This window comes from Salvia hispanica, chromosome 5 (assembly GCF_029641045.1).
Source record: "Salvia hispanica isolate PSC_SH4W2 chromosome 5, Shi_PSC_v1, whole genome shotgun sequence".
Taxonomy (NCBI): domain Eukaryota; kingdom Viridiplantae; phylum Streptophyta; class Magnoliopsida; order Lamiales; family Lamiaceae; genus Salvia; species Salvia hispanica.
The window spans coordinates 31,355,701-31,427,789 of record NC_142696.1 but is presented as its reverse complement, the minus strand read 5'-3'; the positions used below and the strand labels follow the sequence as shown (position 1 = coordinate 31,427,789).

General features: G+C 35.9%; 4 protein-coding genes and 2 long non-coding RNA genes across 10 annotated transcripts; 3 read left to right on the top strand and 3 right to left on the bottom strand.

Annotated features, from left to right (window-relative positions):
- Window positions 1-22,815: 22,815 nt before the first annotated feature.
- Window positions 22,816-24,896, top strand: LOC125187325 (myb family transcription factor RLI1-like). Of its 2 annotated transcripts, none has more exons than XM_048083890.2 (7): window positions 22,816-23,584; window positions 23,660-23,837; window positions 23,913-23,989; window positions 24,068-24,107; window positions 24,198-24,258; window positions 24,329-24,398; window positions 24,469-24,896. In XM_048083890.2, the coding sequence occupies exons 1-7, from the start codon at window positions 23,117-23,119 to the stop codon at window positions 24,661-24,663; spliced, it is 1,089 nt and encodes a 362-aa protein (XP_047939847.2). In that variant the 5' UTR covers window positions 22,816-23,116; the 3' UTR covers window positions 24,664-24,896. The 2 variants fall into 2 exon arrangements, with proteins under 2 accessions (XP_047939847.2, XP_047939846.2); XM_048083889.2 differs by having other exon boundaries at window positions 22,824-23,584; window positions 24,463-24,896.
- A 3,538-nt stretch (window positions 24,897-28,434) lies between these two features.
- On the top strand, window positions 28,435-32,244 carry LOC125189036 (transcription termination factor MTEF18, mitochondrial-like). Its single transcript, XM_048086203.2, has 2 exons — window positions 28,435-30,477; window positions 31,683-32,244. Exon 1 carries the CDS (start codon window positions 28,621-28,623, stop codon window positions 30,367-30,369), a length of 1,749 nt encoding a protein of 582 aa, XP_047942160.2. The 5' UTR covers window positions 28,435-28,620; the 3' UTR covers window positions 30,370-30,477; window positions 31,683-32,244.
- LOC125189038 (uncharacterized) lies at window positions 32,143-32,824 on the bottom strand. The gene is made up of 2 exons (XR_016130251.1): window positions 32,687-32,824; window positions 32,143-32,500 (listed from the first exon to the last, which is right to left on the bottom strand). It is a non-coding gene; the product is annotated as an uncharacterized LOC125189038 (long non-coding RNA).
- A 162-nt stretch (window positions 32,825-32,986) lies between these two features.
- Window positions 32,987-34,543, top strand: LOC125189037 (squamosa promoter-binding-like protein 17). Its single transcript, XM_048086204.2, has 3 exons — window positions 32,987-33,222; window positions 33,688-33,827; window positions 33,906-34,543. Exons 1-3 carry the CDS (start codon window positions 32,987-32,989, stop codon window positions 34,394-34,396), a joined length of 867 nt encoding a protein of 288 aa, XP_047942161.2. The 3' UTR covers window positions 34,397-34,543.
- Window positions 34,544-34,658: 115 nt separating this feature from the next.
- Window positions 34,659-38,846, bottom strand: LOC125186183 (Tetratricopeptide repeat (TPR)-like superfamily protein). Of its 4 annotated transcripts, none has more exons than XM_089058023.1 (5): window positions 38,678-38,846; window positions 35,714-38,561; window positions 35,457-35,614; window positions 35,176-35,216; window positions 34,659-35,043 (listed from the first exon to the last, which is right to left on the bottom strand). In XM_089058023.1, exon 2 carries the CDS (start codon window positions 38,014-38,016, stop codon window positions 35,734-35,736), a length of 2,283 nt encoding a protein of 760 aa, XP_088914149.1. In that variant the 5' UTR covers window positions 38,017-38,561; window positions 38,678-38,846; the 3' UTR covers window positions 34,659-35,043; window positions 35,176-35,216; window positions 35,457-35,614; window positions 35,714-35,733. The 4 variants fall into 4 exon arrangements, with proteins under 4 accessions (XP_088914149.1, XP_047938486.1, XP_047938487.1 ...); XM_048082529.2 differs by having other exon boundaries at window positions 35,714-38,445; XM_048082530.2 differs by having other exon boundaries at window positions 35,714-38,019; window positions 38,678-38,845.
- Window positions 38,847-45,656: 6,810 nt separating this feature from the next.
- Window positions 45,657-47,479, bottom strand: LOC125191089 (uncharacterized). The gene is made up of 2 exons (XR_016130141.1): window positions 47,026-47,479; window positions 45,657-46,946 (listed from the first exon to the last, which is right to left on the bottom strand). It is a non-coding gene; the product is annotated as an uncharacterized LOC125191089 (long non-coding RNA).
- Between the last annotated feature and the right edge of the window lie 24,610 nt (window positions 47,480-72,089).

The window sequence follows — 72,089 nt, the reverse complement described above, 5'->3', positions numbered from 1 at the left end:
TACGATAAGTAAAATGAATGATACGCTCGGATTTTGCAATGTTTTAGGGTCTTTATTTGGTCCGTTTTGAGTGTCAAACTTGCATTAAACGTCCATTAATTGCATATTTTATCTATTTTGGTATTTTGACGTATTTTGTGGGAAATGTGTATATTTGAGCCTAAAAAGATAGCAAAAAGTCGAAGTTGGATATCTGGAGCTTTCGAGACGCCCACCGGTCCGCTGCAACCCATACAGCGGCAGCTGGCGGCCAACGACCACTGAGCCAATAGCGGTCCGCTCCGAGAAAGTTGTGCTGAAACAAGGAACACGCCCAGTGACCGCTCCAAGAGATCCAGAAGCTACGGGATTATTTCCAGCAACCGCTGCAACACAGACAGCGACCGACGTCCAAGAGGCAGAGACTTCGGATCAACCCACAGCGACCGCTGGCCAAAGTGCAGCAGCCCGCTGGGAAAACGTAACGCACAAAATTGACCTACTTTCTCCCTAAGATTTACCATACTTAGCGACTTTTTGCCTTAATTGATGATGGACGATTTTAAGGCTATAAATACCCCCTCAAACCTCATCAACAAGGATCTTCTTTTTCCAGAGTATATATTTGAGAGTTTTTACTTGTTCATCAATGTAACGACCGCCCTTCTAGGGTATAATAAATACAGCGATCGCTACTAAGGCGGACTTAAATGCAACAAAGAACATAGGCTGGGGTTTCATTTAAAGGGATTTTACCAAAGTATTTAATGGACAATTAGAATGATAAAAGTAACGGCTTAGCAATGAGTTCAAGGAAAAAGGGCTATCACAATTAATATTCAAAACGACAAGATCTTAAGATAATCCAAACCGTATCATGTCTCAATAATCTAACAAAATGAAATAGCTCAAACTCAAACAAACGATAATAAGTTTCATGTTTCAGCGGAAGCATCCAAGAGAAGGGTGAAGCCATGTATGAAGACACAAATACACTCGAAGTTTCAAAATGACCATATTATTCAATTAACTTGCTCAACACCGCCAACCGCTCGTCGCCGCTCAACCTGGACATAGGAAAAACACATGCAGGGCTGAGTACTATAAACATACTCAGTGGACTTATGCCGAAAACAGTTTTATCAAAAATGATAGTTATCATGCCATTTTCAAGTGTCCATCGGGGTTTTATCTTTAGAAATGCCCGAGGCACCAAAATATGCCCTTTATCAAAATCACGCTCGCGCAACCATTTTTCACATCGACGTTTACCATATCCTCATTCTACATGACAAGGAATGCGGCCGCAATCCAGGCCACTAGACCGGCCAACCCGTACGCTGGCACACGGTCTAACATTGGTGTACACTAACCCAAGTAGATTTTGCGGCTCTACAAGGATCCGAATTCGATTAAATCAATAGTGGCATAGCCACAAGGGATAGGCACGACAAAACAAATCAAGGCATGATAAGCACAGATTTCATTCTCATCAATAAAGATTTAGGACGTTGTCCTCATTTTAAAAGAAAAGGCTTAGATCGCAAGTATTCTCTTCCCTTTGCTATCACGTGAGCGCAAGTTATCACCTTTAAATTATATGTATCACAAATCAGTTTCAATCATTGATTCAAAAATTATGCATGTTCCCAACGTTTCCCTTTTCCCATCAATTCGTTTTAATATCACCATTCAAAATCAAGACATGTTTATCATATCACTTTTTATTCGCACTACAACTCCAGATCTATCACCAAAACATGTCACGCGTGAGTGTTTTACAACACGTATCACACGCACACACACAAACACACACACGCGCACACCGAGGCACGCACACAAACGCACGATTCTCACACATACACACATGCATCACATTCATCAATTGGTTTTCCCTTTTCACTCGATCTATATGCATGAGGGTTCAAGAACACCGATTAATCGATTAGATGGGAAAAGATAAATCAAAATACCTCTTCTTGATAAAAACAATCGGTAGAAACAAAGTAGAATCTTGATTCTTCAATAATTCTTGAGGCTTCAACTTGAATTCTTCTCAAAAGATGAAGAACTCTTGGGGGAAAAATAGAAGAAAACTTGAGAGAGAGTGGAGGAGAAAGTGGCGTGAGTTTTGAGAGAGAGAGGTGTGATTTTGGGATTTAGGTTTAGGGTTTTTTTCTTTCTTATTTATAGAGTGCAAGATATAATCTTTAATTAAATAAATTAAAGATTTAATAAGATATGAGAGAGTGTAGTTGGCGTGAAATCTGGAGAGAATAAAAGGGATTTTCGAATTCTATGCTATTTAATTAGCATATGATTTAATTTGATATTTCACGGAGAAGAATAAAATATCATAGAGCAGAATAAAATAATAAATCCTCCCAATAAATATGGAGTAGGCGATTTTATGCCAAGGATTTAAATTCAAATCCTAATTTAAATAGGATACGGCAAGATCTCTTTAGATATGGTAAGATATGCTAGAATATTTATATTTATTCATGGAAGAGAATAAGTAAGGGATCAAATAATATAATAAAATAATTCCTTCTCCCATAAATAGGAGATTTTCGAAATCTCCATGGTGTAAGGCATAGGGGTCGATTTTCTCATGGAGAAAATAAGAAATAATTGGACTTTGGATTTAATTTGGATAATTATCCCAATCAAATAATTAAATCCAAGAAAAATAGGATTCCTCTCCAATAAATCATGGTGGTCGAAAATTCCAAATAAAATGTGTATGATATTTATGAAAATCCTATTTAATCTCACTCATCCCTTAGGAAAATAATTCGCCACAATATATTTCACCCCGCATCAAAATATTCACACAATCATGTCACAATTTCAACCATTTCCACTTTCACCTCATATTCTCAACACATTGACCTTTCAACGGCCACGTCATATATTCCAAATCTTTGACTATTCAACAGCCACATCATATACTCAACATATTTGACTATTCACATAAATCTCAACTCTAAGTCGCAATTAGGTCACAAGGAAATCATGCAATTAATTCACTCATCATATAATCCACATACTTCATAGCATTGAAATCATTTAATCCAAAATTTTATGACTCGAAAATTAGGGTTCGAAAAGTGGGGCGTTACATCCTACCACTCTTAAAAGAAATTTCGTCCCGAAATTTAGTACCTTCATGGAAAGAGTTCCGGGTACAGCTCCATCATCTTGTCCTCAAGCTCCCACGTGGCTTCCTCGTGCCCGTGGTTTCTCCACAACACTTTTACGCTAGCAATAGATTTATTTCTCAAATTCTGAACCTTCCGGTCCAAGATCATTTGGGGTCTCTCTTCGTAGCTCAAGTCGGAATTTAGCGCGACTTCTTCGCAGTGAATCACGTGCTTTGAATCGAACACATATTTCCGCAACTGCGATACGTGAAAGACGTTATGCACATTTCCGAGACTTGGCGGTAGCGCTAGTCGGTATGCAACGGGTATTTCATAAGGCCTGATAAATTGCGGTTTCAACTTTCCTTTAACACCAAAGCGCGCTATCCCTTTCGACGGGGACACTTTGAGAAAAACCTTATCACCGGTTTGAAAATGCAGGTCGGTTCGCCGGACATCAGCGTACGACTTTTGTATGTCTTGCGCTTCCTTGATCCTCTCACGAATTTGTCGAACAATTCTAACCATCTCTTCATCTGCATCAGGTCCAAGTACTCTTCCCTCGCCAACTTCGTCCCAATAGAGCGGAGATCTACACTTTCTCCCGTACAGGGCTTCATACGACGCCATGTCTATCGTTGCTTGGTAACTGTTGTTGTAAGCGAATTCAATCAGTGGTAGTACGGATTCCCAACTTCCGTCGCAGTCGAGCACCACGGCTCTCAACATATCCTCGAGAGTTTAGATCGTCCTCTCGGATTGCCCATCGGACTGCGGGTGATATGACGTGCTAATCCGAGCAATCGCACGATCTCCTTTATGTAGATCCGAGCTAGTCTGTCCGATCCATGGGTTATAGGAATCGGTATGAAGTGCGCACACTTGGTTAGTCGATCTATAATCACCCAAATGGCGGTGTTTTCTTTTAGGGTCCTTGGCAAGGCCGTCACGAAATCCATGGCGATGTGCTCCCATTTCCACTCGGGTATCTCTAGTGGTTGTAAATTTCCATGCGGTCGTTGATGTAAGGCCATCACCTGTTGGCAGGCTAAGCAACGCTCCACAAATGCCGCGATATCCCTCTTCATGCCATTCCACCAAAAGGACTTCTTCAAGTTTGATACATCTTCGTGCTTCCCGGGTGAGCAGTGTATGGAGTCTCATGAGCTTCACTCATGATCTCGTTCTTGAGTTCCTCTTCGTTTGGCACGCACAGTCTTCCTTCAAAGATGAGGGCGTTGATAGACTCTTCACTAAAATTTCCGGATTCACCGGTTCTCACTTCAATTCGAATTTCCTCCAGTTTCGCATCCATCCGTTGTGCTGCAACGATTCCCGTCCTTAGAATAGGCTTTACCACTAAGGTGGCGATTCGGCCTTCCACTGTTTCAGGTGCCCTTACCACTTCCAATCGCATTTTACTAAATTCTCGTATCAGGCTTTCCCTTTCCGTCAGAAAAGTAGCTAGTTGCGTATGGTCTCTACGGCTCAAAGCATCTGCCACTACATTTGCTTTGCTAGGGTGGTAGTTGATGCCACAATCATAGTCCTTTACTAATTCGAGCCATCTTCGTTGTCGCATGTTCAAATCCTTCTGCTCGAAGAAATACTTCAAGCTCTTGTGGTTCGTAAAGATTTCACATCTAACTCCGTAGAGATGATGCCTCCAAATCTTTAGGGCATGTACTACTGCTGCTAACTCCAAATCGTGGGTTAGGTAGTTCAACTCGTGTGGTTTCAATTGTCGTGACGCATAGGCGATCACTTTGTTGTTTTGCATCAAAACGCATCCTAGTCCAACCTTCGAAGCGTCGGTGTAGACTACGTAGTTCACTCCAGGCTCTGATCCAACTATCACTGGTGCGGTGTTCAATTTCTCCTTCAAGATTTGAAAGCTCGCTTCACACTCCGCGGTCCACTTTACTTTGACTCATTTCTTGAGCTGTTGGGTCATTGGTCTCGCTATCTTGGAGAATCCTTCAATGAACCTTCGGTAGTATCCTGCCACTCCCAGGAAACTCTGAATCTTGTTCGGTACCGAAGGCGACTTCCATTGTTGTACGGCTTCCGCTTTGGCGGGGTCCACTCGAATTCCTTCTGTCGATACAATGTGTCCAAGAAAGTTTACTTCGTTCAGCCAAAATTCACACTTGCTGAATTTGGCGTATAGCTTCTCGATCCTCAACATCTCCAAAGCGATTCGTAGATGCTCCCCGTGCTCCTTCTCGTTCTTAGAGTAGACTAGAACGTCATCTATGAATACTAAGATGAATTTATCCAAGTATGGGTGGAATACCCGGTTTATCAAGTCCATGAATACTGCTGGGGCATTTGTTAGACCGAACGGCATCACAACGAACTCATAGTGACCATATCTCGTACGGAATGCGGTCTTCGGTATATCCTCCATTCGAACTCTCAGCTGGTGGTATCCGGACCTCAAGTCCATCTTTGAAAACACACCGGCTCCTCGGGGTTGATCAAACATGTCATCTATCCTCGGCAGTGAATACTTGTTCTTGAGGGTCAATTTGTTCAACTCTCTATAGTCGATGCACATTCTCATCGACCCATCCTTCTTCTTGACGAAAAGCACTGGTGTGCCCCACGGTGAGACACTAGGCCTAACGAAACCTAGGTCCATAAGCTCTTGAAGTTGTATCTTGAGTTCTTCCAACTCTTTAGGCGCCATTCGATACGGTGCCTATGACACAGGTACGACTCTTGGTTCAAGGTCGATTGTGAACTCCAATTGTCGATCTGGCGGCGGTCCAGATAACACTTCGGGAAAACGTCTGGAAATTCTCGTACGAAAGTGACGTCTTCCACTTTCCTTTCCACCTTCTCCTCTTCGTGGAGATAGACGAGATATGCAGGACGCCCTTTTCGTATCATTGCAGTAGCTTGGAGCGTGGAGATTATGGCGGTTCGTCAGTTCCTCGAGATTCCATGGTATACGGTGGGTTCCTTTCCCGGAGCTTGTAGGGATATTTGTCTCTCCTTACAACGAATTGTCGAAAAATTCGCGGTCAACCAATCCATTCCTAGGATTACGTCGATATCTCCCATTGCCATAACTTGCAGATCGTATGCGACTAACTTAAGCTTTTCTAATACAATTTCTACGTTCGAGCACGTTCGAGAGATTTCTATCGTCCCACCCACTGGTGAACACACTATCATCTTATGGATCAACGATTATCACATTAAAAGTCATGCATACTTCAAAATAAGCAAGTAACAAATAATATTTCACATCTACTTTCAAAACAACCATTTTCTTCAAAATCACATTTTTTTTCCTCAAAGTTTTCATATCACCTCTTATAACGATTTTGATCTCGAGTCTGGTGCTAACAAGAAACTATTTCATCATCTTTTCTCCAAGCATCCGATTATAACAAATATCTAAATTCTCCACTTCGTTATTCATGCATTGATCATCAGCTACTCGTAAGCATATTTCCTTTCTCAAGAATTTATTGTATAAGTTCGATCTTCTAGCAGCTTGTGGCAGATAGTTCGTTGTTGCAGAATATCTAACGTCTCGTTTATTGGTTATGTCGACGCGTGATTGGCCATAAGAACTTATTCATCGTGTGTATCCGAAAAGCACAACTCTAACATTTCCTTGAGTCTAGTATAATAATTCGAAAATTGATCAAACAGTCTTACTTGGATAGAAACTGATTTCAACTCGAAGAAGCACCACAAAATGTCTTTCATCGGAAAGGCTCCAAACTTAATCAAGGAAACAAGAATAACATTTCTAGCTCGACACTTTCAAATCTCATCATTGACAATTGGTTTGAAACTAAGCAAGGACTAAGTTCCATTGAACTTAACCCGTCCATTTTGAGAATTAAATGGTTTAGAGGTATCAAGTAAAACCCATAGAGCTTGAGAACTTACTTCTGACGAGAGCTCGAAGAACATGAGATAGGTCATGAAAACAGGATGAAAATCTCAAATTCCATAGTAGACTGCCTGATGAAAATTTGAAAAAAATTCCGGACAGCAATGAATGATATCGTTCAAACATGTCGAGGCGTAAAATAAACAGTCGTGGCAGGATTTAGAAACATAGACATAATGTCATGAAGTAGCACTAAAATGGTTCAACGACACCATGTTATTGAAAAAGGGAATCACATCAATGGATTCGCGGTTTGTTAAAGGCAACTCAAAGTGAATGGAACTTTTCAGAAATTTAATACGATCGACCTGTTAAGGAAGAAGAGAACATGATAGCTTTAACTTGGTGTTTGAAGAAAGAAAAATCATTAAGTATGAAACAATATATGTAGTGAAACAAAGCTAAAACGAATTTCACTTCTGCCAGAAAGAGCTTGCCTCAAACATGGTTACAAAATAAAGGGGTGAACCAAAGTTCCAAGAAGAATATTCCATCCTTTGAAGAAAATATTTCTTGAGATGTAATCATACTGAAGGTCATAACTGCAAACAACTTTAAGATTAAAGTTCAATGACGGAAGCTCATAAAATCAAAATATCGTCCTTATGATGAATCAAAGGAGACTACTCAGTCAAGATATCCAAAGTTACAAAGGCAAACACCAATTTTCGAGACAAGTGACTCATGACTCGATATATGAAAAGAAATAATGGGTATTACTTGCAAATTGTGAGTCCAACAAGGTCTTAGATAAACAAGGGCCCACTGTTAATCGAGAGGTTTCGAAAAAATTTCTTAGGATCCAAGTAAGTACTGTTGACAAAAAGAATCGTTCATTCTAGCTACGAAGGTCGCACTCCCTCGCACGTTTTTCCCGAGCCTGAACATGGCAACATCGTTTTATGAAACCGTGGATTCCAAATTGAGATTCATCTTGTCGTCGAAATTAATAACTATGTTTGATGGTCGCATCTTCAAAGTTTTCTAGCCGTGTCACACGGTCATTTTTGAAATACATTGTCATTATACACATGGTCTTAATGTGTCACAAACGTCGTCGTATGTGTGTCGCATCGCCACTTTCGCATGGTATTCAAGACTGCATAGTTTTATTAGATCTTAGGTATGATCTCGCCAGTGTAAGGATACACCAAAGTTCGAAATATATATATTTCCGGTTCTATCACTCAGGAAAGTGATATTGCAGTTGTCAACTTGCAACTGAGTTCTAGCACGTTCAGTCTGGCCTACTTCTTAAGCACTCTATAATTTCAAGCATAGCTTGAAGTCTCGTACTTCAACGTATATTCGATCATTACCTAACTCAAGCTCCATATGGCTTCTATGTTCGCAACAGAGTTGAAAAGTTCCACATTTCACTTTCTGAGTGGTTCTAACGATACCTCGTACTTCATCGGTCATGAATTTTCACCACATCAAACGTCATCCATATATTGCACAATCAAACATGTTTATTCATATAAACCATTTGGTGTTTCATAGCATAACAAGCATCGTAAATCAATATATGTGAATAGCAATACTCAGTCAATCACATTCATGGAATCGCATTTAATAAATCATGCAGTTCATGTGCATCTATATCACAATCACAACTCGCAACTACACGCGTATCATGCTTTGCCTTTCACAGTTCCATAGTAATGAAATTTCAACCACATAGGCATAAAATTGTGTCGTTCATGGAAGCAACATGAATTTTCTTTGCAGTTTCTTAGACGTAATAACAAATCTCAACATCTACCAATACAAGTTCACAATCATACTTCAATATCCATCACATTCAACGCTATCATGTCTCACTGTTAAACAAAAGCAATTGTATATTCTCATAGTGTCTCCTGTTTCATATCTTCACAAATTTTCCAAAAGCCATAGTATTTACGTATTTCCCATAGGTGTTGTTTCATAGTATATCAAGTAATTACAATCACACTTCACGTTTCACAATTCATGTAATTTCAATCATATAGAATTCCATTCATTCAATTCATAAAGGTCTTAACACATATTCACTTGCATAACAACATTCATCATTTTTGGCATAGTCGCATTTAGCAATTTCACATTCATGTATATTCATCATTTCATGCTCCAAGCAAAATCTCAAAACGTCACATTAACTTCCATTCCATTGCAATTCCCGACATTTCATGATTCAAATCAATATGCATCAAGGTACTTGTTACCTCATTCTTCGTGGTTGAGCGAGGACGAGTCGTGGTGTTGAGCCTTCGACGATTATCACTTAGTCAATTTACACATGCTTAGACTTTTAACTCAATAAGACTCTTGGGTCTAGAGCGGAAAGAACTGAGGTTCTGATACCAAATTGTAACGACCAACCTTCTAATTGTTCATTAAATACTTTGGTAAAATCCCTTTAAATGAAACCCTAGCCTATGTTCTTTGTTGCATTTAAGTCCGCCTTAGTAGCGATCGCCGTATTTATTATACCCTAGAAGGGCGGTCGTTACAATCAAGGTGCAAGGGTTTGAAGAAGGAATCAAGAGAAGATCAAGGCTACAACGATTCAACATTTGGGTTTTATTTGCTTTAGTTCTTATGTTCACTTTGTTTTCCCTACAAACTATGTTTTTAGATTATTCTATCATGTGTAACTAAACTCATAGGATTTTAGGGATGTGTTAGTAACGACTTTGGTTATACAATTCCGTTTTCTATTTAATAATCGTTTTGTTCTTACTTCGTTTCTTTTCTAAGTGTTGGATAATTGCTTTGATGGGGTTTGGTGCCCCTTGCACAGCGGAAGACTTGTACAAAACAAATAAATCAGACGTAGGATCTATTTGACCGATTATGCGATTAATCAATTCACATGTTAAACAGATAATTGCATGCTAGAACGCAAATAATTCATGCTCAAAGAAAGTAAATCCTAAAACATAGAATTACCGATTTGATTCTCCAAAGAATCGTCGATTGCTCGCGCCTTCTCCACGTGATGATCTTCAATACTAGACCACGGATCTTCTCTCTGGTTCCCGAACTGTATCTCGATATCAGGGTGGGCTGATCTTATAAAAATACTAGGACTCAAATAAAGAAGACAGAAGAAATCCTTTTGGGAAAAGGAGTAGAAATCGAAATCTCCTTCAGCTGGGGAGGCCGAAAATTTCGAAAATTTTATGTATGAAAATTGTAATTCTTCTGTCTCCTTTATTCTCATATTTATATTAAGTTCCTTATGGGCCCAGACAGGGATCTATGGAAGGTTTTGGATATGGGCTCCCCCAATTAGCTTTTTACTAATTAAATTGAACCCACAATTTAATACAAGCTTATATTGGAATATTACGAGCAGCCACTACAGAAGTAATATTGAACTCTCCCCATCCAAATCCGAAATAACAAGTAATCCGGGTTTCCACTTTTATTATTTATTTCCCGCGCTTGAGATATAAATGTCCATTAATTAATTAATGTCTGCTATGGACTTAATTAATTAATATCTTATTAATTCCAAGAGTGGACTTAGCAAGAAACATTTATTTATTATTCATAGAGTAATAAAACTCCAACTGACCAGTTTTCCGAATAATAAAACCTTGTTCGAGCTCCTCTTGAGGACATTATCAAACGAGACTCACCTCGCGCACGTTTCAACATAATAGCAATCCTAGCACCGCTAGATATTAATCACCACTACCCAATATATCAGGATTATTGGGTTGCGAAAAACCCGCACCATTTGATAAGTCAAAGTAGTGCATAATCAATACCGTATGCTCAATGCTAACATATGCAGATTAAGAAATAGAATTTTATCAAGACCTAGTCTTTCAGTAGATAGCATAAAGACACGTCTTGCTGTTAGATCCGTTCAGTGCTATACCACACCAATGTCATCTTATTTCAGTAAGGCTTAGAAATATGCGGACTGATATTGCAACCTTTCACGATAGGTAGCCAAAGCTTATCTAGGTTGTGAAATTCTTCTTTTTCTTTTGCAAAGCATTGCATAGATCTGACCGTGTTACCTTAAAGTGGACGACGCCCACAACCGGTCTACAAGCAAAAGACTTAGACTTTGTTTGCTTCTTATACATTTAAATGTTTATAAAACATCTTATAAATGCACAAGCAAACACAATGTAATAATAATAGTGATTCTATTCGTGCGGAACTGCTCGAATAATACTGAATCGGGTTCAAAGTGGATTGTAGAGTTTTACGTATACAAGTAAGATTCTATTCGAGCGAAACTTGCTCGAAACATGCTTTTCAGTATACCAAACCTAACATGCTTCACGTCTGAGTGACACATTCTGTAATGATTTAATATAACTTGTTACATAATCGTGAGAGGAGGTTGGCGAGTTAGATCTGCTTAGTAGACACTACAATTAGATTCCCTTAAAACGACATTGTTCATTGAGAGTGAAGACTTTTCAAGGGTCTTAGAAGATTTAAGGAGTTACGGATCTAGGATTGATGTCTCTAGTGTTAGTAATCTATGTTTGTATCGCATGAGCATAACTTAGGCGACTCGTCCTACTGAAGTAAGAACTGTGCTAGGGTATTGTAGTTGGACTTTGTATAACCATAACAATGAACGCACATCCCTGGAATTCCCTTATCTCTATATTTGTTTTTGTGTTTTATCTGCAAATGTTGTTAAATTTGCTTTCTAAAAGTTTTTATTTTCAAAAATTTCAAAACTCTTTCGGTTTTTCAAATAGTGAAAGAAGCTTAGTTGAGGATAGACAATTTGTGTCTGTTTTTCATGTGTTCGATATCTGGTACTGACCATTGGCTATACTAGATATACTCTGTATATTTGCAGGTTTATTTAGTGCTAATAAAAAGTTCATCAATGAACAAAATGCAATGGCAGCACATCGTGAGTTTGAGCTTCGCCCAAGCAAAATTTTCTTTTACCCTTAAAATATCAACAATGTTATTACTTCAATTTGTTTATCTTCTCATCGTGGTCAATATGATTTGAAATTATTATGAAAAATATTTTTTTTTTCAAATAATTTAAATAATTTTTATAGGGTCAAAATATACTTATGTAAAATTATTTTCTTGAGTGTGTAATTTATTCGCTTGAGGTAGGGTTTGAACTCTCAACCTTGCAGAAAAGAGGAAGAATTGTTAACCAATTGCGCCACCATAACATTTTGCTCATTGTGTTTAACGTACTACTAATACTATTTGTGTTTAAAGACACATGACTGTTTGACTGTTTGTATGTTCAAACACGCTAAACGAATACGTGTTTTTCCAAATCTGGATTAAAAAAAAAAAGATATCAAACAAAACATTGGGAACACTTACATCATGTAAAATAAGATATCAAATGATGTCCAAATTTGAGACATATGAGTATGTACATAATTGCTAAGAGAGATCAGACTTCAAAAGGTTTGAAATCTATTGAAAACCACGCTTCTTAGACAAAACCATGGCTCACAGGGTTCAAATAACCCACCTCGCGGACCATGAAAGATTTTCTGACTTGATCGTTGCTTTCACTATTGGCCTCGGGGTTTGTGTGAAAAATCCTTCAGTCGCAGACTTTGCATGACCAATTCTGCGAACAGTGGAGTTTGTTTTGTTCTTCGGTTTATATTTCTGAGGGTTGCGGGTTTGGTGTGCCAAACCCCGTGGATCGTGGACTCTATTACACTTGTATTTTTTACTTCGAACTTTTGCATTTTCCGTTATTTGCCTCTCTCAAGATTTTTTGCTATCAAGACTAAACCAATTCATCAAATAACCAATTAATATGAATATGGACATAAACATACTTGAATAACATTGAACCACTCAAGAAGCACTAAGTATAACCCCTTAATACGTTCAAATTATGAGTTTGTCACAACCATAAAGGTAGGGCTAGTTAATCCCTCGATTTTGGGTTGATTAATTGATTAAGGTTTGCCTCCGAATGAGGAATTGAACTCTGCAACGGGTTAGCCGCTTAACCGATTGTAACCAAATTTTGATAAAAAAATAAAATAATAGAGTGAACTATATCTTGACAATGTGGTTTGCACTTTTTCCGTACCTAATAAAAAAATTACTCCCTCCAACCCACAAAGATTGTCTCATTTTTCCATTTCGATACGTCCTACAAAGTTTGTCCCATTTCACTTTTTACCATATTTGATAGTGGACCCTACGTTCCACTAACTCATTCCTACTCACATTTTATTATAAAACTAATATATAAAAGTAGGACTCACATTCCACTAACTTTTTCAACTCACTTTTTATTACAATTCTTAAAATCTGTGCCCGATCAAAGTGAGATAATTTTTATGGGACGGAGGGAGTATATCACTAAAGATCTCTAGATAAAGGGTAATTACATTTGAGGTACTTTTGCACTATTTTTGAACTTTTTAAACATTTTTAGTTCTAAGCGATATTTTAATCTTTATTTTTAGTATCTTTATCTTATCAATTCCCTCTCTATTCCCGTTTCCTTCTCTTTCTTTTTTATTTAATTTCTTAGTCATCTCTCTCTTTCTCCATTTATGCTAAATTTAATTTTGTTTAACAATAAATATTCAATACGCGCGGTGTAATAATTTAGTTTTTTCTAAATTTCCTTTATAGGAATATGTTTTTTTGACAAAATTTAAGCTAGTGTGCACAAGACGAAAATTTATGTAATTAGACACATCCTAATAATAGTGTTTGTACTTACTCTTGCAATTAAAAATAACAAAAAAATATTTAATTTTATGTACATAATAATAAATTTGTCAAAACGCTCATGTAAAAAATAATTATATTTTTTATTGTTTGTATTTATTAATATTTACTGATCAATTAAATTAAATTGAGAATAATTGGAGAATGAGATAGGTGAATACAAAATTAAATACTCCATCCGTTCGATTAATTGTCACTCTTTGATCGGACACGTGTTTTAAGAAATGTAAAGAAAAGTTAGTTGAAAAAATTAGTAGAAGGTGAGACCACTTTTTTATATTGATTTTATAATAAAATGTGAGTGAAGTGAGTTAGTGGAATATGAGACTTACTTACCATTTATGGTAAAAATGAAATGTGACAATTATTGAGGGACGGACCGAAATGGAAAAGAGTGACCATTAATAGGAGACGAAGGGAGTAAATAATAAGAAAGAGAAGAAAATGTGAGAAGAGAGAGAAGGGATGTGAGAGAAATATAACATAGACATTAAAATATCTCTTAAAACTAAAAATGGCAAAAAAGATCGAAATTAGTGCAAAATTACCTCAAATCTAATAAGTCTTTGTTCAGATATATCTGATGATATATTTTTTTACAAGGTATCGGAAATATGCAACCCACATTGTCTAGATATTTTTTTATAGTTCGGTTCCACTAAAATGGAGGAGTCAAACTCGGATCTATTGCTTGAAAGACAATTGTCCAAACATTTTAAGTACAAATACAATACCGACTGTATATTTTTATTTTGAGCTATTTATGGCTATCTGTATTAGTAGTTGTTACTATAAGCAGTTCACATTTTTGAACTATAGAACTATTTGATGGTTATTAATTTGTAGTTTCATGTGTGTTGCAAACTTGGAAGTGGAACAACATAATAAAGGTAATAAATGAGGTTATATGATTCTCAAACAACAATCAATAATTGATTAATTTTGATTATCCCGATTACAACTAATAATTTGAAAAGTTTCTTAAACACTAACTGAAATAAAAAAAAATTCAGTTATCAATTCGATAACCGACCAACCCAATATCGAGTCACATGAAGAGAAAAAAGATTGGTAGTGTCATTTTACACTTAATCCTCTCGTATATTCAGTCATATACACATAGCCACATACCATGGTTTTCAATAAAATCTTGATTCAAAAGTTTTTCATACATCACACTGAGAAAGGTGAATTGTGTCTAGGTAATGAAAAAATCGGCTATATACAAGGGTGGTCAATTTGAATAATATATAATTTTATACACCATATGTAAAATACAACATCAAATACATGCCAATACAAACTATACTACTTAGGTGACTGATTTGCTAAAGATAACCATACTTTAGATGTAGATTTTCAGTTATATCAGTTCCCACCTACGAAGGTAGCTGAATTTCCTCCAACCGATGCCGTAGGTGTGTTTTTTTTTTTTTTTTAAAGAATTGGCAAGACAATGGTAGTTTAATTTAAAGGATATATATGACTCTCATTACTATTTACTCATTACCACCGAACAAATAATTTACTTTAATGTTTATTACATTAAGCACATGAAAACACTAATCAAACAAGATATGATTGCTTGGATCTAAATACAAATTTGAGCCCAAATTCTGCTTAATGTTTCACAGGCCCATTAAAGGAAAAGTTGTTATGCTGATGCATGTCCTAGTTACATGGCCCATTCGTAAAATACATCAAAGTTAAATTAATTTCATATAGATTTTGAATTGCTAATGCAACTACTCATGCCACCAGAAATGTGGAGTTTATAGTACTATTAAAAATCTTGAAAACGAGATTAATATACTAGTGGTCTGTTCGGTTGACAAGATTAAATTTCGGAATTAAATATGTATTGTGTTTGATTTTGAGGTTGAATATCACAAGTTAATCGTAGATGAATAATTATGTGATAATTAGTCATAGTTATCACTCAAACTAAAATAATCTCATGAATTAAGTCTAAATAGATTATCATATTAGTAATGAGAATCGAACGACACCCTAAACGACACCGGTGTATAATTATGTTGAAAACAAAATGCAGTCTTTTTATGGAAAAACGGACAGCTTAATTTGTGGATCAGAAAATGTTATTAACTCATGTGTGAAATAATATCATCAGTTATTTGACTAACTTATGGAAATTCGGACCTAAAAAATATCCCAGTTTTGTCTAATTTTGTTGGTGGTCCAAATTCACCAAAGATAAAAGAATAACTTTTAAGGAGTTGAAATCAATTGCTTGCAAATTGATAGATTATTCGGGTGCTAATTTGCCACTTCAAGCTAAAATATTAATGTCTAAAAGTTGATTCTTTGTACTATTATAATAGTCACAGCATAAACAATGCAATCAAGAATTTGAATATTGTAATGTAATCAAGAATATGAATATAGCCAGAACCATTTTCAGTTGCTAGAAGTCTACTAGTATGTGAATTGTGATCGATGCAATATAGATATGTGTCTGTCTAAGGAGCCGATGACGTGTTTCCTATTTTGGTTGAATTTTGTTCAAGATCAATACGCGGCAAAATAAATTAATACTACTACTGTTCAAGATTAATATTGGTGAACTATAGAAATTTTGTCAATGTAAACACTTCTTGCAGAATGGCTAGAATTAAATTACTATAGATTAAGTAATTATAGTTGAGCTACAACTAAATTATTCATGAAGCTTTGATGGACTATTTATTAGCACTAAAAATACCTGCAAGTTTACAGGGTAGGTCTCGTATAGCTAAAGGTTAGTACTGGGATATCGAACACATGAAAGAAGATTGCAAGTGACTATCATATACTAAGCGACATATACTATCTAGAGACACGAAGTATCTTTGGTTTTGAAAATATAAACTAGACAAAAATAAACAAGTAAAAGAAAACAAAATAATGCAAAGCAGGCTAAAGAATGTAGAGTTTTAGGATCCAACTACTACAACCCAGTGATAATTAATCTCACAGAATCTTTACCTTTATGTGTCTCTAGGATTATTAGGAAAGTCGCGATTCTAGAATAAGTCTCCTCTCGAGTGCACTTATCCAAACTATCAAAGTCTCCTTCTAATAGATTAGATTCTAACTCCTTAAGTTCCTAAGACTCAAGTCCTCACAAAGGGTCTCATCTCTCGAGTACAGATAAACCTATGTGTTGTACTCGTTCCTTTTACCACATAAAACTAGCTATCTCTCGATTAATCTAGTTAAACGGACATAGTTCTAAAGTTGGCCAGACAAAAGAACAACAAAAGCACAAGAACAAGCAAAACAATCACAAGAGTTAGGAAAAAGTTCAATTTAATAAATCAAAACATGTTCATAAAAGTTTTCACCAAAAAATCTACAAATGATGTTTAACTACTCATCGACAAGTAGTAAAAACAAAAATAAAAGTACTAGACATGAAAGAAATTGATAAAACCCAATGTTGAATCTTCATTCTTCAGTCTTCTCTTGCCTGGATCTGTAGAGCTCCGCTCCAATGGAAGATGGATGAATTATGTGTGGGAGATGGAATGGAGGAATGTGTAGAGGGGCAGGAATGAAGGCTCTGAGATGAAGAATGATGAATTAGGTTAAGAGGTATTTATAGGTGGAAAAAAGGTTTAGGTATGACAAAAATTATCCTCCAAGAAATATAAAAGATATTATTTTCGAATTCTTCAATTAATAGGAGAGATTCGAGCAATAATTTCTTCCTTCCTTGAATTTCCGCCTAATTTCCGTCATCTTTGACTGCAATTCGTAATGTTCGTAGAATGGTCATAACTTTCTCTAAAGAACTCTGATTGAGACCTTCAACATATGCACGCGAAGCTCTTTCGAAGACGAAGAGAATGATATGTAGTAAGCACTGATTGGACTTCAAACACGCTGGTAGAATGGGCTCAAACAGAGGCTGCTACATTTTTTTTCTATCTTTTTCTATCATTTATTAACAAACACATCAAAAATACCAAATGTATAACATATGCAATTTAAGAACATAATTTGCATGATTGACATTTAAAACGAGTCAAATCTAGCCCTTAAAAATATGCAAAATCCGTGTTTGTCAAAGCCCTATAAGGCTATAATTATAGAGTCTAAGTGACTTTTCAATTGTTGACTCCTCATCTACTTAATGATTATTTATTCTTCATTGTAAAGAATGAGAAAAACGTGAGAGGAGAGAAAACAGAAGAATCAAAGGATAGAAAATATTTTCGAAACAAAGATCCATTGAGAAGCGAAATGCGATACTTGGTGTGAATTACAGAATCTCATGTACCATCGAGTCTTTGAAAGCAAGTTGCGCCCGAAGCCATTTGGCCGAAGACACGTCTCCCTGGGTGTCACGCATCGCGTTGAAAAGAAAAAAACTTTGAAGAAAGATTTCCTAGCTTTCTTCTACAGAGCAATTGTACTGGATTGTTCTTGCATAGAATATTGGATTACATGTGGACTTCAATGGTGATGAATTCAATTTGCTGACTCGATCAATCGAGGAAAACAACAACAACACAACAAGTAAGATTTAATTTTGTTGTATTTTACCTATACTCAATTTACAATATGATTATAAATCTAGATCAATTATTCTTGTATGTTATTTTTTCTGCGTATATTAAATGAATACAAGAATTTCTATAGAAGCAAATTTTGAATCTATTTGTTGAATTGACTATCAACAAACATGTTATAGATTAGGGACAAAGATTTTTTTTTAATTGCCTACCAAAATGCAAAATTCTTTCTTTGTTCTTTCCACGAAGTGCGGAAATGTCATTAAGTGAAAACCATATAAAAAGAATATATTCTATCAAGAACTCTTTTAAACATCATAATCAAAGTCGAAATCCCATTAATTACATAGTTAAAAGTTTGCACTAGTAGTGGGCACGAATCTAATGTTCCCTTTTAGTGATATGAATCATGTAGGGAAACACCAACGTGGCTTGCATTATTTTAGTTCCTTTCAAATTTAATCGCAAATTTATTCTTCTATTCTAAAATATATACGGACGAATACGAACCAAAAAAACCGAAAAAAAGTAACAATACTAGTATTATAGTAGTATGTATAGTAATTTGAAAATTTTAAGAAAAAAGCATCTAATTCTGTCGCCTGTTTTGTCAATTCTTTCGCAATAAAGAAATGAAACTTTTGAATCTTGTATTGGGTTGGAGAAAAAAGATTAATACTTCCATTATTTCAGGCTTATTCATTTCACATTTTTACAAATACCTTTTTTTTATGTTTAACATAGTAAGTACTATTTACAAAATGAACGTCATCTTAAACTTTGAAAAATAATTTTCTGTTAAAATTATGACAAAATAAAAAATTGACTTATTGTCATACCAGATTTTGAATTTATGTGAATTTATATGTTGTGTTAAAGTTGATGCATTTATGTAGGCCTATAATCCCCATAAAGAAATATTATGCTATATATTTTATAATACCAGATTTTGAATTTATGTGAATTTATATGTTGTGTTAAAGTTGATGCATTTATGTAGGCCTATAATCCCATAAAGAAATATTATGCTATATATTTTATATGATCATTGTCTATGAACACCACCACTCTTGTGCAATGTGCATTGAACATCATTATTTATTTTATGTTATGTATATTTAATTAGTTTGATTCTAATAAATTAAAATTTGTTATCGATATTAAAATTTTATGATTCACATAAAATCAAAGCTCGGTTTTTATTTTACTCCCTCAGCCCATTAAAAAATAGAGGCGCATTCATTTATGAAAACTTTTAAATAAATAATAACCTTATACATCATTCCACTAACACTATTTTCTCTCTTTCCTTTTTCTCTTCTCTCTTATTTTACCAATTCTGTATTAAAACCCGTGTCATATACAAATTGCTCTATTTTTTTTTTGACGGAGGGATTATTATTTTTTTAAATTTATTGTGAAACTGTATAAATTATTACTCCTTCCGTCCAACAAAGAGTCCAATTTTTCCATTTCGATCCGTCCCACAAAATTTGTCCCATTTCACTTTTTATCATTTTTGGTAGTGGATCTCATATTCCACTAACTCATTCCTATTCACATTTTATTATAAAATTAATACTCCATAAAAGTAGGACTCACATTCCACTAACTTTTCATTACATTTCGTAAAACCCGTGCCCGATCAAAGTGAGACAATCTTTGTGGAACGGAGGAAGTATAAAATTAATAACAATTTTTATTATTTAGATATTAAAATAAAAATAAATGTATAAAACAAAACAAATAACGATAGCAAAACCAAACGGGAATGATGGTCATGAAGAGTGTTGACATTGAATATTTATATAGTAGAATAACATTTATCTAATCCTATATATATATTCATTGATGATGATAGACTGATAGTGGAAACGAGTTTTATTCTCACCAAATTAGAAGAAAAGAACACCATTGCAAAACCAAAATAAATTTTGTGACTGTATGTTGATATTATTCCCATACTATTCCAGGCATTGGCTAATTAGAATTAAGAATCTGCTCTTTTTCTTTTCATTCTGCTACAAATATTTTTCCTTTTCTGGTTCATTTATTTGAGGGATGTGCATAGAATATATATATGTCCTTTGAGAAATCAAAGAGACATAAAACATTATAATTAAGCTTTTTATATTGTGACCAAACCGGCAAATGTCTTTTCTATTCATGAACAACCATGGTTTCTGCAGTACCAAAGTTCTGAAAAGTCATTAATATTATATTCTTGGACCTTTTCTTTATCTATTTTCCACATCTTATCCATTTTTCAAATTTCAATTTTTTGTCATGCATGCCAATTGTAAGAATCAATAGTTGCTAATCGCACGGTTAATAAATATATTTAAAATAAAACTGATCAAAATATTTGAATTAGGTGTCAACGCTGCAAAATCTTGAATTTTTTGAGTGGTCACTTTTCTTAATTTCAACTTATGACATCCTTAATGTAAACATAGTACTATATAAGTGACTATATTGAATGTACTTTTAGTTTAAAGATATTCATCAGTTAGTGCATATTATAAGTTCTTGAAAAAAAAAAGTTTAGGGGTTGTTTACTTAGCTTAATTACATAGATTTAATAAATTTCATAAACTCCTCTTTATATTAAAGTAAACCTAAAACAATTAAAAAAAAGTAAAATGAATCAGTCATATAATTAAAGATTCGATATGAAACAAATTCTTGATTCTCAAATTGAACTAATCAAATAATAGTAGCATATTTATAAAAATACCAATTATTTAAATATCCCTAAAAAATTCTAAAAAATTGTTGGTGTGGGGGCTTATACGCCCTGCCAATTTTATTATTATTATTATTATTATTATTATTATTATTATTATTATTATTATTATTTATTATAGAAGATTGTCAAATTTTTGGTATTGTGTGCAAATCGGTGTGCAAAAGTTCTTACTATCACAAAAAACGTAATATTATTTTCGTTCAAAATTTAAAATGTCAAAAGTCTCTACCAAAACAAATTTCTACATCTGTCCCTAGCCGTGAGTCGTGACAGTGTCGACTTGTATGTTACATGTAGTGTTTCAATACGAGGTCTAAACGTGGCTTGTTGCCAAACTCTTTGAGATTAAAAAAAAAAGTAAAGTTTTTTGAGAAGCTCATATACATGATTCCGTAGTCGCCGTCAGATTCTTAGATTTATTAAAAAGCATCCATAGCTGTAGCTTTGGTTTATGCAAGAACAATTAAAAACTTTTCAAGAATTCTTTTTGTTGAAAGAAAATAAAATGTGCACTACATATTAAATTAGTTGCGGTATTTACTATACAAAATTACAAACCAACCAGTTGTTGTTATGTATAATTCTCAGCTGTCACAAAATATGGGCTGTAACTTATGTTGTTGGATTCGGAATTAAACGGCGTTTTCTTGTAATTTAAGTCAGCATCATCGGATATTATGTAATGAATATATGTTTTGGATTCATTTGTTGTCTCCTAATAATTTCAAAGGATCTCGTACTAGTAGAAACGTGCAATAGATCTATTGTAATTAAATAAGTTTATTAGAAATATTAGAAATGGACCGTTCACTCGAAATTGATCAAAACAAAAAATGCATTTTAATACAGAATTGCGACCCAAATCATGATAATAAGATTAGGTGATCTGATCGTCAATAATTAACCAAAAATACGGAAAGTAATTATTAATCAGTTCAGGTCATTTTATAAAATCAGGGTTTGATATCATTTTCAGATAATTTTAGGTCATCCTTTCTAAATGACCAAAAATGAACTAACGATGACCTAAAAATGCCCTCCGTATGGTTTGATATCATTTTCAGATAATTTTAGGCCATCCTTTATTAAATGACCAAAAATGAACTAACGATGACCTAAAAATGTCCTCCGTATGATTTTGTTCAACGTTTTTGTATTAAGATCTAGTTTGCATAGATCACAACCCCCATTCACCCATGAGACAGGATCATCGACATGGTAGACAAGACAAGAAACATTTATTAGAAATAAGTCGATCACTTACCAACTTAAAAAACTTCATAAAGGATGATTATCTGTACGACTGTACTTATATAAATAAAACAAGATCATCACTAAGCCGATATTGGACAAGATTTAAAATATTTTTTAAACAAAGAATTGAGCAGATGCATGCATTAAATAAAAATTGTGTATGAAAAAAGGAATTTCTCCCAACCCTTTTCCTTTTGCGCTTTACTAACCAGAATCTTGAATGCAGATTTGCACCTGATATATTATTCCCACAAATAATGCTTTTCCCCCCTTATTAAATTTAGGTCAGAATTTTCATTGATTCAAGTTGTTGTTAGGCAAGGCTCACTAGCAATATGAACAAGGATTTAGTTAATTTTTGCAGAGCTAAGAATAATCATGTGCTCTAGATATTGAATATATGCCCTGGTCCCTAGAGTATTCCATGTGAGATAATTAGTTACAGATGCCAAAAAATTATTTGAGAATCATATATCCATATGTGCTTGTGTTGTGTGTGTGTGAGAGATACATAAAGTATATTAAAACAAAGTTATCTTTTTTCTTTTTTAAATAGGGTGATGGATTGGACAAAGTTCCTGTACACCATTCTTTTCTAGTAGTATTATTTTTGTGTTATAAAAAAAATCTACTTTGGCATTGTTTTCTTCAAGGAGAGGAGAGATCATTGTTCATGCCTATCCAGTTAAGGAATAACTAACACCCCTTTAAATTTCAAGATATTTGCTTCATATAAGAAGAAGAGTTTTCTCTCTTCTCAGATTCTTGAAATTTCACACTGTTTAATGCCACATGTTGGTTTGAGTCTACACAATAGGAATCTGTTTTTTTGCTGTCTGAAACAATGAAGAAAATACATCACAACTATGGCTATCCTAGTGAGTTTGTCTCACAATTTCCTGACTGTTGCCCTCAAAATAATCTCCACTCTCAAATGGGGCTCCCAAACCAACCCACACACCACAACCCATGGCACGAAAACTCATCTGGCACGATCATAGGCCGGATCGGATCACCGGCTGCTGCTTTCTGTGCAACTGAGATTGCTATGGGCTTATCTCAGTATGATCTCCCAGAGAGCTGCTCCCAGCAATCTAAGAACCCCGCAAACGGCCTTTTTCAAGAATCACCGGCTAGAAACGACGCAGACTACCATATGATCAGAAGTGATGGATTTTATAGAAATCACCTGCTCAACGCTATATCTGAGAGGGAACAGATACTTCACCTCAAAAACAAGCTACTTGGTGATCTCGATGATTCAAACAGGCGAAGCCCTCCCGCTCCATTCGACTCAAATCATGATCTACAAGTAAGAAATCAATCAATCCATCACTTTTTCCCCTTGAGCAAATGATACTCCTTATTGACATGTGTCCAAATTTAGGTATCACATAATAATCTATATTCAACTCATCCGGCGCAATTAAAGCAGCTCGGGATGCCTCCCACGCCGATAAACAGCAGCTCGTTGTCGCCTTCATCAAACAAGACGCGAATAAGGTGGACGCAAGATCTGCATGACCGGTTTGTGGAGTGTGTGAATCGCCTTGGTGGCCCCGACAGTAAGTGATCGAATGCCTTCTTGTTCTGTGATTCAAGTCGAGGCTCGTGCATTTAACCAACATTCATGTTTTCAGAAGCAACACCGAAACAAGTACTGAAGTTGATGGACACTGAAGGGCTCACCATTTTTCATGTGAAGAGTCATTTGCAGGTGTGTAGAATGACATTGAATTTGAATCTTGCAATCTTTTTTCACACCTAAAATGGCTTCTGGTTTATCTATTTGTAGAAATATCGAAACGCCAAATACTCACCGGAGTCTGTGGAAGGTAAACTCATCAATACTCAATTACTCATCGCACACGAATCTTGATGGAAACACATATATATGAAGCTGATTTACATTCATTTTTGTGCAGCAAATGGGAAAGCAGAGAAGAAGGCTAATAGCAATAACGCAGCAGAAATAGATATCCAAACGTAGTGCTCCTCGTTATTAGTGCATAACAACATACTCGACACAACTTGATCGAAACCATTTCTTTTGCAGTGGGCTGCAGCTCAAGGAGGCACTGCAGATGCAGCTGGACGTTCAGAGGCGTCTCCACGAGCAGCTAGAGGTAGGTAGCAAAACCATATCTCGAAAATGTGGTGAAAAGGAGATTTTAACTTTTAATGATGCAGATACAGAGGAACTTGCAGCTGAGGATTGAGGAACAGAACAAACAGCTGAAGATGATGTTCGATCAGCAACAAAAGACGACGCAAAATCTCACAGAAACAAAATGTGTGATGAATCAGAATAGCGCGGTAGATTCAGATCCAGAGATCCTTATCTTGGATGGTTCTGATGACGATATGGTCTTCCCATCCAAGATAAGCTAGCTGGCCGGGAACGAGGCGAAAAAACGAGCATAAGTGTAATGGAAAGAAAACATAGTAGCCAAGCAATTGAGTCTGAGTGACTCAATTCATGCATGATATATACTACACAGCTGCTGCAGCCTACATTATTTGACATACCAGAGTTTTTGAATTTCAACATTTGATATGAATCTTTTGCAAGAATGTCCAAATTAAACTACATTATTAAACTTGAACAGAGTTTATTGTTTTTATTTATTTTTACTCAATTCTATGGGACACAGGGAGTATAAAACATATTCATTACATCAATCACATGTCCATATCATATTCTACCATCAATATCAATTAACACATAACTATATCAGGTTCACTTCGTATAAACCAAAATTAATACTCCCTCCATTCCATAGTAATAGAGTCATTTTGTCGTTTTGGTACATTCCATAGTAATAGAGTCATTTTCCTTTTTAGTAAAAGTCAACACATTTTTCCACACCTACTTTACTCTCTCTTCATATTTCTACCTTTTTCATTTTCCACTTTACTATCTCTTTACTTAACTCACCTAACACAATTTTTCTTAATCTTCGTGCAGAAAAGAAACGCCTCCATTACTATGGAACGGATGGAGTACGTATCTTACAAACACGAACATGATAATAATACGACATCCCACAAAATGTATGCTACTAATGTCCGGGCTACACGATAAGACCAAACTCGAACACTACACAACAAAGAAACCGTAGATACGAACACAACTCATATAAACAGGAGCACACGAATGCTGGCTAACATTATAAACTAGAACGAATATACTGTTGGAAATAGATAATTTTAGAGTCTCAAGAATATTGGAAAGAGTCACTTTAGAGTTTCAAGGAACATAAAATTAATAGTGTTATAGTTCCAATTGATTGTTCCTAGGTGCATTACTTCTCTAGTCCTATAACTAGAGATGTACTATGTATCAACAAAAACAATTAAAAATCAATCATAATGTAGTCTTCAAGAGTTCATCACTTTTATTTTTCGCATTTTACTTTTCAACATATACAGTTTTGAATCCGAAACTCTCGAGTGATAAAAGGCTAGGAATGAAAATCACCGCAAAGGTACGCTTCATAAATGCTTTCTTAAACATATCAACTTTTTTAATAGTTCTTGTTTTGTTAGAGTAGTAGACGAGTTCCTTACTGGTCAACAACATCAAAATGTCACCATCTTTGAATATTTTGATAGGAGAAACATAACGAATTTCAATCCTATCAAAATCGAAATGAATAGTACTCAACTTGTACTCTATGGTCCAAGATTCCTCAACTCGGTATTTCTTCATCATCCAGATGACAATTTCATCGTCCCATGTGTATGAATAACAGAGGCAGTCCTTCAAAGCAGACAACTTCCCGATTAGACGGCCACGCCCGTCTACAGGAGGAGGAGGAGTAGAGAAAATGCTAAAACACTCTGTTTTAACATCAAAACCGCATATCCACATTTTTTTTATTCTGATCACATAAGATCCAATGGGGGTTGCCATTTAATGCAGATTGTGTAGTAATAGATGGGAATTTGAATCCAGAAGGAGCGCCATCTTCAAGGCGCCTCCACGTTCCTGTTCCGAGGGTGTATACATGATGGGATCCTATGTTTGGATTGGTACATACCATTTTATATTGTCCGCTTATTTTGCTCAAACCAATTTCAAAACTCGAATGAGAGATGTCAACGTTAGGTAACTGAAGCTCAATAAATTAACGAGTGACCGGATTGCATATATTAAGACAACCTATAGGATCCTTATAAAAAACAAATAGAAGAAGTGATCCACTGGCAGTGACATCTACTATACATGATCCAATAAATATTTTGAGATTTGTGAGAATATTATAGTGAAGGTCATGTCTCTCTAGATCGGCTTCGTCTTTGTCTTCAATTTTGTACATCGTGCAAGGTGATGACCAACCACTCTGCATCATGCAAACCAGGGCCGGTGGAGTTTTGATTTTGAAATCCTTAGACTCGAGCAGGTTTAGCCATGGTTTGCAAACGCACTTGCTAATTGCCACGCTTGGAAGAGGAAGGCGTGAGATGATGTCTGTGGTGATTTCTAATGGTAGACTTAGTAAGAAATCTTGCTCCATTAGAATAAAGTTTATGGAAAATGGAGTAAATATTTATAGCACCTATCTAGTTAAAATCGAGCATGGTGATTATTCAAAAATAATAGTATTGTAGCATTAAATGAAAATATTATGATGAATATAAATTTTCGTATTGTAATCTAATATATGAGATTATATTTTGGTTATGCTTTAAGGGTGTGGTTTCACCATAAATATAATTAGATAGATATAGTTATGGTACAAGACAACTAATCCCTAGCAAAATCAAGACCAAATTGTGAACTCCTGTGACGTATGCCCTTAAAATAAAATAAAAAAAATAATATTTTTATCAAAAATTTCAAAACAATAGAAATATTTTATAATCTGATATTTAATGTGAATTTTCTATAATTTCATGAATATATACACCAAACAATCAAAACATATTGATATAACCTATTTTTTAAATATCATTTTTTTTAGTGGCCCATATTAATGTACTTATGTACTCCCTCCGTCCCACAAAAGATGTCTCACTTGTGGGACGACACGAAATTTTATGAGGTTTTATTTTGTGTGTTAAATGAAGAGAGAAAATATAATTTTTATATTCATGTGAGAGATAACTTTTTCTAAAAAGAGAAATATGACATCTTTTATGGGACAAAGTAAAAAGGAAAATGTGACATCTTTTATGGGACAAAAGAGTACCAGACAAGTGTTTTAGGATCATGTGTTACAAACTTTTATCGCTGAGTGATCCATATTATTGTATTACTACTATGTTATTACAGGATAATAAGATGATGTTGTATATGACTTGTGTTACTGATGTGTGATATGCAAATCTTGGTTAATTATATGTTTCATACATAATGTTTTACTTTTATTTTAATTTAGTAAAAAAAATATTAAGTTTATATATTTCATACAAAAAGTTATAATAGTGTTTTAAATTAATATATTCAGTTAAATATTTTAAAAACCGTTAATTAATTTATAATTTATCCAACTTATCATCATAATAAAAGAATAATTAGAGATTTAATATAATTAATCACTCTAAAAAATAACCGTCAATATCAATTCTTCTAGCAGTTTATTGTGGTTTAAAAAAAAATTGTCTCTCAATATACTCTATTTTTTGTTGTATTCTTATAGAATACAATATAAAATATGTCCATATTTCATCTTTATAAAATGGCTAATTTGAACTTCAAACAGTTAATATTTAATTTTTACAAAAAAAAATTATTATCTCTTTAGTTGTATTCTCCATTGTACATGAGAAAGCTTCAACAATAAAATGCAATTAGCTAATTTGATGGTGAAGAGTGACAATTTTTTTTTTCTATGTGTTTTTCATTTTTGTGAGTAATAAAAATAATTGTGTTTGAAATAATTAATGAAAAGTTTTAATTTAAAATTTTTTGTACAAATTTGAAACATTAATGAAACTTTTTGTATGTATCATGTAATTGAAAGTAACGGTGTTAGTAAGGACTTACCGGAATGTATTATTTTGGACCATTAAGTAAAACTTTTTGTATGAAATAGGTAAATTTAATACTTTTTGTAATAAATTTAAACAAAAGTAATTATCCCGCAAATCTTTAATTTGCTTTTATACAATTCTAAACTTATAAAAATTAAGCAATATCTACTGCTCCTAAAAAATAAAAATAACATCTCTTCAACCCGTAGACACTGTGGAAGCTCGAAGGCCATGTCCAAACTTCTTCAAGAAAACCCCATCAAGGTGATAAACTCAGCTCCGAACTCAACGCTGAAAAAAGGAACACTCTTTTTCTTTCCCTCAATTCTTTGATTTTTTACAAAATTTTGCGAAAAAAATAATAAGTTCATGAGCAGATTACAGATTATTAGAGCATCCCATTTGTTGCGATGGATTTCTTTACTAAGCGCAAATAGCAATTTTAAATCATCAAAATCCAATCTTTATGGTTATGGCTCGCATCATCTTGTACAAAAGGTTAGGTTGTATATAACAGAGAGCTCAATTGATTTGAAAAAAGGTGTGGGTTTTGGTGGGAATGGGAAAATGGGGCGTATAGTGAAAGCACAAGCACAATCTGCTTTGGTAGAGTACTTCCATTTAACTAGGAGTTTGAGGATCATGGATGCTGAAAATATGGGCAAGAACACTCCTGAGTTTTTCAATAGGTTGATGAAGATAGTGGATATAGATGATGATAGCAAGATTAAGCATTCCGTGATGCGTTTTTTGAGGTACCATCCGGTTAATGAGTTCGAGCCCTTCTTCGAGAGCATAGGATTAGATTATTCCGAATATGTGGAGTATCTTCCTAGAAACTTGATGTTTTTGTGTGATGATGAGTTGTTGTTGGACAATTATTATGTTCTGTATAACTATGGCATTGAAAGGAATAGGATTGGGAAGATTTTCAAAGAGGCCAATGAGGTATTCCGGTATGACTTAGGCTCTCTGCAGATAAAGCTTCGATCTTTAGAGAATTTGGGGTTGAGACGGTCTCTCGTTGCTAAGATTGTTGCTGCAAGTCCTCATCTTTTGAGGGGGGATGTTGATGAATTTGTTGAGTTTCTGGAGATGTTAAAGATGGTGGAGATTGGATGCGAATGGCTTTCGAAGAATATATGCGAGGAGGATTCTTACTGTTGGAAATGCATGCTTCAGCTCATGTGCTTCTTGTGCAAGTTGGGCTGGAGCGAGAAGCAAGTCGGGGAACTGATTAAGCAGCATCCTGATCTTCTGCTCAAGTGCTCTGGCCGCGTTACCTTTGGCCTAATTGGGTTATTGTTAAAATTCGGAGCAACAAAGAGTGATCTACACACTCTTTTTCATCAGTTTCCTCAAATACCAGTTTTGAAGTTTACTAAGAATTTACATACTTCCTACATGTTCCTCTCTGAAATAGACATGGCTGCCCGAGATATCGGTAAAATAGTCTGCTCGTACCCTGCACTTTTGGGTTCCATTGAACTAAAAAAAGTGAATAGCATATTAAGCCTATTGTCTTGTGGCAAGAACAGGCTCTGTCAAATGGTCAACGATGATCCGTTCACTTTGGAGGCATGGGTCCTTGGTAGGAGAGTCGAACGACTGGAGACTCAAAAGAGGGCTGATAAAAGTATGGCTTTGAAAACTGAGTTTCTGATAAGCCTAGGCTTCAGCGAGAATTCAGAGGACATGGAAAAGAGTCTTAAAATGCTTCGGGGCAGAGGAGTGGAACTTCAAGAGAGGTTCGACTGTTTGGTGAAGAATGGCCTGAGCCGCGAGGAGACTATTAGGATGGTCAGAATATCTCCTCAAATTCTCAACCAGACTCGTGATGTTATTGAGACAAAGATTCGGCTTTTCTTTGAGGAGTTGGGCTATGGAGTGTCTGATTTACTCACTCATCCCAAAATTATATCCTACACAATTAAGAGGGTGAAGCTTAGGCTTTTAATGTACAGATGGCTTAAAGGTCAAGGAGCAGTGCGTCCCGGTTTGTCCCTGAGCACGCTCTTGGCTACCACAGATGAAGAATTTTTCAGAGCTTATGTAGCTCCTCACGCTAGAGGGCTTGAATTTTGGATAAGTCTGAATAAAAAACATATCTTTAAATAATTTAGTTTCAACGAGCTCTTGGACCGGAATTCTTATGGCAGGCAGGCGTGGAAAAGTATGGTTCACTACCTGCAGAATCTGAATACGTCAGGCGATACATAAGTGCAGGTACATGCTAATTAAACTTGGGTAACACTAACATTACAATATCACTGCAAACTATAGCTAAATGGAGATGTCCTCACTCTTTGGTTTCTGCCTTATGCCATTTCCCCTTAATTATCGGTGAATGAGATTTTACTCGAAATGTCTTTGTTATTCAATCTGTCATTCTAGCACTGCTTTATTAGGATGTTTTATCTCTATTTCATGTCTCCTTTATGCTTGTTGGGATTTGGGAATTGCTTTCACAGTAATGCTTTTGGTTAAATCTGTTTGAAAAGCCTATAAAAACTCGAATTTCATCACGAGTCATAAGTCCATGCTGGTAGAAATGAGGGAAAATTCGAGGAAATGTGTCCTCGCAAAACCCTCGGCTGGGCTGTGTATTTCACAATATATGCTTCTTATGCTTGTAGTGATTCTGAGCCGTAAACTAGATACGCAGATAGCTCAGATTGTTGAACTGGGAAAGAATGATGATCTATTGAAATGGAGATTGCTAAAACTTAAAGATTGAGTCAAATTTCTAATTTTGCTGAAATTTGTTAAAGTTTTCTGGTTTGCTTCATATATAAAACTCATCTGTTCTTCTCTTGAGTCTTGCCCCCTTAGGCATGTACAATATGTGGAGTTGTTTTATTGGAATGATTTAGTTGGTAAAATAGATCACATTAAAGCTATAAATATTATGTGTTCCAAGTCTGGTGTTCTATATGTACTACTTTGTGCCTTTTTGTTGATTCATTAGCTCCAATAGGTTGCCTTGTACTATTTTGCAAGAGAACAATAACTTTGGTGTTTCTGTTGTTGTACATGAATTAATACCATCATTAATAAAAGGGCTTTTGTTATTACTAAGATTTCATTTGTTTTATTTTTGTTTGGAATAATTTAGCATCATTATGAAATGGGTGTAAATAAACATTAACATTATAAAGTTTTGTCGGATTTCAAGAACTTTATTATGAATTGCTTGAATTGGAATAATTAGCTTTGTTGAAAGAATGAGACAGTTAAGAAAAGAGAGAACTACATATTTAATCCTTGTACATTGCACTATTATCATTCGCGGTTCTTATTCTTTGAAAATATTATTAGACATCCCCAAACATTGATATAATGTCACTAGAAAGACTTTTGCACTTTTTAATGACTCAAATTATAAGCACAAATAGCCTCCTTTCTCCCTTAATTCAATATTCAATTTGCAGATTCAAATTCACGATTCAGATTTCAAACGAGTGCAGTGCAGAGCTCGACCCGAGCGGAGGACGGTTGTGGTGGCTTGGCCCAAGCAGATCCGTCGCTGAGTGTTAGCTCTACTTGATTCTTCTCAGCCATTGGTGATTGAAACAGATGCTTCAAGTTATGGGATATGAGTTGTTCTTATCCAGAGTGATCATCTTATTTGCCTATATTAGTAAAGCTTTATCACCAAGGCTGAAACAACCCTTTTTTTTTTTTTTTTGTAATGAGGATCAATAATTGTTCCCCATCTACCTTGTGATGAGTCGAACCCCTGGCCTATTGGACAAAAGAGAAGCTTTATTTCATATTGGGTTATCCACATGGGTCATTCTGTAATGTACTAGTATGCTATACACACAAGAGATTATCTTCTCAAAACTATTGGGATATTATAGCGTATATTATAGTTTGTTTGATCTGATATGGTCAAATGGAGGTGATGAATAGATGCTTGGAAACCTACTTGAGGTGTAAGTGTAACACAAGTTTTACATATCAGAAATGAAAGTAGCAATTTCTCTTCAATCTTCCTACTCTGTTCTATCTCTCTCTGATCTAATGTACTTCCATTTCCGGTGGCCGTGTGATCACTGGCGATCCTGAAACGCACCACAATTGTTTCCACTATTTAAATGGAAATAAAAAAGGAAATTACGGAATTAAATAAATCTAAAAGAAAACGATAATTTTACTCATCAAATGATTTCTGATAGTCAAAATTCATCAACGGAATAATGTGCCAACAGCATTCATTCAACGAATCAAAGTGGCTGATTTATCACTGTACCAGAAGAAGAAGAAGCGGATGAAGTAGACTCGAGATCGAGTGTTTTATAAAGCGGGGATTATGATCCATGCGAATATAGCTTTAGAAAAATCGCAAGCTCAGAATGACTTGAATTCACATGATATTGATAAATGAGTAATAACTGTATATAAAGCAATCACTATTTAATTTCAAACTTACAAGTGATGGAAAAAAGTCAAATCTGTTCTTGCTTTGGATGAAGTCTCTTCGAAACACATCCACCGTGATTGCCCATTGTCAGGTTCTCCACACAAAAGAACTTTCAACTCCTGCCTTTTGTTTTTGTTTTGGTACTTGTTTCAATTTTTCAGCTTTTTTTCAAGTATTTTTGGGAGAATACCAAAAAAGAAGCCACTTTTAATTGAAAGACCCCATTTCATTCATTTTAAAATAATGGATGTGGGGTTGAATAATCTGATTCACAAAACAGCCTCAATGGATGGTCTGTAGAGAACAAGAATGGAAAAGGGCTCTTCTTCTTCTTCTTCTTCTTCAGCTAGCCAAGACCCTCTCAATAGCTTCAAGTTTGGCAAGAAGGGGAGGACTGCACCTATGTGTCAGGTGGAGGGTTGCAGGGTAGATCTGACTAATGCCAAGCCTTACTATTCAAGGCACAAAGTTTGTGGGATGCATTCCAAATCTCCTACTGTCATTGTTGCTTCCCTTCACCAAAGGTTTTGTCAGCAGTGTAGCAGGTCATCTCTCTCTCTCTCTCTTGATTGAAATTTGTTTTTATTTTTGAGGGTGATTTCTTTTTCATTGCTTTATAGCATGCCTTTGCTTTCTTGTTTATTTGTAGATGTTCATTGGGCTTTCATACTGTATGGTGCTTTCCTTTTCATTGTAGTGGTTGCCTTTGATACTGATGTTTGAGGTTTTACACTTGGCATATAAATTTATGTGTGTGAAATATTGCTGCTTTTGTTCTTTTCTGGAGTGAGAACTAATTCATATAATTTGGCTTAGCTAATCAAGTTTATAAAGAGAGCTGATTCTCTGTTGATATAATCTGATTGTCTAAGTCTTAATAGTTCACATCTGGTTCTGTCAAATGAAATGATAGAAGATTAAATATGACACAGAATTTGGTGAATTTGCAATGATTATGAATAATTCATACTACCTTTTAATTTTACCATAATATGTTGGCCTTGTTCCAGATTTCATCAGTTGCCCGAATTCGACCAAGGAAAGCGGAGCTGTCGGAGGCGCCTAGCCGGGCACAATGAGCGTAGGAGGAAGCCAACAGCAGGATCCTTGTTGTCTCCTCGCTATGGAAGCCTTTCTCCATCCATTTTCGGTTAGGCATCACTGAACTAAAACTCCTTTCTCTCGCTCGCTCTCTCTGTGAATATTAACTAACAGATCATGTGAGAAGACCGCAGCAAATCTGGAGGCTTTGTGATGGACTTCAGCACCTACCCGGCTCTCAATGGACCGGATACATCATCAGAACGAGTACTGAGAAATCAAGCTTCGATAACAGGAAAGTCCCAGCTTCCGCTGCAGAGCAGCTCACATAACCCTCTGCCTGGTCCCGGATCACCCTTGCACGGATGTTTCAATGGGGTCTCCGACTCCACCAGTGCTCTCTCTCTTCTGTCAACTCAGCCCTGGGGCTCAAGAACGAGCTCCACCAGCCTTGGAGCAAGCAATTTTCCTGGAAACAACGGTGCACTGGCGCCCATGGTTCAACCATCCATCAATCAACGTGGTGCTCCATTTTCATACAACCAGGTTCATGATGTTGCTCCCGATCTTGGTCGCGGACAGACCACTCATGGCGCCAGCAACGAGTTCATTGGGGACCTCGGTGAGGGGCACTTCCATGACCAGGCTTCCCTCCAGCATATGAATTGGTCTCTTTAAACTTGAACTCAGTCGAGGATCTTGTGTTTTTAATAATCGACAATGTACTTGTGGAACATGTGATGTTATGTAGTGTCTGCTGTTTGTTCCTCTGCAGATCGCACATACTTGCATTTGATTTCCTAAGCTACTTACGATGATCAACTATTTGCTGTTTTCTTGAAAGTAAATGTCTTAAATATCTGCTTCTGTTAAAAGTTGAACTGAACTTTAGCAATGGTGACAGAAATGGGTGATTATATCAAGCTGTTTGGACAAAATATAGTAAATAACTGAAATTTTTTATCATTTAAACCCGAAACTTTGATACAACTAAGATTGGTGTTTCAGGTTATTTCAGAATGAAATAGGCCACTTGCTGATCTCACAGAATGATAGATAGTTCTTCAGGAGTAGTAGTCTAGATATCTAGAATGCATCATCCTGTCTAGCTTTCCCATGTTCACGCAGCAGGAGTTTGGCCAGGAGCGCCCGTTACGCCAACAAACAATTTTATGAAAATTGTCCGATCCATTACAGGGGTTGTAAAATTATTGTAAGAATTCGGTGTAGACCAAGTCTGACGTGGTGCCTGTAGGTTTTAAAGTCTGGTGGTCGTCTTCATTAATCCCGAGGCAGTTTGATTCGAAGGTCTCCATGGACTTATACTGAAAATGTTTAAGGTGGTCAAGTAAGATCCAACAACTACTAAAACGTTAATAAACAAGCATTCCGTATCAAAGTTAAGCAATTATATTAACAGACATGGCATTCAATCACTGTCACTGCGATCTTTTTACCTGGCATCCACGGAAGAGACTATTTGAACTATTAGCAAATCCTGCATCAAAGGAAAGATACGATTAACCAACAAGATAATCCATGATTAGCCAACGTGCGAGCTTGTTTAAGCATGGGATGAAGGTATCAAAGAGCTATCACTTGGAACCTTCTAGTACTAAATGCAGATAGAAACACAATATTGCACGATTTTCATGCACCATTTCAACTTTAGAACTATAAGAAAATCACACCATCAAGCCACACACAATTTAAAGTTTTCAAAATATTGTATTTATACCTCTTCTGTAATTTCTTCTTCCTCTTCTTCACCTTCTTTTTCCTCATCGTCTTCTTCCTTCTCTCCACCTTAACCTATTTTCAAGCTGCGCTAGAGCAGCATCTGCCTTTCTGAAGTTCACTACGACTCTCCCTCCTTCCCACTTTAACTAAGAAAACCTGCAACCGGAGAAAGAAAAGGGACTTCTTCACCTTCTTTCCTTTCATTCTAGAGTTATGTAACCTTATACAATCAAACAATCAAAATAAACAGTGTACCTTTGAGGAAGTGTTGATCTCTAGTTGAAGGTGGGAACATCACCAACCTCAGAGATTTGCAACAATAACTCATCCAAAGTAAAAAATATCATGTCCTTTTCCTGATGCAGTCCATCTTTTGCTGTGAAAACGTGGATCTGATCCTTGACTTTGATCCAGCTCTGCCCGCGGAGTTTCTTGATGCCCTTCTCTCTCATCGAAGCTCTCAAACAGGCCACATCTTTCCAGTTGCCAGCAGAGGCATGTATGTTGCACAGCAAGACATGAGCAGCAGGGTTGGAAGGATCAATTCTCAAGATCTTCTCAGCAACATGCCTTCCAACTTCAACATTGCCACAATTTTTACAAGCAGCCAATACAGTTTTCCATGTCACTACATCAGGTTCGAATCCCAGTTGATCTATGAAAGCTTCTGCATCATGGATACGACCAGCTCGAGCAAGAAGGTCAACAACGCACGAGAGGTGCTCTTGTGTAGGGATCACACCATGCTCACGTTCCATAGATTTCAAAAGCTGTATCCCCTCATCCACCAGTCCAACATGACTACAAGCAATCAAAACTCCTACAAATGTAACCTGGTTAGGTTTTATGCCTTGTTTCTTCATTCTTCTGAAGAGATCCAGAGCTTCTTGACCCAAGCCAAACTGTGCGTATCCCACAATTAAACTACTCCATGAGACAACATTCGGATTGGGCATGCAGTTGAAGACCTTTCCAGCGCTTTCAAGTGATCCGCACTTGACATACATATCAATCAATCCATTCATGACAACAATGCCAGAGTCGAGCCCATACTTCACAGCGCAACAGTTAACTTGATCCCCCATCTCTAATGTGGCGATTTTCCCACATGCTCCGATAACATTGGCCAAGATAACACCATTAGGTCTCCCGTGAAGTAGCAACATTGTTCTAAATAACACGAAAACTTCTGCAGCCCGGTGCTGATGCATGCACATAGTGATTATAGTAGTCCAAGAGACAAGATCTGCAGCACTGTCTCGAATATCATTGAACATTTTACATGCATCCATATGTTCTGAGCAATTAGCATACATTGAAAGCAATGTATTATATACTGGAAGGTCCAGCACGAGTCCAGTCTTTATAATATAGCAGTGTATCTGTTTCCCCTGAGAAAGTGTTGAGGGACCTGCAAAGCCACAGAGCAGGGAACGGACAGTGATATCATTCGGTTCTGACCCCGAATGCCTCATCCAAGAAAAGAACAGCATTGCTCCATTTGCATCACCAGCATATGCAAAACCTGCTAGCACTGCATTCCATGACACTATATCAGGATGTTTGATCAGTTTAAATGCAGTTTTGGCCAAATGCAAGAAGCCACATCTTGCATACATATCAGTCAGGGAGCAACCAGCAAAAGCATTGGCTTCAAAACCATATTTAACACTAACCCCATGTATCTGCCTGCCATATTCTGGCTGACCAAGAGATCCACAAGCTCTAAAAACACTCCCAAAGATAAATTCATTCGGGTGGTAAGTACCCCGTGACAGCATTTCCTTAAAACAACTCAGAGCTTCTATCTCATAACCCAGTTTTGACAACCCTGCAATAATTGAACTCCAGGAAATCAAATCCTTTAATTTGATTAAGGAGAAAACATGCCATGCCTCGTTAATTCGACCAAACTTGTTGTACATTGCAATGAGAGCATTTTGAGCTATTAGGTGGGAGCCAGATTCAGACTTAACAACCTTGGCATGCAATTGCTCCCCCAAACCAGCCTCTGCCAGACGTGAACAAGCTTTAATCACACCTCCAAACGTGAAGTGATCGGGCATAAAACCAGACTGCTGCATTTCGATATACGATTCAATGGCTTCAATGTCCTGGCCGTGCTGCGAGTATCCAGCAATCAATGCATTCCAACTCACCACATTTCTCTCCCACATACTGTCGAAAACTTCCTTAGCATCCCCTGTTAATCCACATTTCCCATACATATTGATTAGGTGATTCTCAAGAATCATATAGGGGAGCAAGTTAGATCCCAAGAGATGGTCGTGAATTTTCCTTCCATATTCCACGGATCTCAAAGCTGAGCACGCAGAAATCAAATGAATATATGTGCTAGGATCAATCAGGCAATCTGCTTTCTTTCGTGAAACATCAAAGGCTTGAAGGGCGTCCCTGAAAAGCATTTGATTGCACAAGGAGCCTATATACACATTAAAAGGCTGTTCATCCTTGAAACTTGAACTCGCCACATTGTGAATGCCACAGTTGACATAGCTGCAGGAACATTTCAGAGTAGACTGCAATCTTCGCATCATCTTCTGGTGCAGAAAACACCAGATACTTTCAAAACGTATCTAAATCAGATATAGCATCTAGTCTGTGTGCACAGAAAGCATAACAACAAATGCATTCACATTGTTCTTCCTTAGGTACTCATCCAAACGAGCAAAGATCACTATGGTTACGTGTTAGCTAAAGCTCGTCTTGTGTAACATAACTATTTTCATTCTTTGTCGAATTAGAAAAAGTTTGATCGAAAGTAAAAGTGATGCCACCATCAAGTTCTTCAGTTTCTTCTGTACGATCACCACTTCAAAAGTGGAAGAAATACAATGTTTAGCAACCGCTGATAAGCACATCTATTTCACATTGCTAATTATGAACAGAGATCTCCCCCTAAACCTTCTAATTATGAACAGAGATTTCCCCCTAAACCTTAGTAGGAATTTCGTCGAGCAGGTTGCCTGCAATTAGCCAACAGCTTTTTTTCACATGCATTCTTCACGATTTAAGTGGAGCTGAGTATCCATCAATAAAGCTGATGGGATAAATTCTCAAAATCCATTCAAATTATCACACCCTAATCAAATTTCAAATTGAATTCAACAAATTTCCTAATAAATTAACCAAATTTCAATCGAATTCCCAAAAATGCATCAAATTTTCAATCATATTCACCAATTTCAGTGGACATACCGTCGATAGGGCGGAAGATGCCAATGAGGATGAGGGTTCCTATCCTCTATATGGGTCGGTCATGGCGTCTGTGAGTGAGCTTGGTAAAGGTACAGAAAAATACCGAAATACTACCAAGTAACAACGTACCGAAACAAGGTATAACAAGCAATATTACTCCATTCGACCTAAAAAAGAATATATAAAACGTGTCACATGTTTTAATGTGCAATTTTAAAAGTAAGATAGAGATTGGAAAAAGTAAGAGACAGAGAGAAAAAATGTACCAAAAATAGTGATAGTGGATTGTGGAATCCATATTAATTGGTATATAATTGATTAAAAACTCTTCATATTTAGATTTTGTCTAAATTTTAGAACGACCCAAGATGGTAAAATTAGTTTATTTTTTGGATGGATGGAGAACATGCATTCTGTTGACGTTTTTTGTCATCGACATAGTTTGGAGTTTGTATTCCATTTTATCACTTACCTATTAATATTTGTATATATTTTTTCGATTTTAGGTTTTTCATAGTTTCGACTTTTTTGGTTTAGTTCGATTTTTTATTTTTCAGTTTTTTGGTTTCGATACAGTTTTAATTTTGCCCTAAATTCATTTCTTCGGCTTTGGTTCGTTTTGGAAAAAAATCGAATTATAACCCGAATGCTTACCCTTAGAAATATAGACTAAAATGACTAAAATCCCCAAATGAGCTTCCATCAAGAGACTAGCCATCCACTTCAACTTTTGACAATATAAATCTCAGATTGAACTGGGCTTTTGCCTAAACACATCCTATCTCCCAAACTTGTTTTTTTTTTCCTCTCTATCTTTCTCTTTTCTTTTTCCAATAGCAACCTCCTTTTTTTTTTCTTTTTTTTTCTCATGCTTTGCATGTTATGTTTTTTTTTTAATCCTTTTTTCCTTCTAATCACAACTTCCCTTCTTTCTTCCTTCAAAGTGTTTTTTTCTTTGAAATTAAAGTTTCTAGGAATCTCAACCCATAGATTAGCTCAACAAATAAAAAGGTTTATAGGCTCAAATAGGCTAACAAGGGGATTATGAACACGGGTTAGTGGTTAAAGAGAAGACTACAAAGGATGGCCTAACGTCCTCTCCTAGGTCACTATGTGGACTCACAAAGACTTATGAGAAACTTCTACAAACAATGACATAGATGATAATGAAACACACATGAACAATAAGCTCAAAATCTCACTTAGACTAATAGTACGAACCAAGACAAACAAGCAATTTGCTACTTATTGATGCACTTTTTATTAGCACTAAAAATACCTGCAAGTATACATAGTAGATCTAGTATAACTAAAGGTCAGTACCGGGATATAGAACACGGGGAATATAATTGCAACTAGCTATTATGTACTAAGCGTCAAATCTAGAGAAACAAGAGAATTTTGGAGTTTTGAAAATAAAAACAATTAAAAGCAAGTAAACAACTAAATGCAATTAAATCACAAAGATAAAGTATGAGAGATAAGAGAATTCCATGGATGTGTGTTCACAGTTATGGTTATACAAATTCCAACTACAATACCCTAGCATAGTTTATACTTTGATAGAACGAGTCACATAAGTTTTGCCAATGCGGCACAAGCGTAGATTACTAACACTAGGGTTGTCAATCCTAAATCCGTAACTCCTAAAAGCTTCTAAGACCCTTGAAAAGTCCTCACTCTCAATTAACAGTGTCGTTTTAAGGGAAGCAAACTATAGTGTCTACTAAGTGGATCTAACTCGCCAAACTCCTCTCACGATTATGTAGCATGTTATATTAAATCATACACGATTGTGTCACTCAATCATGAAGCGTCAAGATTAACTTAGAGAGGAAACAAAGTAAAAACAAAGACAGTTATTAAATAGAAAAATGAATTGTATAAACCAATAAAAGTTACTAACACATCCAAAGAATCCTATGAATTTAGTTGAACATAATTGAATAAGCTAAAAACATAAATTGAAGTGAAGACAAAATGAACATAAGTGCTAAAGCAAATAAAATCCAAAAGTTGAATCCTTGTAGCTCTTTGATGATCTCTTGCTTCTTTCTCCAACTCCTTGCACAATGAAGAACTCTCAAATTTATGCTATGGAATTAATTGACAAAAAGATGAAGGATTCGGGTTGGAGGAGGAGCTATGAAGGCTCCCTTTTGGGGGCTATGAATTGGTGAGTATTATGAATTAGGTTATGGGGTATATATAGGCTTGAAAAGGATTTAAATTTGGTAAAACGTTTCCTCCAAGCAATTGTAAAGATGGAATTTTCGTGCCCCATAGTAGAAGGAAAAGATTTGGCTTCACAATGTAATGTCTTCTTTCCTTCTTTAAAAACGTCGATATCATATTAGAAATGGACTGGTTGTCCGAAAACCAAGCCACTATCAAATGTAAGGAGAGACAAATTTCGTTCCAAACCCCATACAAAGAACCAATCCAATTCCACGGAATCACCATGGACAGATGTAAGTCCATCATCTCCGCTCTACAGGCAGCTACACTAGTGAGAAAAGGGTGTGCCTACCTTGTTTACCTAAACAAGGAAGAAGCAGAGGAAAGAAGAATTGAAGATGTGGAGGTCGTGCGTGAATTCCCCGACGTGTTTCCCGACGTATTGCCAGGTCTACCCCCAGATAGACAACTGGAATTCACCATTGACCTAGAACCCGGAGCTGCCCCGATATCGAAAGCACCATACCGAATGGCCCCTAAGGAATTGGGAGAACTCAAAATGCAACCACAGGAACTCTTAGACCTGGGATTCATCAGACCCAGTGTCTCGCCATGGGGATCCCATGTGCTTTTCGTCAAGAAGAAGGATGGAATCCTAAGAATGTGCATTGACTATCGGGAGCTGAACAAGCTAACACTTAAGAATAAATATCCCTTGCCGAGAGTAGATGACCTGTTCGACCAGCTTAAGGGAGCCAGTGTATTCTCTAAGGTGGATTTGAGATCTGGGTATCACCAGTTGAAAATCAGACCGGCGGATATACCCAAGACGGCTTTTCGCACTCGGTACGGCCACTACGAGTTTGTAGTGATGCCTTTTGGCCTTACAAATGCTCCTGCTGTGTTCATGGACTTAATGAACCGTGTATTCCACCCGTACCTCGACAAATTCATCTTAGTCTTCATAGATGACGTCCTTATTTACTCAAAGACTAGAGCAGAACACGAAGAGCACTTGAGGACTGCCCTCGAAACATTGAGGACCGAAAGGCTCTATGCCAAGTTTAGTAAATGCGAGTTCTGACAGTGAATTTTCTCGGGCATATTGTGACAGCTGACGGAATTCGAGTGGACCCAGCAAAAGTGGAAGCCGTGCAGAACTGGAAATCGCCAACAAGCCCGAATGAGATCCGAAGCTTCCTAGGCCTGGCCGGCTACTATAGAAGATTCATCAAAGGATTTTCTAAAATTGCTAGGCCAATGACACAACAACTCAAAAAGGGTATTAAATTTGTGTGGACACCAGAATGCGAGGAAAGTTTCCAGTTGCTGAAGAAGAAGCTGACAACGGCACCTGTGTTGGCTGTACCAGAACCGGGGACAAGCTATGTGGTCTACACTGATGCATTGAAAAATGGACTTGGATGCGTATTGATGCAAAATGGGAAGGTCATAGCTTATGCATCCCGACAGCTTAGGCCCCACGAGCTGAACTACCCAACTCATGACTTGGAATTGGCAGCAGTGGTACATGCACTGAAAATCTGGAGACACCACCTATACGGAGTTAGGTGTGAGATTTTTACTGATCACAAGAGTCTAAAATACTTCTTCGAACAAAAGGATCTGAACATGCGGCAAAGGAGATGACTCGAATTGGTGAAAGACTATGATTGCGGCATCAACTACCACCCAAGCAAGGCTAACGTGGTAGCTGATGCACTGAGTCGCAAATCTCAACAATTAACAGGCCCAATTACCCAGGAAGAGGAAATATGGCGGGAATTTGCCAAACTGAATTTGGAGATAGTGGAAGCACCAGAGACGGTGGAAGCCAGGATCGCCACCTTGGTGATAAAGCCCGATTTGAGAGAACGGATAGTGGGAGCTCAAAGACAAGATGAAGCCCTAGAGAAAGTACGAACAGGCGACTCGGGCAGTTATAAGGAAGAAGCAGATAATGCCCTCACTTTTGAAGGAAGGTTATGCGTGCCCGCAAGTGACGAACTCAGAGAAGAAATTTTGAGCGAAGCACACAACACCCCGTACACTGCCCACCCTGGCAGCACAAAAATGTACCAAGACTTGAAAAGGAAATTTTAGTAGGATGGTATGAAAAGGGACATAGTATTGTTTGTTGAGAGATGTTTGGCGTGCCAACAAGTCAAAGCCCTGCACCAACGACCCTACGGTAAATTACAGCCCTTGGAGATTCCCGAGTGGAAATGGGAGCACATAGCAATGGAGTTCGTGACAAGTTTGCAAAAGTCCCGACGAGGAAACACTGCTATTTGGGTAATCATCGATCGCCTTACAAAGAGCGCACATTTCATTCCTATCCTTATCACATATGGATCGGAGAAGCTAGCCCAGCTATACGTACGAGAAATTGTACGCCTACATGGAGTACCAGTGTCGATCACGTCTGACCGAGACACAAAGTTTACATCGAGACTATGGAAAAGCCTGCAAAGAGAGTTGGGAACAAAGTTAAATTTCAGCACAGCATTCCACCCACAAACCGACGGGCAGTCCGAGATAGAGAGGCCCAAGGTTTTCGGTTCCGGTGGTTAACCGCGAAACCGGAACCGGAACCGTGACAAAAATCTTGAACCAGAACCGTCATAATTTGAACCGCGGGCCGGTTCCGGTTCCAAATTTAATGAACCGAAACCGTCACCGAACCGCCGGTTCCGGACGGTTCCGAACCGCCAGTTAACCGGCGGTTTCACGGTTCTGGTGAGGCTTTCGAGGCGGTCAGCTTTTGGCAGGCATGGGTCGGCTTTTTCAGGCGGTTTTTGACCAAAACCGGCGGTTAACCGCCAAACCGGCGGTTTCCGGTTTTGGTGCGGAACACAAGGCTGACACGTTGCAGCTTCGATGGGATGGTTGAGTGCAGGTGGTCAGACGGTTTGTTGACCAAACTGGCGGTTCCGACGGTTTTTGACCGTTTTTCAATTTTTTTTTAATTCGAATTTTGAATTCAATTTCAGATTTTTTCAATTTTTTTCTTTTCCCCCCATTTCATGGTTTTTTTTATTTATGTTCCGACGACCAGGGGCGGAGCCAGGAAATTGTACAAGAGGGGGCAAAGAATTGTATATTTTCTCAACAGCACGTATAACTTTTCTTTTGCTTTTCTTCTACAAGTTCCAGAGCTTTGGGTCTTAAACAGTCAATGACTTTTTGTTTTCTTTTTCAAAAAATAACTAGGTTTTATTAAATATTACTCCTAATTACATGTTTGACTTTTCATTTTTTTTCAAATGGGGCAATAAAGGTTTTTCTATTAAAATACTAAGGGGGCAAACATAGTATAAATACACATATTATAGTGATATTATCTATATATCTTTGTATAAATGGATAACTCAGGTGGGGCAATTGCCCCATGTATATATACACTAGATTCGCCCATGCCGACGACACTTGTAAATTATATCACGTTGTTGTATTATTGTAATGTATTGACAATTGTATTATTGTAATGTATTGACAATTGTATTATTGTAATGTATTGTTGTCCGTTATAAGTTACAACCCAAATTCAATAAAATTGATATGATTTTCACCTTATTCGTCTTATTTCAATTTAAATTATCTATTGCTTTGTTCCAATTTATTGTATAAATCCAAAATTCCAAATTATATAGCAAAAAAAAAAAAAAACCGCCGGAACCGCCAAACCGAACCGGAACCGTGAGGAACCGTACGAAAACCGGCGGTTCGGAACCGGAACCGGAACCGTCAAAACGCCTCACGGTTCGGTTCCGGTTCCACATTTCGCGAAACCGGAACTGGCGGTTCCGAACCGGAACCGCCGGTTCACGAACCGTGGGCATCTCTAGTCCGAGAGGACAATTCAAACTTTGGAGGATATACTAAGAGCAGTGGTACTCGATAGAGGTGAGAATTGGGAATCCATTTTGCCACTAATAGAGTTTGCTTACAATAATAGCTATCAAGCCACCATTGACATGGCGCCATACGAGGCACTCTACGGAAGGAAGTGTAGGTCTCCACTTTACTGGGACGAAGTGGGCGAAAGGAAGGTGCTTGGCCCAGACTCGGTAAGTGAGATGATTGAAATAGTGAGGCAGATCCGAGGAAGAATCAAAGAAGCACAAGACCGACAAAAATCTTATGCCGATGCACGCCGGACAGAGTTGAAATTTAGCATAAGGGATAAAGTCTTCTTGAAAGTGTCTCCATCTAAAGGAATAACTAGGTCCGGCATCAAGGGGAAACTGAAACCAAGATTTATCGGGCCCTATGAAATCCTAGAAGAAGTCGGTCCAGTAGCATATCGGCTAGCACTGCCACCCTTTGGAAACGTACACAATGTGTTCCATGTCTCTCAACTTCGAAAGTACGTGTTCGACCTGAAACATGTGATCCGTCTTGAAGAAATTACACTCGCACCAGACTTGAGCTACGAAGAAAAACCGATAGCAATTCTAGATAGAAAGGTGCAACAACTACGAAATAAATCAATAACTACAGTGAAAGTTTTGTGGAGACATCATGGGCAAGAAGAGGCAACGTGGGAACTAGAAGATAAAATAAAGGAGCAATACCCCGAATTGTTTGTTTAGAAAGTCTTCAAATTTTGGGATGAAATTTCTTTTAAGGGGGGTAGAATGTAACGACCCAAAGCTTTATGATATTATTATTATTAAAATTTAGCCTCGTTATAATTAATTATACATTAGAATAGCTATGATATAAACGAATATCCCTCTTCGTAATAAATAATCAACTGTTGGGCTATTTGGAGATCGAGCCAAGGCATATGTGAGAATAATAAATACATATACATATATTAATCCAAATAAAAGTTGTAATGTCCGGTACCCACGCGGAAAGTTGATGAAGTCTAACGTTACGAATTATCTAAATATAATTTATTACAAGCTGGAGGAAGAAAAACGGGTAAGTCTCGGACAGCCGTTGAACGCCATGCTTCAAAACCAAGTTGGCTTGGTTCGTTGACCAGAGCCACAAATGGTCACGCTATAAGTTTGCCTACATGAAAGAAGGGGACACATTAATACATATTTTATAATAAGTAGAATTATGAACTACATTTGATACCATTGTCAAGTCCATATATTAAAATAAGTTTAGTATTCACCATATTTAAATTCCATGTCATGTCCGAATCCTTGATAAGGATTTACTCCAAGCAAGTCAGTAAATGTGATGAGGAAAAGAGAAACATGCACAGTATTTCACCTCTGTATTAGCCGTAGGATTTAGAGAGGAAGACCAACAAAAAGAATTAAGTATTGCAAACATTAAATGAAGGAAATCATTTCCTCAGTAAATGCTCAGGGGATATCAGAATGATATTGAATGCCAACAAAACTTCTCTCAAATATTACTACAAGGAGTATCCAAAATATATTTTTGTAAGATCATCATAGATTGAGTTAGACATGGAGCATTTAATTTGCCACAGACCACTTGCCAAATCAAGGCATATATATACATGCCTTGACCTCTCACTTTCAGTCCATCACTTTCAACAAATTTTCACCACACACATCTGAAGTAAAAATCCAAAGAAGTGCAGTTTCACAAGACCAAAGGTCCCACAATCCCACTGTTCTTTCTCACACAAGGTAACCTCAAGCCTCTTTCATTCTTTTTCCTTATGCATATACACCCATTCACACTAGAAACAAAATGTAGCAGTTCCACAAGATCAAGGCTCCACAAAGACCAAGGTCCCACCATATCTCTGTTCTTTCTTCACACAAGGTAACTTCAAACCCCTTTCACTTTCATATGCATACATGTCCATCTACACTAGGGATGAAACATAGGGACACACATGCTAGGCACCACCGAACCACATACTTTACCAAAAACTCCTAATAACACCACAATTGCTCTAAGTTTCATCAAAACTTATAAGTAGCATGCTGAAACCAACATTTTTCCCAAACTATTGAAATAGGAGAACTTTAGTGAGACTTATCTTAGAAGATGAATTTGCCGGATTTCCGGCAGCAACTTCGGCACTCCGCCGTCGACAAAAACAGTTCCATACCCCAAATCAACCTCCAAAATTTTAGCTTCTGCTCATCTACATGTATAAAACAACAAGAACTTTACACCTAAATTAATAAAGTAAAAATCTAGAACACCTAGGATGAAGTTCTTACTGATTTGGAAAGTAGATGGTGGTTGTGGTGTTGTCGGAGAAGGGTGTCAGTAGTAGCACAGTGTGGGGAGGCTGCCCGGCGGTGTAGTGACGGCGTGGAGGAGATGCCGGAGCCGCCGCTTGTGCATGCACAGCGGCGGCAGCAACGCATTCGGAGGGGAAGGCGACGGTGGTTGGGGCTGCGCGAGGCGACAACAGCCTCCGTGGTGGCGGCTGACCTGAACGAGAGGGAGATCTGGAGATGACGGCGGTGGTTGTGGCTGCGCACGGTGGTGGCGATGCGTCGCCGTTCTCGCTGCGGCGGCGGCGGCGGTGTGGAGTAGACCGAGAGGGAGAGAAGGGAGGAGAGAGAGAGGGAGAAGGCTGTCGGCGACGGCGGCGGACGGTGGCGCCGGAGGGAGGACGACGGCGGCGGTAGTGAGAGGAAGGAGAAGAGACTCTCAATTGAGATCTAGGGCTAGTCAAATGAGGAGAGAGAGATGAAATGATTATAATTATGGATTCTTTTGTTATTTATTTAGACTAACCATTTAATTGTTGGGCCTAGGAAATAATATGATAAAATAAATTGAGCCCAAATCTTCCTTATTTATTATGTTTGGACTGCAATAATAATCGGAAGAATTGCATTTATTTTATAAGAATTTAGTTATAACTTTTACTATGGGCCATAGACAAATTAAAGAGAACTAGGCCAAATTTCGAAAACTCATGCGTAATGGAAGGAATTTTACAGTATTGGATTAAAATTATTTTGTTATAGTTCATCCAATAACATAGTCAAGTTTGATATAATCTTTGGACAAATTCTTAGGAATCTAACATGAATTCAAATTAATTGGGAACTCAAGACTAAGGAAAAACATAGTTTTATTTGCATCATCAAAAATTTCTACATCTTTTGAAGCTAAGAATAGTCGACTTGTATTTTTTTTCTTTCTCATGAAGAGAGAACTCGCGGGGAGTATAACACCGAGAAGCAAGGCTTAAAAATCTAAAAATCTTGGAAAGCGTACGAGGTGAACTTTTCTATCCTACATACTAATGTGGATAAAAATAAAGTTATTTTCAAATGATTTTGAAAACTCGAACTTATGTTCGTTGCTCATTTTCAAATGATGTTGTCTTGCCATAAATGTTTTGTATAATGCCTATTGATAAGGCTATTTTCATGCATCGGTTATATGGTGAAAAGCGTTACATTTTGCTGGGTCTAACACGGTTTATAAGCCAGGTGTGTGACAGAATCGCTAGATCAAGGAGGTGCTGAAGGAAACAATCTAGCGAAGGAATGAAGTAAAAATCAGCAGAATCTAAGGGAAAAGAAGGCGTGAAGGAGGGAGTCAGTAGCTGAGGGCAACAAAGTCTATCTATACCTCGCTGGGCCCCACTCCAACGCCTATAAATAGAAGAGCATGCAACACACAAATCATCACTTTTTTCGCTCACTCTTAGCTCACACACATAACACACACATGGGAATGGGAGATCTGGGGTAGTTTCGGTTCCGAAGGGGTTTATTTCTTCAGAATTTCAGTCGCAACACCGTCCGCGTGAGGGCGAAGATACAATCTCTTTAAATTCCAGTTTGCTTTGCACTTTACGGTCGAACTTCACTTTTGGGAGTCGATTCGGTTGTTGATGCTACTGATTATCTATTCACTTCTGTTTGTTTGCGTTTATCTGTGATTTTTCAAGTTGATTTACATAGATCCTGCTGTTGAGAGTTTATTTTGACAAGTTATATGTTGATCTCTGTTTTTGCAGCGGTGGTACTCGATCTGGGAATTTGGTGATAGATCTGTGGTTTGTTGATTGATTGGAGGTTGTTGTTTAAATCTGAAGTTACGAAATGTTTCTTTTGGTTGGAGTTTGTGTCGGACGCTTGGATCCGGAGTGGATTTAGCGTCTGAGGTTGGATCCGAAGTGAGGAGGTTGAGTTGTGCATGGATTTTGAGTTTTCCGTTTGCTTTCTGTTTTACTTCGTCTAGCTTCTGTAGATCTGTTTAGTTCTTCAGTGTTACTCATTAAAATGGTTTAGATTTAGTCTGCTCGGTTCCGATTTGGTTCATGTTGTTTTTCTTCTGAGTTTTTACGCAATTTGGTCGAAGAAGATGATGTCGCTATTAGTTAGTACCAGAGTTAGTTGTTTTGCCAGCTTTTAGTCCGTACTCTGCTTTTTCAGTCATGGTCCCCACAGCCAGTTTGTTTCCCAGGTCTAGGTAATTAGAGTAGTTCCTTAGATCTAGTGTTTGTTCAGTCAATTTTCGTGCATGCTTTTACTGTTTCGTCTAGGTCTAGCTGTTAGCGTAGAAGTTTTAAATTCCCGAGTTAAGTATAGTTTCCTCAACCCAAGAAAAATGAGTGGCAGCTGCCAACCCCAAAAAACAAGTCCAAATCCTTGAACATGATTATTACGCATCCATCTCTGTGGGATCGATCCCTACTTCCCTATGCTAGGTTTAGTAAAGTGGTTGAGGATTTTTGAAAGAGTGCTCTGTGTGTCCGACGACCAGGATTTTCCGACGACCAACGAGTTCCTAGACCGCGTGATCTAGAGGATTTGCTGGACCAAGGAAACCTGTTATATCCTTTCTGTGCGCACAGCGTGTTTACCATACGCATCACATGTCCGTCTTTCAAATGGCGTCGTTGCCGGGGAAGGATGGCGTTTATTGTTATTGCGTTTAAGGATTTGGTGTAAATATTTTAATTTCTGTTATTTTTCTTTCTCCTTGACAGTTTATGAACGCAGGCTTCCATTCTGGAAGTTGGGCGAGCTCATCTGGGTCAGGGAGTGGCCAATACAAGTGGCAAGTCAAGGATTCTACATCTACCATCACCGCCAGATCAGGATTGAGGACGGAGGATCCATTCCCGTTCGAGTCAGAGAGTGAAAAAGAGTGGAATTCGTCGGAAGAGGAGAACCCGGAGTCATCAACAGAAACAGAGCATTCCGAGACCGAGGAGGAAGAGGACCCGAATATGGCTCATCTAATAGATCCCGATCCTGAAATAGGGTTGCTCACCGCACATCTCGACGGTGAACCCGCTCATTCTATAGTCTCGAACCCACGACGGAGATCGATCGATATCAAAACGAATGTACTCGGAGTTCTACCCACTTTCTCTGGGCGAAGGAACGAATGCCCTTATGAATTTTTGAACGAGTTCAGTAAACTATGCAGCATTCAAAAGCGACCCAACGAGGCAACAGAGGAGGACTACCGTCTTCGAGCAATCCCGTTTGCTCTCAAAGGGGAGGCGAACACTTGGCTGCTAAGGCTCTCACCGGACTCGATCAACACATGGAAGGACTTTAAACTAGAGTTTTTGGATTATTTTTTTCCGTCCAACAAGACGAATGCCTTGAAGAAGGAGATTCAGGAGTGCAAGCAGGAATACGATGAGTCTCTGAGTTCTTATTGGTCCCGTTTCAAGGGGCTGCTGGATGCTTGTCCGAACCACAGGATGATAGAAGCGGAGACCTACTATCTGTTCTACGAAGGTGCAAATCCTGAATCAAAGGACTTGATGAACTCCTCGAGCGGGGGAAATTTTACCAAGAATAAAGCAAGTGAAGCTAGGGAAACTTTGGAAAGGCTGATCGAGGCGAAGAAGGCCTATGATAACCCGCGAAGCATATTGAGGAGAAGATCAGCCAATGCAGTAATGGAACAAGATGACAAGAAGGTGGAAGATATGATCGATAAACTGGAAAAAGCCTTGCTAAATGCAATTGAGAAATACAATCCGCATGCTCCAGTGGAAATTGAGAAACCCCCTGGTCAAGAGCAAAGACAACTTCAGCCGTATTACAGTCAGCCCTGCGAAGGGGAGTGCCAAGCTCAAGCAAATTCGATGGGAAGTTGGAATCCCGATGGAAGTTGGAACCAAAGAAGACAGAGGGATGCTCCATGGAGGACTCACCCAAACTTTAGGTGGATCGACCATGATCAAGGCCAGCCACCCCCACTTCAACTCACGAATTATGCACACCCTCCGGAGAGGCATTCCAACTGGTCAGGAAAAGGTCATTAGGGGCAATTGCAGCTGGGGTACAGGAATCAGGACCATACTAATTGGGGAAATAGGAATCAGAACAATCCAGGGAGCTCCTATGTGCCACCTCATCAGAGAAATAACCAAGGGAACTACCAGAATTCCCAACCAAATCATCAAGGGAATCAAGGGTCTGGTAACCAGTACAACAACCATCAGGGAAATCAAGGGTCTAACAACCAATATAACAATCCTCAAGGGAACTATCGTCAGAACCAAGGTCAAGGACCAAATTCTGGTCAATTCAACTCCAGACCACAGAGGAGTTTGGATGACATGGTCCACGACCTAGTGAATTCACAACAGTTCATGCAGAGTAACCTACACTCCAACAATGACGTGGTGCACAAGTTACAAGATGCTCAGTCTGAACATAAAGCCGCCATGGATATGATGGCAAAGCAACTGTCCCAGATCGCAGTCTCCTTGAATGAGATGCGGGGAAATGAAGGGAAACTTCCTGCCACCGTCAAAACGCTAGACCGAGCAAACATTAGTCAAACCTGTTATATCCTTTCTGTGCGCACAGCGTGTTTACCATACGCATCACATGTCCGTCTTTCACCTATCTGTTGTTTACTTTGGCGTGAGGCCAAGTGATTTGTGAATCGAATTCGGGTCCAAGTGAGGGTGGTGTCCCTACTTGGACTATGGCCAGAGGGCAGGTCTGGTGACCGAGGAAGGTGGCCACCTTCCCGGCACAAAAATGTTGATGTGACCGTGAGGGAACACCATCTCTACGGCACAGGATGATCAGATATGGCTAATTACAGGAAAAGGGCCCAATGTGAATATTTTTTTAGTAAGCTCGGATCTTTTGAATAAAACCCCGAGTGTTACTGTGATAATGGCTTGACAATAATTTTTCAAATGTATATATGTATATTTCGGCAATGTGTTCACTGAGTACTTTTGTACTCAGCCCTGCATGTATTTCTAAATGTGCAGGTTGAGCGGTGGCGGGGTGAAGTGAGTGCTGTTGATCCACCAAGAATAAACTCTCGGAGGTTCATGTCTCCATACATGGAACCGCGTTCTTTTGCTTCTGTGGTGCCTTTTAAAAGGCAACGTTTCTTTTGTCTAAGACTCTGATATATTCTATTTTGTTTAAGACCTCGTTAATTTGAATATGTACGAACAACCGCTCGAGTCTGCATGATCGTGCGTATCTTGTGTTAAGTACTGTTTCCTTCATTTCATCTTGAATATTAAATTATCGTTTGGCTTTTATTCTTCTCATTTCCCACACTTCTTTCCCCCTCTTCTTCTATCCCCCCTAGTCACGGTACCCCGAGCTAGATTATCCTTAATCAGCTACGGACGTGACAATAATGGACATGTAATGCAACTTTGACATTAAAAACAGACCAAATAATGGCCTTAAAACCATGCAAAATCCGAGCGTATCAACTTCCCCAAACTTACATTTTTGTTTGTCCTCGAACAAAACAATAAAGACACAAGAATAGACGCACGGAATGCACAAGGACTAGACGCGTAATTGCCTCAAAAGATGGAAGAATAAATTAAGCATGAATTAACTCAATCAAATCACACAAGGCTTATTAGTGCACTTTCATTACTAACTCGTGGAACACCTTGAAATCATGCACTCACATGTGGCAAATTCCCAAAGATGAGAAGTGATTTATCTCTCACTCTCAAAGTGTATAAAGGCTAATGTGTACAAGCACTCAAATCATGCATCATGTAAAGTTTACCATAGGCTTGCTCAAAGTCTAATCCCTCCTCTACTAGATGTGATTAAGCATCAAAAGTTCGAAAGGTCTTTATTTTTTGTTGTAATGCAGGCTCTTTGGTAGGTGAGGAACTTTTGGCTAAAAAGTAACTCAAAAATAAATTATCCCAAGTAGAGTTAAATTGACTCCACTAGTTCTAAACCCAAGACACTTCTAACACTTTATTTTTTTCTCCTTCAACTCACTTTCCAATCCTTTGATTTTTTTTTTTCTTTTCTTTTCACAACCTTTCACACTTTTTTTTATAAGCATCCTTTCTAAGATCAAGCACACATTTTTGAATTTTTCACTATTTCACAACTTGCACTTTTCTACATTTAAGCACACTACTTTTTACAACTTTATTTCTTATCTCTCCAATTCCTTTACAAAAGAAAATAAAAACTATACTAACCCAAGGAATTGTCCCCATTTATTTTGGCTTCAAAAGAATAGGTTTAAAGGCTTAAAATTGGCTCCAAAGGGAAAAATTTTGAAATTTTGAGAGGGTCGAAAATTTGGGAAAATAAGTAGCTAAGAAAAGATTGCCCAACATCCTACTAAATCAACTTAAACACTATGTAAACTTAGGTAGACTAGGAGCAAGTAGAAACATATACATGAATGCAAATAAATCACACATGAAAGAATTAGGCTCAAATCTCATAAGGAGTAAGCATGATTCAAGGCTAACAAGCAATTCACTAATTATGCACCTTTTCACCAAATCATCAAATCAAAACGTCAAACCATACTTAACATGGATGGAATTAAATATAATTGGCAACTCGGTCTAATGTGTCCCTAGGCATGCATGTTTCTAAGTTCTTCATGTTAAGTTCATGACATGGATTCACCTTCAGGTTTTTAAAACAAAACAAACACTCAAACTAAAAACCTAGAACAAAAATCCTAAACCACGGTCCACCACTTTATCTCTATAACAAAGTGTAAAATAAGTTTGTAGAGTCGGTAGGGATGTGAGTAAACTACTAAGGGGGTGTTCGGTTTGCAAGACTAAATCTCATGATTAAATATGTATCATGTTTGGTTCATAAGATTAACCCCCTCAACTTAATCCTAGATGGATAGTCTCATGATAATTAGTCATAGCCTCCCCCCTCCAACTAAAATAATCTCACAACTTAATCCTAGATGGATAGTCTCATAATTATTAGTCATGACAACCGAACGCCACCTAAAAAGAAAACATACCTTGAAAAATTTCGCATAGAAGTTGAACGGGTCAAAAATTCGAAAAAGTCGAAAAATCGCGCTGGAAACTGTAAATTTGCGGCGGTCCGCTGGGGGCCCTCCGGCGGTTGCCGCAACGAGGCAGAGAGTTTCCGCAGTGTGGCCGGCGGACCGCCGCAGAATGTGCGGCAGTCACCGGCGAAGGTCAGAACCTACGAAAATTTTTCAAAGATATGAAAACTAAAATTAAACACAAAAAGTAACTTTAAAAACTGGAAATAAATGGTTGGGAGTCCCTCCAACAAGCGATTATTTTTCGTCTTTAGCTTGACGTTCTTTGAAGTTCATGACCTATCCCCCATCGTGGGAATTTCGTTGGGATACCTTTGTACCTATAAATTCGCAATGTGAGTATAAAATGAAGAAAATTGTAGTTGGATAGAACACATAATACTTGACAATCCCCCAAACTTGAACTAAATCAGGGTGTAAAAATAATCATATGACAAGACCAAATAATCAACCTTGATTCAAAAATCATCCCCCCATCATGATCTCTATCCCCCAATAATTTGCAAGAATTTTCAACAAAAGACCAAGAACATGCAAAACAGTATAATCTCAAAAATATACACAAGTCATGCAAGATAAAATAGCCTCACAATATTATGAACATGAACTATGCATATCAACAATTAAGTCAGTAGAGTATTTAAATTTCATCCAAAAAAAAGAAGCTAATTCGAGCACACCCATAAAAATTAATTCCAATAAATCCAACATCACAACGACTCGGTGGTCTCTTCAATAGATTTCTTGTTCATATCTTTTCTCTTCCACTTCGGTCACTCCACCAAATTAATTTATTCAACTTAGTTTTTCGAGAGCACTGTAGTTAACCTTCACTAGCACACCTTGTACAGGGGAAGAAATCGCTTCACGTTGTTAATATTATTAGTACTCATACTGGCATATTAGTAATTATCCCCAAAATTCCATATATACATGACATTATATGAAATGGCCCATACTCGTTATAGATTGCAACCGGAGCTCAAGAAGTTGAATAAAGAAAATTCTGAAGGATTAAGTGCAGGGCCTATTGACGATGATGTCTTCCACTGAATTGACAAAATTTCCGGCCCTCACGAGACTCCTTATGCTGGAGGAGTAATTGATCTACCAATTCGTTTTCAACTAGATTTTCCATTTAAACCACGAAAAATACTGTGTGCAGTCTAGCATACATACTAACTAACTAGTATATCCCCCGCGCGTTGCGCAGCAAACAAAATTCGCAGTAAATCATATACTAACTCGTGTGAGATATGAATAATTTATTACGTATTCATTTAGTTACAATTGTAATTTATTACTGAGTTGTCAATGGAGAATACATATATATAAAATATGGAATAAAATTTGAAATATCTGTGTATCCCTATAATTTATGAATACAAATATTCTTATAAATTTATGAATACATACTATCTTATAAATAATTTGGACAATCAAATATCCAAATCGATAATAATAACAACTGCGGTGCATCCATTGTAAAAAAACATGGATTTAATTTTTCGTAGAACAACACAATGAAGTATATTAATGTTTTTCTATTTATTACTATCATACACTATTATTTTTTTATTTACTTTAGCAGATATTATTATTATTATACATCTTACCTTATTTGACTATTATGATATTACTTTCTTGAATTAGTTACTATTTTTGTATATTTAAGAATAAATATGATGTCGTATGTACAATATTAATACAATATCAATTCTCTGAAATTACTTCAGAATAGTTGTAAAGTAAACTATCGACTTATAGTACTACTACATATAAAAGCACATGACAACATTCTTCAAATTTACTACTTCATAACTTGAAATATATGTGTCACACTTTCATCTTTGCGAGGTATGAATAAATGAAATTAGTCAAATATTGTACTTTGTTTTATTTGGGGGGAAATTTCATTTATTGCAAAATTCTATCTGTTTTGTATTATGTTTATGACACTATGAAAGGTTCTTTTATCTACGCGTGTTCAAATAGGAATTAGCAGGTTCCCTAAATCCAGCAAGTCCACCAGATCACTCGGTCTAGGAACTTGTGGGTCGCGAGGAATCCCGGTCGTCGGACACACAGAGCACTTTTTTTTCTTTCAAAAATCCTCAACCACTTTACTAAACCTAGTATAGGGAAGTAGGGATCGATCCCACAGAGAAGGATGCGTAATACTCATATTCAAGGATTTGGGAGTGTTTTTGGTGTTGGCTGTTGCCACGCATTTTCTTGGGTTGAGGAAAATCAAAATTAACTTGACTTGGGAACTTTTAAAAATTCTTAAACTAACAGCTAGACCTAGGAAATAAACCTACTGTGGGGACCATGTCTGAAAAAGCAAGGTACGACTGAAAAGTTGGCAGAATAACTAACTCTCGTACCGACTGACAGTGACATCGTCTTCAACAACCAAAATTGCGTAAAACTTCTTAAGAAAAGCAGCATGAGCAAAATAAAAACAGAGCTACTGACTTGAAATCAAATTTATGCATAATAAACGAAGAACTTAACAGATCTGCATACCCTAGACGAAGTAAAATAGAAATCAAGAAGGAAAAAAAACAAGATCTATCGAACTAATATCTTTCCACACGTCGAATCCAACCTCAGACGCTAAATCCACTCCGGATCCAAGCGTCCAACATGAACTCCAAACAGCAGAAACTCTCCATCACGTCAGATTTTAAAAAAAAAAAGAACTCCGAATACTCAAACAACCACAGATCTGTCACCAAATTCCACATCAAACACCTCAACATCAAAATAAACAGAGATCGACATAACAATTGAAGAAATAAGCTAACAGCAGAGAGATCTATGCAAAATGACTTGAAATTTAACCGCTAAACGCAGATCCACGAACGGTAACACAATTAAGCAACATCAACATCAAGGTCGACTCCCAAAAGTGAAGTTCGACGGTGAAAACAAGCAAATCAACTGAAATTAAAGGTAATTGTATCTTCGCCCTCACTCGGACGGTGTTGCCAAACACGAGATTTTCTAGAAAGTACCCTGCCGATCACGACCACCCCAGATCCATTCCCAAGTGTGTGTAAAGTGTGTGAGCTAAGAAGAGTGAAAAAAAACTGTCCCTCGTTGCGTTGCATGCTCTTCTATATATATAGGCGTTTGAGTGGGCCCAGCGAGGTATAGATAAGACTTTGTTGCCCTCAGCTGTAGACTCCTCTGTCACGCCAATTTTCCTTGTAAATCCTGCTCACTTCGTTCCTTTTCTTCGCTATACCATCTCCTTCAGTACTTCCTTGATCTAGCGATTTTCTTCACACACCTGGCTTAGGAAACGTGTTAGACCCAGCAAATTATAACATTTTTCGCACATTACCGATGCATGAAATTAGCCTTATCACACTATTATAGATAACATGATATTCATTACAAATATTAACATCTATTAACTTAAATTTTGATTAATTTTGCTATGATCTAGTATATCCCCAGCGCGTTGCGCAGCTGACGAAATTCGTACCAAATCCTATAATCCGTGCAAGGTATGAATAAAGGAAATTATTTAACACACTCCGTGCCCAAAAGTTTTGTACGATAATACATCAATGATACAATTTTATTAATCCCTTCCCATTCTTCCGTTTTTTTTTTAATTTTCTTAATGACACATTTCCACAATATTTCTTCCAACTTTAGAGTAGTACTGTTCTTTTAATATTAATGATATCTCTTCACGATAAGTTTTAAAATATTATGAGTAGTACTACTATTACTTTTTGTCATAAAAATAAATGATTCACTTTGAAACTTTACTATATAGGAAAATTACTATTAATATACAAAGAACAACGAATTGAATATAAGTAATTAACGATTAATATTACTTTGATATATCACGATGAAATATGTAATATAAACGTATGATTACAGTCGAATCTCGGTAAAATATGTAATTTCGATTTTGTTTCTTTAATTTTTAAAATTTCAATTTTTTTAATTTCTTTTATGTTTGGAATGCTACAGTCGAATCTCGTTAAAATAATTCTTGTATTCTTAAATCATCTATTTCATATTTTAAAGCTATATGATTGATGTTTTCTCTGTTTCTTTATAAAATACACTTTGCAACAAAATCAATTGATTATACTAAATATATCATATTAATATTAATTTAGTTTACTGTTGTGATTTTAATAATTTCATAATTTTAATTCTCCATTATATTTATATCTTTTAAGCTCTCCAATCAAAATCAATAAAAACATAATCAAATCTTGCAATATATAATAAAGTGATTTGAATTTCATGAAATTTTAATTTTTGAACATTACAATCGAACATTGCTTAAAAAATCACATGTTCTTAACTCATCTATTTAATATTTTAAATCTATATAGTTAATATTTTATATTTTATATAGAATATTGCATAGCAAAAAGTACATTACACAGTGTTGTTAAATTGTAAACTATGTTGCTAAGTCGGTACTACAACCTAGCCCTATCGATTACTAAACCCTTTGGGGATGGATTTAACTTCGATCAGTTAGTGAACACTATGTCATTGAGTCGGTGCTACACCCTAGCCTCATGGAATACTAAACCCTTGGAGTGTTGTTCCCAAATCACATTAAATTGTCAATCAAATGACATTCATATGATTAGTAAATTTGTACTTCAGCCCAGCGTGATGCGCATATGACGATATTTATAGTAATCAAATAAGTACGTAATCATGTATTATTGATACATGTGAACTTTAGTACTGTTATATAGTACTATCAAATTGTTATGCCTTTGAACTTTTTGAATGCACATTGGAACTTTCGTAAATTCACATTCACAGTTAAAGATGGAGTAAATATTAGAGTTCTTGGCTCTATTCACTACTAATATCAGTATTATACTTCTTTTTCTTTTCCTGACACTTGTCATTAATTTTATTATTGTCTCTGTGACAATATGAAGAAGTGCTACATTGTTGAAACAAATACAAAAAAATAGTATTCTGGGATGAATATAAAAAAAACAATTATTGTAGATTACATGCTCGACCATGTTTTAGATTACCACCCGTTTATACTTATATAATAAATATATATAAAAAAATAATCGACAAACAGATCATATTGAAATCATATTTAATATATATTTGATTAAATCATTCGATTATATTGTTTTTCTAATTTTAGAAATTCAAGGTTACCAATTTAATTTTAATTTCTAATTAAAAATCCATGGATCAACGAACAAAGTCAATACTCATTGATAAATATAAATAATGATTATAGTAATACATATTTAAACATAGTTTAGACTATTGCCAATTATATTATAAGAACAAAATCATTAATCTATTCTTGGGATAATTTTGATATACTAAAAATCATATCGGAAATATGATCAATTAATCTATCATTTAGATTTTTTAATTTTAAAAATCAAATGAGAGAAATTCAATTTCAAATTTTAAAGTTCATGATTATCCGAAGGAACCAAAATCCATATATAATTGAAATTAGAGGTTAATATCAAATAATTTGATTTGGGCTTATTAAAGGTTAGAATAAATAAATAGATGAAAGCCATAATTTAAGGATCTTATTGAAGCCTATTACAACTATACAATGAAATTTAGGTAATTAATTGTAGGTATAGTTACTGATATTTTAAATAATCTATTAACTAATAGTCTGATATATTGAATAATTACTAAAAATTAGTATTTTCTTATGATGGATGGTAAAAAGAAAATATAATTTTTAAAAATGCGAGAACCACATGTTCTTAACTCATCTATTTAATATTTTAAATCTATATAGTTAATATTTTTATATTTCATATAGAGTATTACATAGAAAAAATATATTGCACAATGTTGTTAAATTGTAAACTATGTTACTAAGTCGGTACTACAACCTAGCCCTATGGATTACTAAACCCTTTGGAGATAGATTTAACTTCGCTCACTTAGCGAACGCTATTTTTTTGTGTCGGTACTATACCCTAACCCCATGTACTTCTAAACCCTTGGAGTGTTGGATTTACATTTCAGCCCCGCCGCGATGCGCAACTGACGATATTTTTAGTAATCAAATTGGTACATAATCATGTACTATTGATACATGTGAACTTTAAGAATCGAATCGTTATATGCTCCATCCGTCTAATGAAATATTTTCCATATATTCAATCCCAGCGCGATGCACTATTTTATTAATTGAATAAGTATATATAATTAAGTATTGTTAACAACGTTAAATTTTGATATCACTATATAGTATTAAGATTGATTTCTATTCCAAAAAAATAAACAATTAATGCTTTAAATGAAGAGAGAAAACGAGCAAGATATTTTAATTGGAATGAGAAACGTGGTTAAGTGTATTAACTGAAGAAGGAAAGTTTTAAAAAAAGAGAAAAGTGTCATTTTATTTGGGACAAATTAAAAAGAAAAATGTGTCATCTTAAGTGGGTGATAAAATTTACTAAAACTAATACTCCTACATGGCCATAATTAAAAATTTAAAACTAATACACCTACATGACCATAATTAAAATTTTACTAAAACTAATACCTTCAATTTACTAAAAATAATATTCCTACACGGATATAACTAAAATTTACTAACTCTAATACCTTCAATTTACTAAAACTAATATTCCTACACGGCCATAAATTAAATTTTAAATTATCATTTATTAATTTGAAGTAGGGTTACTTAATCCTAATTATATTTGGTCCAAAACATATTAGCTTAGCCCAAATTCACTTTTAGGGTCCAATGGCATTTTTCAATTCCTCCCAACGGCCCCTCTCTTTCTTAGTTATTTCTGCCTCTTTCACGCCACAAATTTTACTCCAAATTTCTTAAATTTGTTTTGTTTGCTAAGAATATAGAATGCGTATATTGTGGAATAAAAAAAATATGGAATGCGTATGATGTGAAATTTTACTCTAGATTACAAAAAATAAAAGAATATGGAATGTGTATGATGTGTCTGATATAATTTGAAACTTCATATAATGTTATTATAAAAAATTAATAAAAATAAATATATAATGGTGTGGTTGGATACTCACAAATAAAAAAAATGTATAGTTGAGTGGTTAAATATCTTAAAATATTATAATTTATTATTTTGGGTTCTCTTATACATATATCATACAAAAAGTAAATTTTCCATTGTACAAAACAAAAGCTTGATTGATAAAAAGCAAATGTATACATTGAGCCAAATTGATTAAATTTATATACTCTATATATATTAGTATGTGAGACGATTTTTAATTTATATGACCATACCTAATATAAAGTACATAGCATTACACTATGGTAACACATTTTTACTTTGTATTCTTAATTAATTTTTGACAAAATTTAATAAACCATTTAAACGATTAAAATCTAAGAAATAGTTTGATACATACCATCATTATGATCTAATTAATGTATATTTTTTTTTGAAATCGCTAAACAACTTATTTGATAATACCATCAGTATTAATTACCTGGTAATCTTATGCTTAATCAGTTAATGTACAACAAATATTAATAAAATTATTAATGAAGGAGTGAGGCGGTAGGTCAGGCCAACAACATAACAGTGTGGGTCCCATCCCAATAATCCAATCGCCCTTTCCTTTATCCCAAAAAATTCCAAAAGTTACATCAATTATATAGCTTCTTTAAAAAGCTTTGCACAAAATCTAAATTAAATACAAATGTATACGTTGTGTCAATCTCTGTAGGGTTTTTAACATGTGAGATAGAGATAAACTATTGATTAATGACATAAAATAATATTTCCTTCCAATTTGATCAAATTTGTATATTCCAATATATATTGGTATGCGGAACGATTTTTTCTTTGCACAAATGAAAGGAAAAGATGGATTAGCAATTTATGATATTGGAATAGGAATAGTCATTATAGCCTCTACAGTCTACAGTGTGAATTGGGAATATGAAAATGCATTGACAATAGAGAAAACTCTTTGGAATATGCATCATATGGACAATTCTTTGTGTGGAAAGATTAAAATTATAAATAATCACTTTAAATGTATATTGTTAAAAATATATTCCCTCCGTCCCTCTGTAGTTGAGTCATATCGTTTCCTTTTTTTGGCAAAAAGCAACAACTTTTCTTGTATCTTACTTTATTCTCTCTTACTTTATTCTTTCTTCATCTCTCTACATTTTTCCTTTTCTACTTTATTATTCATTTATTTAACTCACTTAATACAACTTTTGTTAAATCTCGTGCCGAAAAGAAACGCCTCTACTACATAGGGAAGGATGCAATATCAATTATATCAACTAATATCCATATTATATCCCAAAATGATAAACCAAGAGCCAATGTAATCTATACATCCATATCTATATTTATACATACGTAAACGTTAAGTTATGAAAATTTTTGCATATGTATGCTAGCAAATGATTAAATTAAAAAAAATGTCTAAATTTTAAAGTTTAGGCTAAAAAAATGCTGACAACATCTTCGGTCTTTTTTCTAACATGCATATGTCGTACGAAATTGATTGGTAGTAGTTGAGACAACTATATAAGTCATCTAAAAAAGAATGAAATAAGGAAGATTTACTTAAGGAATGAAATCTACATTAATCATAGATAATAATATCGTATTAAAAAATTATGCTCCACTTACATATAAGATTATAATGAAATAATAATCTAATTAAATTTCATATCACAATATGGGCAAATATATGAGAGAATATTAGTAGCAAACATTTTCGTATCTTTATTGAGAGAATATTGGCAGCAAACATAAATGAAATTACAATCCAATTAATTTTCGTATCTTTATTGTGCAATTGAATTTGTAAAAACACACAATTTAACACAATTGAAAATCTATCATTTTAAGATTCTAAATAAACAATGCATATAAACAAAAAATCAATATCTAATGTCTAAAATATAAAAAAATAATACTATTTATATAATACTCTTTTCATTTCCTCATAGTCGGGAAAATCTTTTTGGCACAGTGTTTGAAAGGAATATTTAGTGTATTAAAAGAATATATATGCTCTCATTAATTTATTAGAATGATGCAATCGATTTACATTTCCTTATGTACTTGAAAAATTGAAATAAACCGAGCGACTATATTGTCATATCTTTTAATATTAGTAATGTTAGTTAGTGAAAATTTAGTGATAATGTAATATATATTCCCTAAAACTATAAAATAATATATTCCATATATACACCCAGCCTTTTCAATTCTAGAAATGAAATATATATCTTCTATTAATCTTTTATATTTGATAGATATTAATGTATATGTAATTTAGTAGTACCATCAAAACTAATTAATATGATTAGACGTCAGACGACTACATGAAGTATAAATAGAGACAAAGCAATAGATAGAAAAGGTTTACAAAAAGTAGTTGAATATAATTATTTTGGGTTCTTTTATATATATATGATGAAAAAAATAAATGGTCCATTGTACAAAATAAAAGTTCAATCAAAGTTAATAAAAAAGTCTAAAATTTACATCAATTATATAGCTTCTTTAAGAACTTCTGCACAAAATCTAAACAAAGTAGTGATTCAAAATACCGTAAAGCCCCTTCAAACAAATTTGATTATGATATTATGTTTTTCTTAATTTTAATAATACATAGTGTATTATGTTAATTTAAATTGTTGTTAGATTATAATTATATAGAAATAAATAAATAAAATAGAATAAAATCTTAAATTATACCCCATAAAACTTTAAAAGTTTAAAACTAATACACCTACATTACCATAATTAAAATTTTACTAAAACTAATACCTTCCATTTTCTAAAACTATTATTCCTACACGGCTATAATTAAAATTTACTAAAACTAATACCTTCAATTTACTAAAACTAATACTCATACACGGTCATAAATTAAAATTAAAATTATTTATTAATTATTTTTGGCCCAAAACATGTTAGCCTAGCCCAAATTCACTTTTAGGGCTGCATTATTCACTATATAATCCAACGGCATTTTTCAATTCCTCTCAACGACACTTTTCAATTCCTCTCAGCGGCGCCTCTCTTTCTTAGTTATTTCTACCTCTTTCACGCCACAAATTTTACTCCAGATTTCTTGAATTTGTTTTGTTTGCTAAGAGCATGGAATGCGTATGATGTGGAATAAAAAAATATGGAATGCGTATGACGTGGAATTTTACTCCAGATTACAAAAAATTAAAGAATATGGAATGCGTATGATGTGGCTGATATAATTTGAAATTTCGTATAATGTAAATTATGATTGATTTGATGTAAATTATGGAAGGCGTATAATGTAAATCATGACTTATTTAATTTACAATGAATCAATTATAATACAAAATGTTGTATTTTTCTTTTATTAATTCGATCAAGCCCAAACGGTGAAAAGCTCAACTAAATATTGGAAACCATTTCCTTTTTATATAATTAGAAAGTTAAATTAAACAGAGATACTATCTCGTCATATTTTTTAATGCTAGTAATATTAATTTTGTGTATAACTTTGTCATGTACTCCCTCCGTCCCACTTAAAATGAAACATTTGGGAATCGGCACAGGATTTTATGTAGTGTTATTTTGTGAGTTGTTGAAGAGAGAGTAAAGTAAAAGAGATGAAAAAATAGAGAGAGTGTTGTTTCCATTTTAGGGAACGTTTCATTTTTAATGGGACAACCCAAAAAGGAAAACGTTTCATTTTTAATGAGACAGAGGGAGTATAATTTAATTTGTCTCTATATTCAAAAGTTGATGTGATGTCTGTTTGATTGTAAGTTTTATCAGCTTTAAAATAGTGTTATCTCCTAGTCAATTAACAATCATTGAAGTGTATTTAAATATTTTTAAAAAATGAACACATCATAGTTATAGTGATAAAATGACTTTCCCTTATTTATGAAGAGTCCCTTTTAAAAGTTGTAGAATAGATTATTAGAATCTCTTTTAACCTGAAAATTTTATTTTCGATAAATGATTAATAAAATGTTGTAAAAATCTATGTCATTTTAAAATTCATATTTTAAAAAAATCAAAAAAGGATAAATATTTTTATACAATTACAAATTCATAGCAATTGTGATATTGTAAGAGTATTGCAAAATGATATTAATAAAATATAAGTAATTTATGTATAAACTTTGTATAAATTATAGATACAATGAATTTGAGTATCACTTACTATCTTTTCTCATAGTCAGGGAAAAAAACAATATTTTTTTAGATTGATATCCCTCATACTTGAATAGTCTATTTATATTTAATAAACTAAACAATTTTTTAATTAATAAAATAGAAAATAAAATAAGAAAGATAAAAGTGCATTAAAAATGAATATGATACGGTAATACTAATACAACAAAGGGGTATAATTTGTCATTATTAATATTATCAATTTTTGTTTAAGATTTTCTATAACGGTTGAATTCAAGCTTCAATTATAATTTTATTAAATTAGAAAAAATATGATCTATTAAACAATAATAAAAATATTAAGCAAAAATAAGTTAAATATCTAGAAACTATAAATAGTATGTTTAAAGTTTAGGGACTAAATATATGTGTAGATCACAAAACTTTAAGATGGTTCAAAGAATATTTAACTCAATTTACAGAGAGTTTAACCCAAAAAGTTTCATTACATCTCTCTTTAAATATTAATTAAATATAACTCTAAGATAAAAATTCATGTGAAAACTTATTAAATATAACCCAAAGAGATATAAATATATATAAACAATTTTTTGTGAAAACATATTAAATATATATATATATATATATATATATAGGTTTGTGTTAAAATGACAACTCCTCTTAAAATGACACTGTGACATCACTTATACATCATATTATAAACGCTACACGGCAATATCCAACACGTTAGACAGCAATTTATAGATTGTTGTCTAACGTGTTGGATATTGATGTTCAAGAAAAATTGCTGTTTAAAGACCAACACATTGCTGCCCGTCTTTTTTGAGGTTTATTTTTTTTTGCCACGTGGCAGCTTATTATTCGTCCACGTGTACAAATGATTGGCTAGGAATGGTGGTATGGTGTTATTTTAAGGGGTGGTGGCACCCTAACATGCCCCTATATATACATATATATATAACCCAATTTTATTAAATATTTATTAAATATAACCCAAAGATAAAAGTTCGTGTGAAAACTTATTAAATGTATATGTGAGAGAGCCAGAGAAGTCTCATTACATCTCTCTTTAAATTGGCATGAAATGAGATTTAAATATTTATTAAAAATAACCCAAAGATAAAAATTCAGCACATCTCTTTAAGATAAAAAATCGAATTATATTTTGTTATGCTTTCACTTTTTGTTAATTGTACTGGTGAAATATTTAATTGTTTGTGAAAACATGAAATGTATATATTAGTACCTATTAATATTATACTATATTAATTATTGATTGCTGAAATTTTTTTTCAAATTTATTTACTTTACAAAAATATAGGATTTTAACTTTATGTAACATGTCAAATGTATTAATTATTGATAGCTGAATTTGACTTTAAAGAATTGCATATATTAAGAAGACATATTTTTAACCTTGGTGTATATATAGATCTGTCATTAAAGAAAATTTTATTTTCTATATAAGTATAAAAAATAAAACTTACTTTTAATACGACAGTCTATTCAATTAAACAAAATGGGAAGCAACTTGCACTCTTTGCACAATCCTCAATGTCTGGAAAATGAAGGTTTTCAATCTTTTCAGTTTTTTCACATTTTATAAAATAAAATGAAACAAAATAAATTAGCAATGTAGAAATCATTGGATGGATATCAATCTTGGAATATTCAAATCCCTCAAGAATCTCCTCTTTTTTATAAGCAGTACAACTGTAAATTTTGGTGGAAAATTTTTGGAATAAAAATGATTAAAATAAAATCTGCCAAAAATAGATTAAGTAGGAAGAGAAAATAAAATATGAAAAGAATAGTTAAATTGTGGAGTAATAGGAAATAATATTACTAAATTTCCAATCCCTCGGATTCTTTTAATCTCACCTCCTCATCCTTATTCTACTTTCTGTCTCTTGATATATATACATATATCATATTTGTATCTGTATAAAGTGTCAAGAGGTCATTAATATTGTCCACCAATGAAGTACATTGGAACTTGCAATTACAAATTATGACAGTATATTTATTGCTCTCTATTAATGAGGTTTAAAATCTATTGCTTCACAATAATAATAACTACTAAACTTAATCCCACTCTTTGCGCCGCCTACTTCTAATTGTATCTCTCATTCTCTCTCTTCTTTGCAATATATTGTACGAAAGCAATGGTAAAGAAATAGACCTCTATTCTTAAAAATTAGAGAGAATACTCTTCCAATTTGCTATAGATGAAGTTTGCAGGATTTATTTCTGCGAAAATCAGAGTTATATTTTTGAAACCATTGATTAATAGGATATCTTTAAAACCTGCTTTCCATCTTTCGAACCAGCAATTTATAGGGAGTAGATCCCCTACGCAAGATTTTATGCATCAAACGATCCATCTATTTCTCTCTCTTCTTTCAATATCTTCTTTCTTTAATAGTTTTATACCTTATCTTCTTTCTATCAATCTTTGTTTCTGTATTATAAAATAATAAAAAATATTGTATAATCTTAAAATATTAGTTATAGTGTTCATTCTTGAGAATATTTAAAATATTAACTATTCAAATCATTAAATAAATATTTGATGAAACATAGTCATCTATTTCTCTCCCTTCTTTTAATATTTTCATTCTTTGTTTTCATACTATACTACTATAACATACTGAAAAATGTTGTAAATCTGAAAATATTAATTAATTATAGTTATTATTGTTGAAATAGAAAAAATAGCTCAAAATATGTTGTCCCTTACTATTTTATATGCTTTTGATGATTTGGATAGTTATCATTTCAAATCCATAATTTCTTTCTTTCGTTGTTAAATAGTACTACTATATTTGATGATTTGAATAGTTATCATTTTAAATATTACATATTCTCAACTCTCAAGATTATCATTTCAAACCTATAATTAATATTTTAAGATTATATGATATTTTTTACTATTTTATAATATAGAAACAAAGAAGAAGAAGAATAATAGAAAAAGAAAGAGAAGGTATCACACAATTAAAGATAGAAGATAGAAGAGAGAGAAATAGATGGCTTAAAGTATATTAAAATAAAAGAAAATATATTATATTAAAATAAAAGAAAGAAATGATATTGATTTATTGATCTATAAAAATATATATCCCATTTACATGGAGAATTGTTCAATAAAAGGAAAAAATGACATTGTAGATGTTTATTTTAGATAATTTGATTTATTGATCCATAAAATTATATACTCCATTTAATACTATTCAAAATCTATTTGATTAGAATATATATTTAATGGACTTATGAGAATTAATACAAATAAATAGATAAATTAAACTCAAAATCCATTTTACAGTTGGAAATTATACAAAATTGTGCTGGCATGGAGTATCTTTTTGATGCATTGAAAGTTGTAACTTGTAACCATGTAAGTATTGGGAAGAACAATAATGATGACATATGTCATATCCATTCTCTCTCTTCAGACTTCACCTTGCACCAAACCCATTTTCATTTCTCTCTCTTCGGCAAAAAAAATTGAAAGGCTTCTTCCTTCTTCATTCTCAACAGTGCCTTCCCTGCCGGGAGATTCCGTACGTCTCCCTTCCTCACTTCCTTCTTTTCTCTCTGCTCAGTCTCATCTCACACTGCGTGAGGCGGAGGTGGAGACGCGATCGTCGTAGGTCGGAGGCTAATGAAAACAGGTAATGCTATTATAGTTAGTACAGCCACAAATAAAATCATAAATAAACACAAATAAAAATCATAAATAAACACAAATAAAAAGAAATACTAACAAACTAAAAAACAATAAAGAGTTAAGCTATGTAAAAAAAATGTTAGATAAAGTTCACGTACCTTAAATATCTGCAAAATATAAATTGTCAAGATAAGCACAGAGATATTAAAAAAAAAATACAAAGATGAAGAAAGATATGAAAATAAACGGAGAGAGAGAAGAACCTGTAATTTATTAAATATCTGTAAAATATAAAATGTTAAGATAAGCAGAGAGATATTAAAAAAAAATACAAAGATGAAGAAAGATATGAAAGTAAACGTAGAGGGAGAGAAGAACCTATAATTTATGAAAAAATCACCAGCGTTTGATGAACTAATGAAAAAACGAAAACGAAACAATACTAAAACACAAACAATGAAACAACAAAGATTTCACCTTTATAATCTGCAAAATAAAAAATCATCAACGTTTAATGAAGGATTAAGAGGGGGCGGTCGCCCCCTCCGTACGACTATCCGGCGTCGTCCCGAATAACGAAAAAATAGCCATATTTGTACTAAATCAAGCTAATACTATAAATTCCGCCCTCTCCGTTTCCGGATCCTGGATCCGCCACTTATTCAGGTACTGCATTCTCTCTGTGTCATGTTGGTTTATCCAAACCTGGATGAACCAAGTTAGGAGTGCTAAGTATGAAAAGTGAAAAACACAACTAATATGTCAAGATTCAAGAGACTCGAGACTTCTTCTAATTATGTGAAATTAGGAAAATTAATTCCGTAGTGAGTGAAACGTCACAAACAGAGGAACCTCCATTGTCTCCACCTTTAGAGCATCTCCGATGGTCGGCTAGCGACCGGCTAGCCGATTCGTCGCGCTGGCCGATCGGCTAGCCGAACCATTGGAGTCGGCGAGCGCGAAATCGGCGAGCGGACTGGCGTGGGCTGGCCGATCGGCTAGCCGTCATTGTGGCGGCCCGATCGGCCAGCGCCGATTTTTGTTTTTTTTTTAAAAAAAAAACCTATATAAACGCGATTTTCGTTTCATTTTCATTTGCACCACTTGTTTTAACGAGTTTTCTCTCTCTCTAACTTTCTGTACAAGAGCATCATCGAGCGATGGATCACAACAACGAGTCCAGTCCAGCGACGAGTGGATCTCAGACTCCCACGGTACCTGTGGGATCTGGATGGGGGCAGATGGGCCCGGGGTTTAACATCCCTTGGAATCAGATGATTGGGATGATGGCCGGTGCGCCGGGGGGGGGGGGAACCAGGGGGGTATGCCGTGGGGGATGCCGGGCGGGGAGCAGGGGAGCGGCGGGCAGTCAGCGCCCGGGTGGGGGGGTATGCCCCAGATGCAGCAGCAGATGATGCTGCAGCAGATGATGGGGATGATGTGGCAGGGCGGGATGCAGGGGGTATGCAGCACGGTATGCATCCCGGGATGCAGGGGTCACCGGGAGGGGACACGGTATATCGTCCCTCGCTTGATTTTTTGACGGCTTCGTCTCACACGTCAACCCCAGTGGAGACGCAGTTCACTGGCGATGACCTTCTGTCATTGCATGATATGGGGAACGATCTCGGGGATGCGAACACTCCCGTTCCAGTGAGCGGGCCGCGGCGAAGAAGAAGAAGACGAGGGGGAAGGCCAAGGCGATCGGCGAGTCATCGCAGCCCGTTGTTGACGACACCCCTGGCCGGAGGAAGTGGACGGAGGATGAGTACGCCGGGATGGCCAGGGGGTGGTTGGAGGTGTGCGACGATCCGCCGGTTGCGAACAACCAGCGGATCGTCAACATGTGGGCGAAGATCAGAGCTGCCTATAGGAGACACTGCCCGCACGGGAAGGACTTCAGCGGGGAGGAGGTCCGGAAGGGGTGGGAGCGCATCAGGGCAGCGGTGGGCCGTTTTGCGAATTTGTACGCCAACGCCCTCCGTCAGCTCAGTAGTGGGCAGAATGAGGACGACGCCCGGAGGATATCCGAGAGTCAGTTCCCCTTGGCGGGGAAGTATAAGAAGTTCACCTTCTGGGAGTGCTTCTTGTTGCTGAAGGACTCCGAGAAGTTTCGGGCGGGGTGCGACGCTGGGTGGCCGAAGAAGCAGCGACTGAACTATAGCGGCAGCAGCGGCGGATCCCACGACCTCCCCCCGGATGCTGAGGAGTTTCCATCCTCTCCTTCATTTGCTGGTCGTCCCCGCCCGGTTGGACAGAAGCGGGCGCAACGGGCTGCGAGGGGCGGATCCCCCCTATCGCCCCGCGAGGTCCAGTCCTCCGCCCTCCCACCCGCCCCACTCGAGTACACTCTCCATTCGCGTAACCATACGCGGGATCAGATGTACAAGGTCTTCCAAGATTGGAGGACCGCCACTGACTCCACGGAGAAGATGTTTCTTCACGAGATGCTCGAGAGCATGCGGGTTGATTTGGAAATCGCGAGGGCACGGCTAGCGGGTTCCGACGTGGGCTCAGATACCACGGGTGGCGGCGGCAGCGGCGGCGGCGATGGCGAGGACGACGGCGACGGCGACGACAATGAGGAGTAGAGAGTGGCGGGGCTCGTGTGTTGAAGCCCTTTTTTTAAAAAAAAATCATGTACTTTTTTTTAAAAATCTTTGTACTTTTTTTTAATGGAATGGATTATTTTTCCCGTATATGTCTCGTAAATTTAATTCCGTATTTTAATCGTAATTTTAATTCCGTAAATGTAGTATATTTTGAATTATTTTTATTGCGGCTGGCCTATGGCTGGCCTAAATCTGATGTGGCAGGTGGATTTTTTAGAGCATTTCTAATGGTCGGCTAGCGACCGGCTAGCCGATTCGCGGCGCTGGCCGATCGGCTAGCCGAACCATTGGAGGCGGCCAGCGCGAAATCGGCGAGCCGATCGGCGTGGGCTGGCCGATCGCTCGGCGCTGGCCGCCATTGTGGCGGCCCGATCGGCCAGCGCCGAATTTTGTTTTTTTTTTAAATTTTTTTTAAATTTTTTTTAAAAAAAAATTAATTCTTTTTTTTAATTTTTGAAAAACTATATAAACGCGATTTTCTCTATCTCTAAATTTCTGTACAAGAGCAACATCTAGCGATGGACAACAACAGATTCAAGGTGGCTCGTGTG

Excerpts from the sequence above, each read along its gene's own strand:
- LOC125186183 (XM_089058023.1), bottom strand. The coding sequence starts at position 38,016 with ATGATGCGAAGATTGCAGTCTACTCTGAAATGTTCCTGCAGCTATGTC.
- LOC125189037 (XM_048086204.2), top strand. The coding sequence starts at position 32,987 with ATGGAAAAGGGCTCTTCTTCTTCTTCTTCTTCTTCAGCTAGCCAAGAC. Across the intron at positions 33,223-33,687 it reads TTTTGTCAGCAGTGTAGCAG|ATTTCATCAGTTGCCCGAAT; the intron begins GTCATCTCTCTC and ends GCCTTGTTCCAG. Across the intron at positions 33,828-33,905 it reads CCTTTCTCCATCCATTTTCG|ACCGCAGCAAATCTGGAGGC; the intron begins GTTAGGCATCAC and ends TCATGTGAGAAG.
- LOC125187325 (XM_048083889.2), top strand. The coding sequence starts at position 23,117 with ATGAAGAAAATACATCACAACTATGGCTATCCTAGTGAGTTTGTCTCA. Across the intron at positions 23,838-23,912 it reads TCGCCTTGGTGGCCCCGACA|AAGCAACACCGAAACAAGTA; the intron begins GTAAGTGATCGA and ends TCATGTTTTCAG. Across the intron at positions 24,399-24,462 it reads GTCTCCACGAGCAGCTAGAG|ATACAGAGGAACTTGCAGCT; the intron begins GTAGGTAGCAAA and ends TTAATGATGCAG.
- LOC125189036 (XM_048086203.2), top strand. The coding sequence starts at position 28,621 with ATGAGCAGATTACAGATTATTAGAGCATCCCATTTGTTGCGATGGATT.